We start from the raw sequence: 72,089 nt of genomic DNA, 5'->3' as shown, positions 1-72,089 counted from the left end.
TATGCTTAACATTCAAAATGTTTAACATTCAAAACATAGCTTAACATAGCTTAACATTCAAAACTATGCTTAACATTCAAAATGTTTAACATAGCTTAACATAGTTTTCAAAGATTATAATTTTGTTCAGTTTATGTTTATGTTCAACCCAAGTGAAGAAACTCATATGCTTAACATTCAAAATGTGCACTACGAGAAGATTGAAGAAACTATGCCAATCAACACCATGCTTAAATGTGCAATACGATATAAATCTCTCAACTCCACAAACTCATATGCTTAACTGTTGTGCCAAAATAGAATACCAAGTAATGTGTTTTTAAAAATCAACAATCCTACCAACCCTAAACACAGAGAAGACCCTAAACTTCCCAAAACCCTAAAAATCATTAAACTCTGTCAAGAAAGCAATGTGCGCATTCCCAATATAACAGAAATTAAAGCATTACAGTACCTTGATTGCGATGACCAGAAATGAAAGCCCCGAACAAACCCTAAACACAGAGAACACTCACATTTCAGTTCATTCAACGGGTCATCAACAAATTACAAACAAGAAATTTAACAAAAACAAGAAAATGCAACCTTTAAATACAAAATATAATCAAAATGGTACCTTAAATAATGAATACCCAAAAAACAGAATCCGACTGCAAAATCACCTTCTTCTTTGTGTGGGTTACGTAACTTTGAAAGAAACCCAAAAAATAAAACTTTTCCTTGCTGCTAAAACAACCAATCGATGAATCGAGGGAAAAACTTCTCGACGAACTGCTCTCTTGGAGTATTTCCCTCTGGCTGTTTAGGGATTTTAAGAAATGGGGGATTTCGGGCTAGGGGCGACGACTTAGGAGAAAGAAGCTGATTTTGGACAAAAATGGCGTCGTTATCATTTTAAATTTTGCGGCATTTTGATAAAAAATGCCACTAAATTTTAACTCGGCAACGAAGCGGTGCCGTTTTCTTAAATTTTTAATATGCTCTTTGCGGCGTTTTACAAACAAGCGCCGCTACTGTTTAGATTTTCTGGCGTTCTACTTCAAAACGCCGCTACGGATTAAATTTCTATTAATATTATTTATGTTAAAAACGGCAACGTATTATATTTTAACATTTGCGGCGCTAACATAAAAACGCCACTAGATTCACAACTTTTGCGGCGTTTTGATAAAACGGCAATAAAATTTAACTCGTCAACGAAGCGATGTCGTTTCGTTTAATTTCTAATATGTTTTTTGCGGTGTTTACCAATAAACGCCGCTAATTTTAGATTTTGTGGCGTTTTAAATCAAAACGCCGGTAATGATTAACTTTTTATTACTATTAAAACGACCTCATTTTATATTATAATATTTACGGCGCTTACGCAAAAACGCCACTAGTTTCACAACTTCTGCGGCGTTTTGACAAAAAACGCCACTAACCTTTAACTCGTCAATGAAACGGTGCCATTTTGCTTCATTTTTTATATATTTTTTGCGGCGTTTTCTGAACAAACGCCGCTAATATTTAGATTTTATGGCGTTTTTTAATGGAAACACCGCTACTGATTAATTAACTTTTTATTAATATTATAAATAAAATTTCAAATTATTAATATACATTCGTCTAGACATTATTTTTAATTGATACATTAAAATTATGACATTATTAATATTATTAATAATATTATTTAAAATTTTATCTGATTTATTATTTTCAGTTGTTAAAATTTTATAAATTTTATAAATCTTAGAGAGTGTATAATTTAAATATTATCAATATTCAAAATTATTAATTATTTATAGTATTCAAATAATGTATTATAATTTTAAAATTATATATACTCTATTTTTAAGTGAATATATAAATGATTAATATATATATGTAAATAACACAATTAAGTAATTTGTTTCATCATATATAACATATAAATATGTCATTCGTCAATTAGTAAACTAATCATTTGTGTCACTTAGAACCCTAGTATCATAATAATAATTAAAAAAACAATACGTATTTGTCATTTTTTTGAATTCGGTACCAAAAAAGTCATTAAACCCTAAAACTCATAACCATAAACCTTAAATCGCCCAAACCCTAAAACCATGCATTGTAAACCTTAAATTATAAATTGCAAGCCGTAAACCACAAGCATCAAGCCCTAAAACACTAATCTCTTATAAGCCTTGAACACTAACCTCTTAACATGACTAAAGTGGCCTAAACCCCAAACCCCAAATCTTAAACCTCAAACTCCCAAACCCTAAACCCAAAACACTAAACCTACATCATAAACCCTAAACTCAAAACTCTAATCACAAAATAATAAACATTATATAATGATTAACCCTAAAACCCTAAACCATATACGATAAACTTTAACTTATAATAATCACTAAACCTTAATCACCAAACTCTTAAACCCTAAATCAAAAATACTAAACCTACACCGTAAACCCTAAACTCAAAACTCTAATCCAAAAATAATAAAAATTATATAATAAACCCTAATACCCTAAACCTAAACCATATATGATAAACGAAATATATATAATAAGCCTTAAAAAATGAAATTATCATTTTTGCGGCGTTTTCAAAAAAATGCCGCTAATGCAAGTAAACCTCAAGATAAGCGACGTTGTTTTGTCAAACTTTCCGCCAAAGGTGATCACTAAACGAAGTCGTACTACATAACTTTTTGTGGCGTTTTTGTAAAAAACACCGCGAAAGAGCGTTATATTGCGGCGTTTGTTAGTAAGCGCCACAAAAAAAATCAAATGGAAATAAAACGAAGTCGTATTACTGAAATTATTTTGCGGCATTTCTACATAAGCGCAGCTAAAGGCCCATCTATTGCGGCGATTTTATTAAAGCGCCACTAAAGAAATAAAAGGAAAAAAAAACGAAGCCGTTTAGCTCAAATTCTTTTGCGGCGTTTTCTATATTGCGCCGCTAAATCATGTTCTATTGCGGCATTTTTTTAAAAGCGCCACTAAAGAAATGAAAGAAGCATAGAATGAAGCCATTTTGCTAAAAAAAATTTCTGGAGTTTTTGAAGGATTGCCGCTAATGCAGGAGCTATTGCGGCGTTTCTGTAAAAGCGCCACTAATGAAATAAAAGAAAATGAAAACGAAGCCGTTTCGGTGAAATTTTTTGCGACGTTTAAGATGAACCGCCGCTAATTCAGCGCCTATTGCGGCGTGTTTCTAAAATCGCCACTAATTATGATTTTTTTACGGCGTTTTTAGGTTAACGCCTCTAAAACTTAATCTTTTACGGCGTTTTTTTATTAAAACGCCGCTATAATCGCCACTAATACCCTAATTTGGTGTAGTGTAATGATCATTATGTACGAGTGAGAGATGTTGGTGTAAACGTCTATAATGGACATTCACACACTAAATCATGCCCCACATGGTAGATAAAAATAGTGACAATTTATATTTTGAAAAAAATATAGAAAAAACCGAAAGCAATTTCATGGTATATGGCATAAAAGGGGTTAGTCCCTCAACCATTACCAACATTATTTTAAAACAAAAGGAAAACAAGTTCCCCATGTTTTGTTGAAACGAAAACAAAAGGATTAGTGTCATTATTATTCTTTTATTTAATTCTTGAGCATTCTTTTGTTCGAAGTTAGTGTTATGATACGTAAACAATTTTCGTTTGTGGTCTTGTCTTGATCAATATATTGAATCATATTTTCTTGACGATCTGGTATGTGTGCTTCTTCTATTATTAGCTCTTTAAATATTTTTATAATATATATTCCCATATGCTAACATATGGGTTAAATCTTTACATGGAAAATTTTATTGATTTTCTTTAAAAATATGAAAAGATAAAAATATCTTCGTAAAATAATATAATATTTTTAAATATGAAAGGTTAATTAGTAATTTAACCAATTGAGTTGGTGTTAGGACTCGTGACACCAAATTTAGTAAAGGACTTAATATTAGTTGTGACACTATTATTTAATTTTTGATTAAGTTGATATTAGAAGTCAACCATACACTAACTGAAATAGGAAAAAATTAAAATCCTATTTTTTTACAAAATAAAAATATTTATATTTATATTTTTTATATTTTATATAAAATATTACCATGATAGAATTTAAACTTAAAACATCATGATTTTTAACACAATAATTTTATCTAAATTCTCATTTGGTTTTTAGATTAACTCTTTATATATATATATATATAAACCTTATATTTTCTTTCATCTTCAAATTTATAAGCTTTACAAATTTTCCACTCTTTTATATGATAATTTCTTGTCTTTGCTTAGTTTTGAATATTGAGCAAAGAAATTTGTTTTGCTTTCTATGGCTTAGAAAAGATATTAGCTTGTTTAGAAAAATTAAATTCAATATACCCAAGATACAAAAGTCGAAATAAATCATTCAAGTTAGGAAATGAGTTAAAAGGCAAAAAACAATTGTAATATATAAGATTATAGCACCTCCAAAAATTGATATAAAAATCAATTTGAGTTTGCAATGAATTAGGTAAAAAAGAATTATAGCAAGAAGATGTTCGTTGAGATTGCAAATTTTAAGTTAGACAATTTAATTTTATATTTGGTTCTCGAAACTAATTCCAGATCCATCACTTATTAAACCCTATTCTAAAGGTATCTTTGATAAAATATAAAATATCGTGAGTAGAATAAGAAAAATGAAAGGAGATCTGTTATATGTAGTACTTGGGTACTAATTAATTAAGTTAAAACTATGTATATGTAGAAACTAGTACACTAGTATAAAATTCAGGATGGATCAAAACTCAAAAGATCACACATATCAATAGGATACTAGTTTTTATGGGGCAATACATATTACTAATACTAATGCATATAAAAAAGTATATATAGCTTGTATAAATTACCCAAACTCTGCTTTAGCAAGGATTCCATTTCTCTACACAACTTGCTGGTACTTTATACCAGTGGAATCAATCAACTCTGTCAAGCTTAAAGCGTTCTCGAACGATTGAAATAAAGCTAGTGGCCTTGAAATCCACATTTTCGTCGCCAACACCCCATCTCTCATTTGCATACATATTCTGGTCGTAAAAACTGGGTGGCCTGATCAACCTCGCATAGGATACCTTCAGCATTGAGGATGGAACACTCATTTGTTCATGGGAATCAGTTGGTTGGTTGGAGTTAGCATAGGAATAGGGAACCACCTTGCTGCATTGCTGATGAGCAGTGGTGGCTCGTGGCTTGGTCACTCGAGACAATGACTTGGCTAACTTGCCTTTGAAAAAAAAACCCTTCCTCTTAGAGGACTCCATATTGGGGTTTCTAAGAATAAGTGAACTCTTTTAGTTGAAGTTGAGAAGAGATGGTTTGGTTTGGTTTGGTTTGGTAGCTCATAAAGATGGCTAAGCTCTCACATATATTTATATATATAAAGAGAGAGAGAGAGAGAGAGAGAGAGAAAGCAATGTGCCTAATCTAATGCATATCCTAATGGCATATCTAACACTGGCCAACAATTGGGAATCTAGAACAATACTAGATTAATGGAACTAACTTTAAAAGAGTTCTATTTCAATGTGTGAAGTGATGAAAAAGTGGGTTATGATTTTAAGGGTTTTTTTTTTTTTGTTTTTTTGTTACTTAAACATGGTTTTAATGGATGTCTTTTTTCGTAGGAATTTACTAAAGCCTGATTGGTATTGATTTATTTGATAGCTGTTTAAACTTTTGACCGACGACTTTGTTTATTTTCACTATCAGAATCAGTTTAAACGTACCACAACTTAGTCAAGGTCTGTGGTATACCTAAAAGCAGAATTTTCTTTAAAATATAAGCCAAATTTACACCTCTACCAAATCTTAACTTTAAATTTTTTTTTTATGGAAATTAATTGCTAACCCCATTTAGGCATTCTACCTAACCCAAAGAATTTGATCCACTATCGCTTTCATCTACTAAAATATTATCTGCTAAAAATATTGCATTAATTTGATTAAATCCATATTTTTTATTCTTAATGACTTTATATTTGAGGTATTTCGTGTTAAGCCACGGTTCTTTTTTTTTTTTTTGGGGTTCTTTTAAGGAAGAAAAGAAAAACAAAATCCATGTCTGCCACAAGCGATTGTCTGAATCCGCGGACCCGTGAGGTCTGAATTTTTGTTATTATTAATTTGCTGTCGTGTTATGTCTGTGATGTTTTGTTGTTTGTATGACACTCACTCAGTTCTCATCTGCCTTCACTGGAAAATACTGGAAGAAAGGTGAAGAAGGGAATAGATGAACTTGAATTAAAATAAGGCATTTTATGGACTTTAAACCATTACATCTTTATCCATTTTTTAACTTCGGTTCATTTAAAAAATTCACTTTAAGATGTTATAGGATAAATGCAATACTTACTTTATACCTTTCTTACCTTCATTCAGATATAGACAAATATATTGAACACTAACACAGTAATCGTGTAGACCCAGAAATTTTATCATATGACTATCTGACCCGAATCCAAAAAACCAATCCGATCTACTCGAATTCAAACCCCAATTTGAACCAATCGAATTCCATCATCATCAAAAGACATCTCTTTCAAATACCCTGATTGCAGCGAAAGACATACTTCATATGCAATCACTTTCAAGTTTGAGATCTGGTGTTTGAAACCTTGAGACAATGTTAAATTAACTTGGGCAGCTTGTAATGAGAACTGTGTCATTTGCCTGCATTAAATAATAATTTGAAGGTACATGGAAATGGCTCATAAACAAGTCCATATCAAAAGGTTCATACATCCTTGGGAACTTACTAAAACAAGTGCTACATAATTAAAGGAAAAACGTTATGATTTGAACATATAGTTGGAAATGGCATATATTTACTCCCATGAGAAGGTGAGTCTATGGTGAGTACCACTTGCAGATGATCCGGGATGTCCGATTCGAAACACTCCATTTCCATGGAGATCAGTATTGGTAATTTGATCAGTGGCCAAAATGGTTCCTACTTGCTCACCCTCCATTCCTAGACCTTTATATTGCAAGTTTGGGATCAAGGATGAGGTTGAGCCAGACTGCACCATAGGGCTCAAACTAATCTCCCGAGTCTCAGCCGGTTGTGATGACAGAAGAGAGAGAGCACGATTAGACTCGACGGTTCGATTTAACCCATTCAACAACATTTTCTGGCTGATGCCACCATTGCTCGATGAAGGATTACCATTGACAAGCGGTTGACAAACAGAAACTCCTGGGTGTGATGAATTAGCACTTTGTAAGAATGAGAACTGCCTTTCTCCTTTGTAGTTGAGAGATGAGGCTCCAACGAACGAGCTATTTCGGCTGCTGAAGTTTAACGATGAACTTATATCGGTTTTGACTTTCACCGCCCCAGTCGAAGAATCGGTCATGGATGTAGTGGAAAATATTTGGGGGCTGCTGAATAGTAAATATCTACTCCCTGCATTAAGAGTCTAATTCTTATCAAAATACATCACAAATAAGCCATTGCATGGGAATATGAAGGCATACCTGGGGGATTTGAAAGTAAGCTTCCAGAATTTACAGTCAAAGCATTAGGTTGAGGCTTTCTCCGCCGTCTGTTGTGTCCATCTAGACGCTTCCGGCAGCTTCGTTTCCCTTCGTCAAACTCCACTAACGAATGAAACCTAATAACATTGCATTCACCAGAAACAAACTCTTACCATTTATGAAACAAAATAAGCTAAGAATGAAAGCATGGGATAGAATCTTGCTAAGGAGCAAATCACATTAGAACATTTATCGATGCCATTAACTTTCATGATGCATCACAAGAGAATTTCTCACTTGATAGAATTAATTTCGATCATGAAAAAGGAGAGTTTTAGCGGAGACTAAACAGCTTTATCGATTCTAATCTCAAGATAAACAAATCATACTCATAAACCTTAAAACACAAAGGAAATACCCAAATTCGGAGTAATAACGCATTGCTAAGCAAGAATCGATCCATATAGGGAAAAAAAATCAGCAGATGAGGAGGCAATGGAAAGAAGTAAAATGATTGAGGAAAGCAAAATCTATTGAACTCCATGTTCAATCTGCATAAAGCGATTCAATTGTTACCTGCTGCACTGCTGACAAAATCGTTGTTCTTGACCCCTAATTGAGACTTTTGGGGTTTTAGAGTGGACTTCGCATACTTTATGGCGTCGATGGTAGTCCCTGCATTTGCTGAGGTCCGCAGTGCAACCATCAACCAAGCATGAAGGTACTTGGTTACCGGAACCAGGCGGCCGAGCCCTTTTAAACGAAGCAGATGACGGTGCTGATTCCATCAATGGCACCCTTCACGGTACCAATACTCTCAAATCCAACAATGGCTGGCGATTCCTAATTCACCTGCTGAGTTACAATGGACTTTAAACACCTCAATATCGCTGCAAACATTACAATGTATTCTTATTTCTTGTTCTTCAGTCCCATCACCTTAATCAAACTATAACGTAAATTCAAGCCCCTCTTAAAAACGTTCCTTAGAAACAAATAATGGGAATTAAACCAAATCTAGAAAAATGTTAAATTTCTACTTCGGAGAGTTGGGTTTTATTAAAATATACTGGGACTACAAAGTTTGTTTCTTTTTTTGGGTCATTTCAAGATGAAGAACAAGAGGAAGGGGATGATTGGTTGGGTTGGGTTGGAAACTCATAAAAATGATCCATCCATCCGCCTACTAGAAGTGACTCATCATATATGACCAAATTAAAGAGTCGTTGACAATTAATACTTACTACTTAATAAGTTTAAATGGGAGAAATGAAATTTTGAATTATAACTTGAAAAAAAATTGAATGGGAATGATGGTGCAAAGTTGTAAATGTGTCAAAAGAGTCATGAACATACTTGCTATTACAATGGGAGAAGTATAAAAAGAAGTCTAATGTTGACTCTTCCATTGTCCTGTTCAGCCATGTTATTATGATTCATATAAGAGCAAAGCATGACTATATTTAAAAATTTCAAGATGTTTAGCTATTTGAATGATCTTAATGAATCTCATTATCTATGTTTGTTGTTTTATAAATATATGAATATTAAAAAGAAACTTTAAAACATCAAACATTTGTCAAGGAAAAGAGTGTGAAAGGAAAGGAAGGCGGTCTTAATGGTAATAGGCCCCCCAACTTTTATGATATTTAAAGTTAAATTTATATTTTTTTTATAATTTTAATAGGTAACAAGGCTTTTGGGAATTGAATTTAAAAATAAGACATTGGAAATGTTGTAAACAGTGTGACATCAATGGAGTCGGCACTCGCATCCCAACCACAAGTAGCATGGAAGATATTTTTGGAAAACAAAGAAAGGCCTTTGCCACAATATGTGTTTTTTTTTTCCTTTTTATATTGAAACAAAACTCTTAAAACTTTTTAAAATCCCAATTGGGCTTAAATAATAATTCGTTGGAAATGTTGAACTTGTATTGAACCCCAAAAAGAACATGTTAGTAGTTGTTTTTTTGTTCTTAGGTTAAGTGGGTATTTCCCAAAGTAGAGACTTTTTCACTTTATAAAGTTGGAGCAAAGGTTGGTGAATATACTAAACCCCGTTGATTTACTAAAAAAGAGGGGCAAAGCCCATATGGGTCTTTTTCAACCGTGACATATAGTTATCATTGCAACGACCAGAAGAAACCACTTTAGTTTACTATTAAATACATTTATTTAATTTTTATAAAATTGATATATACGGTTTAAAAAATATAATAAAATATTTTTTTATATCACGTCTATTTTTATTTATATTTTTAAAAATTGTTTAAGGTTGAACCCACGTAAATCTCAAACAGTAACAAATGTTAATTTTATTAAAATAAATTTAGTAGATAAGTAATAAAGAGACCTAAACTTTCTCCCCTAAAACAACCCTAACATAAAGTATAGAGTTACATCTAATTTCTTAAAAAGAATGAAGCACTTTGAATTAGTATTTTCCTTACCATATATAAAGAGGTAAGTAAAAGGGTGAAGGGGTACCTGAGAGAAATCTAACAGAAGCTGGGCACGTTCTGCAATGATAGTTTCAGATAAGCTGTGAAAAAGGAGAAAAAAAAGTTGGAAATGGGAAGAAGTGTGAAGTGAAAAAAAACTACTTTTGAGCACAAGAATAAATAGCCATTTAAGAAAGGGATTGTGAGCTTCTTAATCTATGAAAGCTAAGCTAGGGTTAATAATTTATTCAACAATGGAGATTAAGAGAGAGAAGTGAAAGTGGCAAAGGAGATGAGCATGTAAGGTTTCCAGCTTACTTTATAGGTGTAGAGAGCTTTGAAAGTTAGAAACAAGTTGGATAATAAAATGAAACTCAATAATAATGGTTGCTGGAAAGAAAAAAGAAACGAGTGGCAAGGAAAGTGACAGGGTGTTCTAATTGCTTTTTAAGTATCACCCTTTTATCCGGAGAGGGGAAAAAAAAAGGTACAAAAGGTTTATGTGTTGTGTTTCACTTTCCGGTTCCTATTTTATTTGTTTGTTTGTCCTTTGTTGAATGTCTTGGTTATTTAGTTTTATTTTAATTTGATTTTATCATATATTTTTGTTTTTAAATTATAATTTTCTTAAAAATATGTTTTTTCCCAAATTCAATTTTAGGATGATTTGTTGTTGTTGTTTTATCTATTTTGAGGTGGGTAAGTTAAAAATTAAAAAAGTGAAAATTTAAAATAATTTATGTTTATAAAATTAGACGGTTAAATGATTAATTATGAATTTTAAAAGATTCTTTTATGAATTAAATTGTTTTGATTATACTTCACTATTCAATTGTATTTCAGAATTTGTTATCATGCCATTAACATGACTATTGGGTTCAATTTAATTTTGGAATAAATAAAACAAAATTGAAGTGTAATATTTTCATTTTCTGTGTATTAACCCATACTTCTATTGACTTGTAATTTTGGATAAGATGTTCTTCTTCATCAGTAGCAGCAACAAATGGAATAATGATGCAGTAAGAGAGGGGACATTAGGCTGTCCGCTTTAACCCTAAAAAAGTCATTACATATAAGTTTTAAATAATTTGTTTACTAATTAAAACTGTTAATGTATAAAATAATACATGTTAAATTTTAAATACTTTTTATAAAAATAATTATTTGATACACAAAATTTTCAACTCCACCAAAGGAGATGAGATTTTGTATTATTTATTTATTTTATTTATTTAAATACAGCTTAAATTTACATAAAAAAATCTCAAATTCACTTATGGAATTTTAAAATATTTATAATTTATGTACTAAATAATTATCTAAAAAAAGACATATAGCCAATTTTTTATATTAATGTATTTAATTAGTATTTTCATTTTCATCTTATAATCACTATTATGTTTGTACTTTGTATCCAAATAACATATTCCACTATTAATTTTAATTGCACCGATCTAGCTATTCACTTTTGTATGCGTAAGTATAGTAGGTTTTTTATCATTTAGTAAAATAGGTATCATTAAAATTAAATTTCAGAATATACGTTGTTATAATTACCCCAACACTTATGGGTGTCGAGTTTAATAAAATGTATTGCACCATTAAGTTTTTGAATCTAATTGGAATTAGAATAACTATTATGGAATTATTGAAACACCTTGACATCGGTGAGTGTCGAACTCTGTGTAAAATAATTAAATTTAAATTGTAACAATATAACTTATTTTCTTAACATGTGGATAATATTTAAAACGAACTTGACACTCATGAGTGTCTAGCTCTTTGTAAAAATTAAAAAAATTGTACATCTTTATTTGTGGTCGATTATTTGAAAAAGAAATGAAAATTTAAATTGACCCGTCACCCATGAGTGTTAAGGTTCTCTTAAAACCCTACCAGAACCCTAATTTTAAAACCTATAAATAGCTCATCCAACTTATTAGTTTTTAAAAAAAACCTAAAACAATCTCATACTTAAGATTTTCGAAATTCGAACTTCCAGTCATATGGTAATGGTTGTCCCTTTATTAAGATTGAAAGTAATATATGTTGCTTAGAATGCAAAAAAAAATTGGAGTATTCTCTAGTGGCTCGATGTCACAATAATATGGGAATAAATTTGTCTAACGACACAATAATTCCTCACTTAATAAAATCCAATTTCTATCATGCTAGCTAAATTAGGAAAGTTACTTATGTGCCTGATAGTACTAGAAAAAACATATGTTTTTCCCTACTTATTGGTTAATTTGTACCCATTTAGTTATCTTTAGCACATATTTTAATATTTTTAGTTTAGTAAATTGTATTTTATAACTCAGTGGATCAACCTATTTATCCTTAATTTTGTCATGCTTTGGTACTGTTGTTGTTGCATGAGTGTTTTCAGATTGAGCCCAGAATTGTCACCGCACTTGACAGCTGTCTGGATAACAACAAAGAAGTGTGAGCTGTCCAGTCTGGTATAACTAACTTGTACGTACAGAGGCAGCATGTTTCTGATGAAAATGACACATGTGCTATTTGGATAAATATCAATATATTTACGTGAAAAGAGGGAAGAGAAAATGAGGATATTCTTCTACCTTTCTTTCGAAGCTTTTTATCTATGGCGACTTAAATCTCCTATGGGTGAACTGACGTGAAAGGGATGCAGACTAGCTCTTGACGAGGAGCCCTGAGTGTGAGAGAGATTCAAGTCGACTTGTCTAGGAATAGTATTCTCCACTTGTTTCTTTTATTTTTCTTTTCTAAATGCTGGTGATTACTTTTTATTTCATGTTAGTATGGAAGTACACATGATTTCTGGATTAAATGTTATTTTATTCAATCTGGCTTCTACTGTTTAATCTTTGGGTTTGAATTTTTTAGCATGGAAGTGTTATTGCGGTCACTGACACTGGAAAGTGCAACGATAGTTCAAGCTAACAAGCATGACAACGAAAGTTGCTTGAGGATTAGAGGAATTTAATCCACTTGTTCTTAATAGTGTTCCATTGCCAGCATCGGAAGGTGTGGTTAATGTGCATGTTTAAGTCTTAGATTAAATATAGAAGTTAAGCTTAGTAAGATATTCATTGCAGTTTAATGCATCGACAATCACCTATCCTTTTTACCTTGTGAGTACTTAGCATTCTGTTGAATATTCACGTTGGGAATCCCAGTTTATTATTATCATATTTTATCTTATTGTTTTCAAGTTATTGCTTTGACAAATACTCTCACAATTTTTCTCATTTCTATTTATTTATTGCACTGACATTGATAGACAAAAGACAACCATCCTCGTGGGATCGATATCCGACAGACTCATATTTGTCTACTATACTTACACCGACAGTGTACGCTTGCACATTATTACTGTGACGTTAAACAGTCGATCAATGCCCTTATTTTTCTCCACTCTGATTGAATGATGGAGACTTGAGACCTATACATTTCATCTCCTATGTGGTGAAGTGATAGTAACGTCAGAAGATAGAGCGGTACTTATTAGCCTTCCAATGAATAGGTGTCTAGTAATATGAGTTTTTGAGTACGATCTAGGGGAAATCTTTGTTTATGTGTTGGGATCGAGTACTGACCTTAAGTATGATTTTAAAGGGCATCAAATAAAGATAAAATGGTTGAAGAGCTACCTCCAGCATCTCTTAGAGAATCCAACACCTAATGATATTCAACATCATGCTAGAGTGTACATTTTTTCAGTTGATCAGTGGTGTGCTGATGCTAGAAAAGTATAGAAACTTAATTTATATCATGTATCTCTGATTGTTATATAATTCCAAAATGTTTAGTACATACAATTAGGGGCTTGCCATTTAACAAGCCTATTAAGGCAATATGTAAAGCATGTAAAATAGGGAATGAAAAAGTAAATAGTTGCTCTTAGTGTAGCAATTTTTTCATATTGGATAAATTACAAAACTGGTCAAACTAAATGTAACACTCTAAACTTGACCGAGCTGGTTTGACTCAAATATGGTGTGCTGCATTAGCCACCGGAGTGACTCTCCGTTAACTCCCAACCTAACCTCTAACACACCATGATTCACAACACCAAAATGTGCTAAGTTATCATATTGCAGTGGCATGCCATATTAACATGCATGAAATATTAAACACGCAAGCACATCAAATTTACATAAATAGGAAGGGTTTGTATGAAGTAAAAGAAAACAGAGAATTTTAGGTTTCGCATATTCGAACAAAAATACACAAGTACTTAAAAGTTAATATTAAGGTTCGCACAACAACATGGGTTCGCATAATAACATAGTGTAACATCCCAGTTTTGGCAGATTCAAGGTTATGGTGCGTAGTGTAATGCCCAATTATTGCCCAGGCCCATTTGAATAAATAAAGCTAGATATCAAAAGTCCAAATACAGAAATATTAGCCTAAATACAAAAATAAGGAAAAAGGTCCAATCAAACAGTGCATTTTTACATATATGTGGCCCAATTACATTAATCCAAATCCAAATACCCAAATCCAAATCCAAATCTAGTCTAGCCTAGTTAACCCAATCCTAAACTGTTTCTAGAAACCCTAGCCCCCTTGCCTTAGCGCCGCAGCAGCAGACAACCTTAGTGCCGCAGATGAATCAGGCCCTTTCCGCGCGTGTGTGCTAGCGATTATCACCCTCCGCGCACATCTTCCTTCTAGTATGCACCTGCAACGAACCATGAACAGCAATAGAAGGCACTAGAATAACAGAAAATATAGAAAAAATTATAAAAAAGAGATTTTTTCTATAATATTCGGTTATAAAAACCGATTGATACATTTGCAAAAGTTTCTTACGCATATTGAATAAAAAAACAAAAAAAATCGAAGCAAAAAGGAAAAAAGTTGTTTTGAAAGGTGATTTTCTTCGGCTATCATTTTTTTCCTTTTCTTTTTATTTCTTTGATTCTTTGTTTTTTGCACAAAACGAAAAGAAAAAGTAGAGGAGGACTTACCATCGTGAGCGCCGCCAGAGTACCTTTTCATTTCCTCGTAATCAGAATGAAATGGGTTTGGAACGACGAAGAAAAAATAGGGCTGCGGTGCGATTTTGAAATGGCAAAAGGGATAATGATTTTAGGGTTTTGAAATTGGTTCTTATGGGGCATTTAAACGACGTCGTTTGAGGCCTGAATTAGTGCCCCCAGAATGGCGTCATATTTGCTTAAACTGTGCGCAACCCGATCCGACCCTGGGAGGATCCGCGCATTTTTTTCAATGGTTTATTTGCGCGATTGGTCCCCCTATTTTTTGAAGTGTGTTTAAATCAAAATTTTTATTTCTTTTAAATTTAGCCACACGTTTTATTTTTGTTTCAATTTGGTCCGTACAAAAGCGCAGTGTTTCGAGGGCAGGGGAATATTTCCTTTTTAATCCCCGCGTTATTTGTGCATCTCGTTTCAGCCCCGTATTTTGATTTATTTCCATTTATTACCTTTAATTCTGCTTTTTAAGTTCAAATTCGACCCTTATTAGGTTGTTTTTATATTTTCTTTTTCTTTTTTTATATTTGTTATCCCATTGTTATTTAAATATAGTTAATTTTAAATCTAATATTATTTTAATATTTATACTTCATATTATTTTAAAGTTATCATACATAAGATTTATCATATAATATTATTATGTACTATATTTTAAATTTATTACATATTATTATTTTAAGCCTATCATGCATTATTGTTTTAATTTCATCATGTATTATGTTACATTTTTCTACGTGAATACAATAAATTGTGTACGTTTTATGGTTTTACTTTATAGTACTTTTTTAAAATTTTCTTTTATATATATTTTAGGTTTTATAGATTTATATGATAATATTTTTATTATACTATTTTGTTTATATACAATTTTGTTTAATTATTTTTATCTTGCATATATACATATATAATATACTAAGGATTTCAAATCTTATATTTTTTACCTATTTGTACATATATACCTTATTACTTTTATGTATTTTATTTTGCTTAACTTAACTTTTTACATATATTATTATATATATCATTATTTATATTAAGTTTTCTTTTCATCTAATATGTATTATTCATCTAAGTTCACATATATTGTTGATATATTATATATATTTTTGATTTACACGCATATATATATAGGTTATTTATTTTAAATTTATTTTAACGTCTGATTATTGATAATAATTTCGTTTTTTTGCTTTTTTTTTCATGTTGGTTTGTTTAGTGTATCTTTTACAACTAACTATTAATTCATTTAGTTTTTAATATGAATATTTGTGCTCGCATAATGTATGAATGAGATTGTTGTTGCTATGCTTCTTTGTATTTATTTATTGATTATTCATTGGTGTATATTTTATTTACAAATTATCTTCTTTACATTATATCTTATTATTCAACTGCATCACATTTGCTTAAAAGATTGCATTTGATTAAAATACTAAAATTGTTTTATCCATAGGTTTTCAAAATACTTGGTGTCCAAGATTCTCGGGAAGGTTGTGCCCTAACTTATTGGGCTTCAATTTTCTTCGTAAAATTTAGGTAGCCACGTATCCCTTTTTCAATGAAAGCATAAGAATTCCAAATCAAAGCTTATCTCGGAGATTCAAAACGTTGTGTCCTAACTCATTGGATGTGGCATTTTGTTATCTCAAGACGAGGTTTTTAAATAAAGGCAAACTCATGTGTCGTCTTTGGAACTTCAAGAAATCGTGCTCTAATTTACGGGGTTTCGATTTCCTCATTGAAGCAAGATGACCGATTTTTTTTAGTTTTCAAAATAATAAATTTCAATAAAGATTTGTAAAAGGGGAATCACTTTTAATCTTTTTTCAACATTTGACCTTAAAACATTAAATAATCAATTAGGTACCAATTTTGGGCGTTACGAGGGTGCTAACCCTTCCTCGAACGTAACTGACTCCCGAACCCATTGTTTTAATTTATAGACCAAATTTGTTTTTAGGTGATCCGATAACACTTTGATAAAGGATCGGTGGTGACTCCATTTTCGTTTTTCAAAGTCGACTCACGTTTTTTTTCAAAAAATGGTTTTGACAGCTTGGCGACTCCACTGGGGACATTTAGAGAGTCGAGCCATAAATTGATTAATTTTTGTCTTTTTGTTGAAAAACCAAATTTGTTTTAAATCACAATTTCCCCTTTGCATTCATTTATTTTCATCATAATATGCTTGCTTAATTGGTCTAAGTCTGTTAGTTTGTTTGCATTTTGCATTCCATGGATGATTTTACCCCCCTAAGTGGGAGTGAGAAACTATTCCTTCGTGAGGTTTTCACCTTCGTATAGGATAGTGGATCGCTTTTGGGATACATCCGTACCTATGCCTTCATGAGATCTTCATCTCCGTATAGTCAGAGGGAAATGTATTCCCCTAAATCGAACTTGGTTCATATGAGCCTATAATGGGTGAGGATCGAGGAATTTGCTGGTTCGGGTACCCTTGCTCTAGAAGCCAAATCACATATAGTGAACCTTAGGAACTCACTTTAGGTAGAACTACTTTGAACCCTAGTAGATACCTGACTAGGAATTTTATTATTTCTTGATTTAACGTTTATACATGATACTGACTTTTTGTGTTTTACTCGGATTGCATGACATTGCAATTACATGGCATTTCATTATAAAAGGCGTTGGTTTGTATTCAGTTACTAGATAGAAAGCTTATCATGGAAAAATGGTTTCTTGATAAAGTTGAAGATAATGCGGCTGTCCGAACTTGGTCTGAGATGACACAGCGCGACAAAGGTGATAGTTTGGCTGAGGGATATGTATCAAAATTATGGGACTTCACCCGTATTAGCGTAACTCAGAACAACTTGCAAGAGTTGAAGGAAATTTAGGATCAGTGGAATGATGAGACTAGACAGTTATTCTATTCTAATTATGGGGACCTGCCTTATTTGCTTGATATGAAAGTAGACAAGCATCTGTTTCGAGCTCTCGCCCAGTTTTGGAATCTTGCCTACAGTTGCTTCACATTCGGGAAGGTCGATTTGGTGCCTATAGTAGAAGAATACATGGCTTTACTTTGGTGTTCGAGGATTCAAGTGGATAGAGCCTACTCGAAAGCTGTAAATGTACCGACCTTTTTGAAGAACCTAATGAATATAACTGGGATGAGTGAGTAGTGGGTTATAGCTCAGATCAAGCAAAAGGGGGATAGCAAGTGCATTCCTTGAAAGAATTTGAAGGACTTAATTCTAGCGTACCCAGATACGAAGAAAAAGGTAGATGTCTTTGCTTTGAGTATATATGGTTTGGTTGTCTTCCCTAAAGCTTTGGGACACGTTGACGAAGCAGTCACTGATTTATTCGACCGACTTGATAAAAGGGTTACATCAGTCCTGACGATTTTGGCAGAAACCTTCAGGTCACAAATGCATGCCGGAAAGCGAGTGAGGGTAGATTCATTGGATGTGTGCAGCTCCTACTCGCATGGTTCCATAGTCACTTTTGGAAGGTTGATAAGATTTCATATCGGGTCTTCTCTGAAAATTATTCGCCATTGAAGGAGATAGTGGCTACACCAAGGACGGATGACATCTTGGAAGAAAAATGGATGGCAATTCTTCAGAATTTGCAAGAGGAGGACATCAAGTGGAGAGCTTCGTGGTTGCTTCCAGATGAGATCCTGTATCAGTGTGGAGATTTTGACTGGGTTCCTCTGCTTAGAATTTGGGGAGTTGTTGGTTATGCCCTATTGCTAGTGCTCAGGTAATATAGGTTAAAGCAATTTGTGCCCACAACTCAGGGACTAGCTGAGTGTGGATTCTCATATAAGGGTGATGGTTGTAAAAAGAAAGTTTGTGAAATGTCTAGTGCATGGAATCAGACTTGCCGGATGAAGAGATTAGCTGTGGGTCCGATGACATCTCCCGAGTATAACAAATGGTGGGTTAAGAGGATCAATGATAACGTTTCTAGGCCAAGTTCGGAAAATAGTCAGTCGATAGAGGAACATTTGTAGGTGGTCCCTTTTGAGCTAGAGATCATAAAGCAAGATTTTGAAAGAAGAAATGCAAAATTAGAAAAGAAGATAGAATAAATGGAGGAAGAAAGGATGAATTTGAGACTAGATGTCGATGTTCAGAAACTCGAGGCTAAGAAATTAAGAAAGGGGAAAAATAAGGCCGAAGATGATCTAGATAGCTTGAAGACAGATTATAAGAAGCTGCGCCTGTCAATGAGAACTGTCGGGATTGGAAAGACTTCAGAGCAGTGGCGTGAAGAGATTCGAGAAGAAAGAAACAAGTCAAACAGATGGGAAAGAAAATTCCAAGAGGTTCAAGCACAAAATGAAGCATTAGAAAAGAGCTTGTCAGAGAACCAAAAGGAAAAAGGCGAACGAAAAGACAGAGTGATTGAGTTAGAAAGATCTCTTTATCAATAAAAAAATCGAAATTCTGTAAAAGAGTTGAAAGCGAGTTTAAGCAAGATTGAAGAAATGAAGAACAAAATAAAAAAGTTAGAAACAACATTGCGAAATTGTAGGGTCCGGATTGAGTACCTAGAAGCAAATGAAGGTCGTCAGAGTGAGCAACTTCAGTACTTTCAAAATCAAGTTAGAAATAGGGATCACGTTATGGGAGAAGCTGTGGTTCAGATTCGAGAGGTAGCAGATCACCTGTAAACTTTGGCAATACAGGCTGATACGTTGAACGTGAAGTATGAATTGGAATTAGACTGGGGACAAGAGTTGGCCTCGTTACTTAAGAGGATTAAAGTCTTGAGTATTAGGGCAAAGCCTTATTTGTAGCCCATTTTATGTAAAGAAAATTATTTTTTAATAAAGTTTTCTAAATCAAATTGAATCAAAATTGACGCCTTTTTACATTCATTTCATACATTGCATCATATGCATTAAAAAATATTAAAAGGTTCTACTTGATTAAAATCATTCCTCAGTTGACCTAAAAGTTAACCTGAAAGCAACCAGCCAACCAAACACCGTTACGTTAGACGAGCAAAATCGAAAAATATGGACCAAAGATTGGAAAGGCTTGAACAGTTTCAAAAAGAAATGCAGGATCAACTTCAGCAGCAAATGTAAGAGCGGCTCGGAAAGATTCAACAGGATATGATGGATAGAATGATAGAATCTCAAGGGAACATGATGACTCAGTTAACTCAACTGTTGGCTGGGGGAAATGATAAAGGAAAAGGGCCTTATGGTTAATGTTGAAAAGGGAGGCGATGATGGACCTCTTTATCCTCCGGGCTTTATTCCTCCACATGTGCAGACCCAAGCTGAAGTATACCCGCGCAAATCTTCTGTGACAATCAGGCCTCAGTAGTTTCAGGCTGACGCTTCGAGGCCAATAAATTTCCAAGCCATATCAAGCTCTAACCCCGAGAATAATCCTGTCAATCCTGTTATTCCTGATTTTTATGATGCGGTTGAAAAGGAAAAAACAAAAGAAGAATTACCAAAACAACTAGAGGAAAGGTGGAAGTGGGTTGAAGAGAAATTCAGGGAAATGAAAAACACTGAGAGATTTCGTGGGATTGATGCTAAGGATCTAAGTTTGGTCCCAGATTTGGTGATCCCTTACAAGTTCAAAATGTCAGAATTTGAGAAGTATAATGGGACCAGTTGCCCTGAAGCCCACATCACCATGTTTTGTAGGCGAATGACTATGTATGTAAACAACGACCAACTATTCATACATTGCTTCTAGGATAGCCTCACAAGGGCAGCATCAAAATGGTATAATCAATTGAGCCATACTAGGATTAGTTCTTGGAGGGATTTGGTACAGGCTTTTATGAAGCAGTACAGTCATGTAGCAGAAATGGTTCCTGATAAAGTTACCTTGCAAAACATGAAAAAGAAGTCGAATAAAAGTTTTAGGCAGTACGCACAGAGGTGGAGGAAGGTTGCTGTCCAGGTCTAGCCACCGCTCTTGGAAAAAGAAATGACAATGCTCTTTATAAATACACTGAAAGCCCCATTCATCACACATATGTTAGGAAGTGCCACAAAAAGCTTTTCTGACATAGTCAAGAATGGTGAAATGATTGAAAGCGCCATAAGGAGCGGAAAGATTGATGTTGGAGAAAATACCAGAAGGCAAGCCTCAAAGAAAAAAGAAAATGAGGTAAACAACGTGAATACATACAACAAATCGATTACGGTGAATCAGCCAAGAGAGGTGGTTGCTAATCAACAGGGTTCATCAAAACAAGAATCTGGTGTGAGGCAAAGTACTGAGAAGCCCCAGTTCACACCAATTCCAATGTAATATAAGGAGCTGTATCAGAGTTTATTTAATGCAAACGTTGTTTCCCCTTTTTACTTGAACCCTTTACAACCTCCGTATCCTAAATGGTATGATGTAAATGCACAATGCGACTACCATGCAGGAATTACGGGGCATTCCATAGACAATTGTACTGCTTTTAAAAATCTTGTTGAAAGGCTTATTAATATGGGCGTTGTCAAGTTAGATGATGCATCAGGTACAGAAAATTCGTTACCCAATCATACTGATAATGGGGTAAACATGATGAGTGAAAATATGGGGAAAAGAGTCAAGGAAAATATTGTTGAAGTGAAAACCCCTTTTAAATGGGTTTGGGAATAGATGGCAAGAAGAGGGTTAATTATTTCAGATTCAAAAGAGGGTTGTGAGACCAAAAATTATTGTGAGTTCCATCATGAGGTGGGGTATGAAATCCAAATATGTGAAGAATTCAGAGTTATGGTCCAGAGCATGATGGATAATAAAGAACTGGAGTTCTATGAAGAAGCGGAGAAAAAAGGAAGCATATGCACATCAGAGTCAATGACGAGGATTCCGAAAGTAAATCATCCTGTGATTATCATCTTGCTCCCTAAGATTAACGAGGTAGGGGCACAGGTGACACCAAAGATCGTAATTCAAAAACCAACAAATTTCTCATATAAGGATAGCAAAAAGGTCTCCTGGAATTATAAGTGCAATGTAACAATCCCGGGAGAGGAAGCTTCGGTCAGTATTGCAAAAGGAAACCAAGAGGCGGGTTCTTATACGTGTAGTGGGAAGCGCTACGATTTGATAAATGCTCGAGTAGAACCGACAGAAGGAAAATTTTAACTGCAGAGCAAAAGAAGGAGAAGGCAGTTGAATCTAAGCCATTGATTAATGGGCCAATAAAAGAAGAAGAAGCCAAATAATTCTTAAAATTTTTGAAACACAGCGAGTACAGTGTCGTGGAACAGTTGCATAAACAACCAGCTCGTATATCTGTATTAGCTTTGCTCTTGAGTTCAGAGGTACATCGAAGTGCGTTGATGAAAGTGTTGAACGAAACATATGTGACTAATGATATTTCTGTCAACAAACTGGATCAGTTGGTCAACAATATAAGTACCGATAATTTTATCTTCTTCAATGATGATGAAATACCGTCTGAGGGTATGGGTCCACTAAAGCTCTGTACATTACTACTCGGTGCAAAGGGTATATGCTGCCGGGAGTTTTGATTTATAATGGATCCATATTGAATGTATTACCCTTATCCACTCTTAATAGACTACCTATGGGTAACTCACATATGAAGACATGCCAGAATATAGTGAGGGCATTTGATGGAACAGAAAGGAGGGTTATGGGAAGAATTGAGATGCCATTGCTAATTGGCCCGACTACTTATGAGGTGGACTTCCTTGTAATGGATATTAAACCTTCCTATAATTGTTTGTTGGGAAGACCTTGGATACACTCGACAGGGGCTGTACCCTCATCACTACAACAAAAATTGAAGTTAGTGTCAGAAGGACGGTTAGTGACAATAAATACCGAAGAGGGTATTATTGCAACAATAACTAGTGATGCACCATACGTGGAGACTAATGATGAGGCAGTGGAATGTTCTTTCCGGTCCTTAGAGTTTGTGAATGCAAAATTTATTACTAAGGGGAACAGAATCCCAGTGCCAAAAATATCTAAGACTACAAAAATGGGTCTTTAATTAATGGTGGGAAGAGGAGCTTTACCGGGAAAGGGATTGGGAAGACATCTTCAAGGAAGAGTTGAGGCACCAATGCTGAAAGACAAGTTTGATTGTTTTGGCTTAGGCTATAGACCAGACATAAAATAAAAGAGAAAGGAAATGAGGCAGGAGAGAAGAAGGGCACGCCTGAGCGGAGATGAAGTTAAGTGGGTTCCTATGACTTTTCCCCACATATCCAAGAACTTTGTATCAGGTTGGTTCATTCATCCTGAGCGAAGAATGCCCAGAGAGGAAAGTATTGAAGAAATGTTGGGAAATGTTCACATTAATGCCATAGACACAACTGAAGAAGGGACCTTGTTAGAGATTCACCTTTACGAACCTAGGAGCGAGCTAAACAATTGGACTGCGGAAGAGATCCCTATAGTTTTTAGAGCTTATTCAGAGTAATGTTTAGAACATCCTTATTGTTTTTAGCCTAAAAATAGGAATTCCTTTATGGAATATGCTCATGTTTGAATGTCATTATTCTAATAAAATACATTTTTGCATTCATTTTTTAGCCAATATTCTTTCATTCTCTTCGAGTAATTATTCTTTCTATCTTTTGGATTTTCTTCCACATCATTCTTTTATTCATTCATAATCATATTGTACAAACAATTATTCATAAATTCATACATTCTTTGTATATTCTTTGGAACCTACCATAGGTTCCCGGATATCAATGATATGAGTGACACTGCTTTAAACTTAGAATCTCCTTTTGAGTAAGACATGTGTTTAGAGGGATCTCACGATTTTGAAGATGACGTAGACTATGGCGTATCTCCGGACTTGTTGAGAATGGTAGAACAAGAGGATAAGCAAATCCTACCTCACAAGGAATCATTAGAGATTGTGAGCCTAGAGGAAGGAAATGAGGTAAAGATCGAAAGTGACATTACCACAAAGATGAAACGAGACCTCATTGAATTACTCTAAGAATTCAAAGATGTCTTCGCATGGTCATACCAGGATATGCCTAGGTTAAGCACTAATATTGTTGTACACCGTCTTCCTATAAAAGAAGATTGCAAGCTAGTTCAACAGAAGCTCAGGGGAATGAGGCCCGATATTGTGCTAAAGATAAAAGAAGTCAAAAAGCAATTCGATGTTGGGTTTTTACAAGAGGTCAAATATTCGGAATGGGTAGCCAACATTGTCCCTATCCTTAAAAAAGATGGGAAGGTGCGAATGTGTGTGAATTACAAGGACTTGAATAAGGCCAATCCAAAAGACAATTTCCCGTTGCCTTATATTGATACTTTGGTGGATAATACAGTAGGCTATACACTATTTTCTTTCATGGACGGCTTTTCTGGATACAATCAAATAAGGATGCATCCGGAAGATATGGGAAAGACTATATTCATCAGTTTGTGGGGAACGTTTGTTATAAAGTGATGCCCTTTGGATTAAAAAATACGGGAGCAAGTTATCAAAGAGCTATGGTGACCTTGTTTCATGACATGATGCACAAGGAGATTGAGGTTTATGTTGGTAATATGATTGCAAAATCCAGAACTGAGGAAGAGCATGTTCAAGTCTTGAGAAAATTGTTTTTGAGACTGAGAAAATTCCAGCTCAAGATTAATCCAACAAAATGTACCTTTGGAGCCAGATCAAGGAAATTGCTAGGCTTCATAGTTATTGGGAAAGGAATTGAGGTCGACCCAGGTAAAGTCAAGGCAATACGAGATTTGCCTCCACCACACACTCAGAAAGAAGTTTGAGGTTTTCTAGGAAGATTGAATTACATTGCTCGATTTATTTGACAACTAACTGAGAAATGTGAACCCATATTCCGTCTTTTGAAGAAACATAATCCGGGTGTATGGGATGAGGAATGTCAGAAGGCTTTTGAAAAAATAAAATAGTACTTGTCCAATACTCTAGTGCTATCACCACCTAGTCTGGATAGGCCATTAATACTGTATTTAATGGTGTTTGACAATTCCATGGGGTGCGTGTTAGGCCAACATGATGAAGCAGGAAGGAAGGAAAGGGCAATATACTATCTCAGCAAGAAATTCACTGATTGTGAAACGAGGTACTCGTCTATTGAGAAGTTATGTTGTGCCTTAGTTTGGACAACTCAGATATTACAATAATATATGTTGTATCATACGACTTGGTTAATTTCAAAGTTAGACCCTTTAAAATATATGATGGAGTCAACTGCTTTGAACGTGAGAATGGCTAGATGTCAGATTTTACTTTCTGAATTTGACATAATGTATGTGAGTTAGAAGGTCGTGAAAGGAAGTGCAATAGCTGACTTTCTAGCTAGCAGAGCCTTGGAGGATTATGAGCCTTTGAACTTTGATTTTCCAAATGAGGACTTGATGTATGTGGCAACCACTAAAGAAAATCCCCAAATAGATCATATGTGGAAGCTAAACTTTGATGGAGCCTCAAATGCTGTGGGTAATGGAATTGGGGCAGTCTTGGTATATCCAAGCGGAGATCATTATCCTATTGCTAGCAAACTGGATTTTGATTGCATGAACAATATGGTAGAATATGAAGCATGCATTATGGGCATTCGTGTAGCTATTGAACGTAAAATCAAAGTGCTAAAAGTTTATGGGGATTCTGCACTGGTGATATATCAACTCAAAGGAGAATGGGAAACAAGAGACCCTAAATTGATCAGTTATCGAAAAATGGTTCTTGAATTGATGAACGAGTTTGATGACATCACTTTCTATTACTTCCCACGAGACGAAAACCAGATGGCTGATGCATTGGCCACCCTAGCCTCTATGATCCAAGTGAACAAGTTAGAGGACATAAAGCCTATTCAGATGAGCATTTCTGAAACCCCGGCTTATTGCTATAGTATTGAGGAAGAGGAAAAGGATGGCCATCCTTCGTACCTAAATATACTGCAATATGTGAAAAATCGTGAGTACCCAAATCAGGTAACGGAGAATAATAAGAGAGCATTGAGAAGAATAGCCATTGACTATGTCCTGGATAGGGAAATCCTATACAAAAAAGGGAAGGATCAGGTACTGTTAAGATGTGTGGACTTAGTGGAAGCTAGAAAAATTCTATGAGAGGTCCATGAGGGTATTTGCGAAACGCATACAAATGGTTTCACAATGGCCAGACAGATTATGAGATTTGGGTACTACCGGTCCACTATGGAAAGAGATTGCATCAATTATGCTAACAAGTGCCATAAATGCCAAATTTATGGTGATAAAATGCATGCACCTCCTTCACTTCTTCATGTTACGACTTCTCCATGGCCTTTCTCCATGTGGGGTATGGACGTCTTTGGGCCAACATCGCCGAAGGCTTCTAACGGGCATTGTTTCATCTTTGTGGGTATTGACTACTTTACCAAATAGGTGGAAGTTGCTTCATATGCAAATGTCACGAAGTTAGCAGTTAGTAAATTCTTGAAAAAAGAGATCATATGTCGATATGGAATGCCTAAGAGGACTATATCCGATAATGCGCTAAATTTGAACAATAGCACAATAGCGGAGGTCTGCAGTCAATTCAAGATCAGACATCATAACTCGTTGCCATATCGCCCAAAGATGAATGGCGCGGTACAAGCAGCTAATAAAAATATCAAGAAAATTGTGGGAAAAATGACTGAGACTTACAAAGACTGGCATGAGAAATTACCATTCGCCCTCTTTTCTTATAGAACGTCTATTAGGACTTTGACCAGGGCAACACCTTTCTCTCTAATTTATGGGATGGAAGCAGTTTTACTATTGAGGTCGAAATCCCTTCTCTCTGGGTATTGGCTGAGTTGAAATTGGATGAAGCAGAATGAGACCAATCTCGATACGATCAGTTGAAGTTATTAGAGGGAAAATGACTAAAAGCTATTCAGCATGGTCAGATGTATCAAAGGCGAATGATGCGATCCTACAACAAAAAGGTTCGTCCTAGAGAATTCCATGGGGAGAGCTAGTGTTGAAAAAGATCCTTCCTATACAAAAAGATTTTAGAGGAAAATGGATGCCAAATTGGGAAGGCCCATATGTTGTAAAGAAGGCCTTTTCTGGAGGAGCTTTAATCTTGAGTGAGATGAATGGTAAAGATTTGTCAAACCTTGTAAACTCAGATTCAGTTAAGAAGTACTTTTCCTAAAAAAAAAAGAGAAGATGAGAGGCCAAGGTGAAAACCCGCAAAGGGCGCCTTGAGACCAAAGGGGATTTGAGTTGAAAACTCGAAAAAGGGTGGCTCAAATGTTGATCAAAATAGGGCATGCGGTGATCTTGCTATGCCTGAATCAGTAAGAAAGGGTACGTGACATCTTGGGGGATCGACAGAGTACTGTAGATCTCCTAAACACATGTCAAGCTCAGAATGGTTTTCAAAAAGTTTGCACAGAGAAGTTCAAGCTGCTATATCTGGGGCGCCTAGCCTTCATACTATTTATATTGAATCTGTTGTTCTTGGAATACTTCATTCTTTTTCAAGATACATATTCTTAATTAATTCCTCTTTTATTCTTACTATCCTCGATAAATTATTTTGAGCTATGCTCTCAAATCAATTCTATTTTATGTTTTTTTTTGCATAGCGTGTTGCATTAGGATAATGATTAATGGACTAATAAAACTTTCACAAAAGAAGTTTCGCATATTACTCTAGAGGTTTCTAAATAATGCGAGAACCTGAAACAGGACTATTATTGAGAACATACCAAGTTTAAAGGTTAGAAACCTGAGAAGGAGGAGTCCAAATTAAGACTATTTCTTTGGATTTTTGTTGATTGAACAAAATGACAGAAGGTCATGTCGATAATAAGGCTTCAATGAACAGATAAGCAATGATCACCAAGCAATAAGAAGAGGTTTCCTCGGAGAAGAAACTTCTTCATTTGTGCATGAGCATTTGGCATGGCACCCTAGGAATGGTGTAAAAGACCAAAGAGCTTCACATTCTGTATCCTTGATTTACGATAGGAGAGGATTAAGGAAAAGCTAGATTTTTCTACCTTAGGGTTACAACAGGAGAAGGATAATGCAAATTTTGGTGCCCCAGTGGATTTTTGACGTTTAAACTGGGGGCAATCTGACTAAGTGTTTCTTTGGAGACGCCAGCCGAGCAAGAAGGCGTTATAGCACATCAGTAATAAAACCTTAATAAACTTTGAGTAATGATTACCTAAACATTAAAGAGGGATCATTTTTAGAAAAATTGATATTCTGTATTCATTCAAATGTCATTCATACATGTCTAGGAGCATTTGATTCATTTTGATCATGACATCCTAATCAGTAGGCATAATTAGGTTCATAAAATAAATTATACAGGTCATGTTCTCCAGAGAACAGATCAGTGAAACTACAGATCTTATCCCCCTGAAGTTGCAGTGGGGCAGACTGAAGATGGTGAATCTTAACTCCCTAAAGTTGCAGTGGAGTAGATTAAAGCCAATAATCCTATCCCCCTGAAGTTACAGTGGGGTAGATGGAAGATCTTATCTCCCTGAAGTTGCAGTAGAGCAGCTTAAAGCCAATAATCCTATCTCCCTGAAGTTGCAGTAGAGTGGATTGAAGATAGCAAGTCTTATTCCACTGAAGTTGCAGTGGGGCAGACTGAATATGGCGAATCTTATCTCCTTGAAGTTGCAGTGGAGTAGATTAAAGCCAATAATCCTATCCCCCTGAAGTTAGAGTGGGGTAGATGGCAGGTCTTATCTCTTTGAAGTTACAGTGGAGCAGATTAAAGCCAATAACCCTATCTCCCTGAAGTTGCAGTGGAGTGGATTGAAGATAGCAAGTCTTATTCCCATGAAGTTGCGGTGGAGTAGACTGAAGACAGCAAATCTTATTTCCCTGGCATGGCAGTGGAGTAGATTGAAGCACCAATTCCTATACCTTTGAAGATGCAGTAGGAAGGAATGAGGCTATTTGAAGAAGAAGAAGAGCACCAAGGTCGAGCATGACCGGGCAAAATTGGCCATTTTAAAGTCTTTGCTCCGTTCTCGTTACGCGTCAACGAGCAAAGAGGGGCAGCTGTAGTGCCCAATTATTGCCCGGGCCTATTTGAATAAATAAAGCTAGATATCAAAAGTCCAAATACAGAAATATTAGCCCAAATACAAAAATAAGAAAAAGGTCCAATCAAACAATCCATTTTTACATATATGTGGCCCAATTACATTAATCCAAATCCAAATGCCCAAACCCAAATCTAGCTTAGGCCAGTTAACCCAATCCTAAACTGTTTCCAGAAACCCTAGCCCCCTTGCCCTAGCGCCTCAGCAGCAGACAACCTTAGTGCCGCAGATGAATTGGGCCCTTTCCATGCGTGTGTGCTAGTGGTTATCACCCTCCGCGCGCGTCTTCCTTCCAGTATGCATCTGCAACGAACCACGAAGAGCAAGAGAAGGCACTAGAATAACAGAAAATATAGCAAAAATTATAAAAAAGAGATTTCTTTCTGTAATATTCGGTTATAAAAACCGATTGATACATCTGCAAAAGTTTGTTACGCATATTGAATAAAAAAAATTGAAGCAAAAAGGAAAAAAGTTTTTCTAAAAGGTGATTTTCTCCGGCTATCATTTTTTTCCTTTTCTTTTTATTTCTTTGATTCTTTGTTTTTTGCACAAAACGAAAAGAAAAAGTAGAGGAGGACTTGCTGTCGTGAATGCCGTCGGAGTACCTTTTCATTTCGTCGTAATCGAAATGAAATGGGTCTGGAACGACGAAGAAAAAGGAGGGCTGCGGCGTGATTTCGAAATGGCAAAAGGGATAATGATTTTAGGGTTTTGAAATTGGTTCTTATGGAGCTTTTAAACGACATCGTTTGAAGCCTGAATCAGTGGCCCCGAAACGGCGTCGTATTTGCTCAAACTGTGCGCGACCCGATCCGACCTTGGGAGGATCCGTGCATTTTTTTCAATGGTCTATTTGCGGGATTGGTCCCTCTGTTTTTTAAAGTGTGTTTAAATCAAATTTTTTATTTCTTTTAAATATAGCCACACGTTTTATTTTTGTTTCAATTTGGTCCATACAAAAGCGCAGCGTTTCGAAGGCAGAGGAATATTTCCTTTTTAATCCCCGCGTTATTTGTGCATCTCGTTTCAGCCCCGCATTTTGATTTATTTCCATTTATTACCTTTAATTATGCTTTAAGTTCAAATTCGACCCTTATTAGGTTGTTTTTTTTTTATATTTGTTATCCCATTGTTATTTAAATATAGTTAATTTTAAATCTAATATTATTTTAATATTTATACTTCATATTATTTTAAAGTTATCATACATAAGATTTATCATATAATATTATTATGTACTATATTTTAAATTTATTACATATTATTATTTTAAGCCTATCATGCATTATTGTTTTAATTTCATCATGTATTATGTTACATTTTTCTACGTGAATACAATAAATTGTGTACGTTTTATGGTTTTACTTTATAGTACTTTTTTTAAAATTTTCTTTTATATATATTTTAGGTTTTATAGATTTATATGATAATATTTTTATTATACTATTTTGTTTATATACAATTTTGTTTAATTATTTTTATCTTGCATATATACATATATAATATACTAAGGATTTCAAATCTTATATTTTTTACCTATTTGTACATATATACCTTATTACTTTTATGTATTTTATTTTGCTTAACTTAACTTTTTACATATATTATTATATATATCATTATTTATATTAAGTTTTCTTTTCATCTAATATGTATTATTCATCTAAGTTCACATATATTGTTGATATATTATATATATTTTTGATTTACACGCATATATATATAGGTTATTTATTTTAAATTTATTTTAACGTCATGATTATTGATAATAATTTCGTTTTTTGCTTTTTTTTTCATGTTGGTTTGTTTAGTGTATCTTTTACAACTAACTATTAATTCATTTAGTTTTTAATATGAATATTTGTGCTCGCATAATGTATGAATGAGATTGTTGTTGCTATGCTTCTTTGTATTTATTTATTGATTATTCATTGGTGTATATTTTATTTACAAATTATCTTCTTTACATTATATCTTATTATTCAACTGCATCACATTTGCTTAAAAGATTGCATTTGATTAAAATACTAAAATTGTTTTATCCATAGGTTTTCAAAATACTTGGTGTCCAAGATTCTCGGGAAGGTTGTGCCCTAACTTATTGGGCTTCAATTTTCTTCGTAAAATTTAGGTAGCCACGTATCCCTTTTTCAATTAAAGCATAAGAATTCCAAATCAAAGCTTATCTCGAAGATTCAAAAGTTGTGTCCTAACTCATTGGATGTGGCATTTTGTTATCTCAAGACGAGGTTTTTAAATAAAGGCAAACTCATGTGTCGTATTTGGAACTTCAAGGAATCGTGCTCTAATTTATGGGGTTTCGATTTCCTCATTGAAGCAAGATGACCGATTTTTTTTTAGTTTTCAAAATAATAAATTTCAATAAAGATTTTTCAAAGGGGAATTGCTTTTAATCTTTTTTCGACATTCGACCTTAAAACATTAAATAATCAATTAGGTACCAATTTTGGGCGTTACGAGGGTACTAACCCTTCCTCGAACGTAACTGACTCCCGAACCCATTGTTTTAATTTATAGACCAAATTTATTTTTAGGTGATCCGATCACACTTTGATAAAGGATCGGTGGTGACTCCATTTTTGTTTTTCAAAGTCGACTTATGATTTTTTTTCAAAAAATGGTTTCGACACGTAGTTTCAAATTTGTGGCGAGTTAGTATCCGACCAAGTATTTATGTTGGGCGTATTCTGATAAAAGTTTAAGTTAATGATGGTTCTATATTAAACTACTATGTTAATTGTATTATGATAATAGCAAAGTAAAAAAGTAGTTATGGTATGAGTTCACGCCAGAGGTATAGTGCACCTATTTTTTTGAAGCACTGTTCAAGTTATGATACAAGGTAATCTAGTTAGAAGTGAATTGGATTGAATAACCTGGCTGTAGACCATTATTAAAGACAATTCTGAAAGAATGTGACACATGCTAAGTGCCACTTTGGAGACTTAGGTTATATATACATTTTTTGTATATTAGCTTGAGATAAAAAGGGGTTTTTGTTCTTCCTTCTTCTAAAATACTACTATCTAATTCTTTCTAGAACCAAAAACATTTCTTTCTCCTTTAAGTTTGATGTAGTAATTCTAGATCTCCTTAGTTTTTACTATATGTATGGGTAAGTAATATGACTCTGCTTGTGAAACTCAGAAAGAAAAGTTTATAAAGAATATATGAGTAGCGGAATAAAAGCATGAGGCTTTGCATGGTGGTTATTAGTGTTTGAAACATAAGGAATTGTTCTTGAACGAGTCTTTGATGATGTTCTTATGTTCTATAAGTAGTGGTTGCTGCAGTTTCATAATGGATGTTTGAGCCTAGAGCTTAAGCTATTGTTCGTAAGCGTCAGGTGAGTTTTACATTGACTTTTGCATGTATACTATTCACACTGAAGTATTCCTATAGGAGATTGATCGAACTATGAGTTTCGATACCATGGAAAGTATAGTATGAGTATGATATGTATGCGACTATAAGAATGTTTGCTGGGGATAGTATTTATATTTGGTATGGAATTTGATAAGTTGAAGTATGTGATTGGTGGTGTATGAGTATTGTGATGTTGAAGTATGGTTGTATATGTCTATTTGGAATGTAGGCTGGGAGATGTGTGTTCTTTAGGGTGTATGTTAGGGTATTAAAGTATTGGGTTTAGATTGTGTCAGTGTTTAAAGGATCTGTAAAGTGAGTCCATTTCTCGTCATTGCAGTGGTATATGAGGAAGTCCATCGAGATAGAAACACAAACTTTGATATGAAATTGTAAAGGAAAAGTCCATGGCTATGACAATCTTTAAAAATGGAACTAAGGATGACGTATGCTTTTGAGGGTTCTTTGTGTGTCCCGAAGCGGTGATGGGCAAGCCTTACGCGATGTGAGTTTAGGCAAATCCATATCGCCAAGATGGAAGTCATGAAATGTTTAGGTGGCATTTTAATAGCCTTTGTGGTGAACTTTGAAATGATAGTTGACCGCCTCCAGACGTAATAACGTCTAGAGTAGGAAACCTACACAAAAGATATGAAATAATGGCATCTACAAGTATACGGGTCAGGTTGTAATATAATTACAAAGAAGTAAATAAGTACTCCGAGGACCGTACCCAAGGGAGGTAAGTACTAAATTAATCTTAATCTAAACACAAATGGATCTAATTAGTACTTCAAATAAATTATATTACGAATAAACCTATAGAGATTTTTGATGTCTTTATAACAATAAAGAAAATAACATAAATAAAGAGACTTTGGGAAACGAATTATGTAAACTGAATCAGATCTAAGCATGGACGATTAGTTTGCTTTGGTAATCATAACCAATTATTGATTTGGGCTTCTCTTCAATCAACTAGTCGTTGCCCTAGTAGGATCTCTAGATCTTCCACTAAAATGACGAGTCAGAGAGAACTACTTATCTCTCGACCTCATAGTCTAGACAGGTTCGGGGCTAAGGTATTCACAGATAGGCCAACGAATTTTGGGTTAATTCCCACCTAAATGACTACCTAGGGTTGTCAAGCCTAGGGTTTAAGTTCTTCCTCTTTCGAACAGCTGATCTGTTAAGAAAACCTTACACAATAATTAATTAATCATACCTCCACTCACTAATCCCCCATAAGAAGATTAGTTCCTCATGGATTTCATAAACACAATAAACTTGATACTAAAAATAAACATGAATAATTAATTAAAAGGAAAGGGTTGAAGAGAATCCTGAATTGTATTGAATGAAATGTAGAATCCAAAACGAGTTGGTCGAGTCTACAAATCAGATCTCTCGAAAAACACAAAGATAAAAACTAGAAATAACCTAAAACCTAATAAAAAAGAGCAAATTGAAAACTGAAATTACAAAGAAAATTCTAAGGTATGAAAAGCTGTCCATAACAAGTGTTAAATGAGCCTATTTATAGATTTAGGGTTGTTGTCGTCCTCAACCCTAGGTCAACTGACACTCTTGTATTAAACATTTGATTGTATAGACCAAATTGCCATTAGCTTGTAAGTGTTTCTCGTACAAGAACGATGTTGCGACACCCTAGTGCTTGCGTCGCCACATCGAAGACATTATGCTTAGCTTTAGAGTGACTTCAAGGGTGTGTCACGACACCATTTGGCTATGTTACAACACCGAAGGCAGTGTCAAAATTCTTGTTCTTTGCTCGCTATGTTGCAACATCAAGCTCCCCATGTTTCAACACAACGACTAGTATTGAGTTTGTACGCCCTTTGATGGTCTCATGCACACTCAAGAAGTATATTAGCTCACCCTTAAACTTCATTTGACCCTTAAGGTCAATAAAAGACTCAAATCACACTTTTTATTGAATATAAATGAAACTATGAAAACTTAGTTAAAACATAATAAAAGTGTTTGTATTCAAGCTCTTAAAATGTGAAAACTAGTTTAATCTGTTACACCGAATTACGATAGATCAATAACCTTTGTGGTGAACTCTAAAAGAATAGCCATTGTGGTGAATTCTGAAAGAATAACCTTTGAGGCGAACTTTAAATGGACTGCTTTTGTGGCATACCCTGATTTGGAAGCTTTATGGCAAGTACTATATGATTTTTTAAATTACTAAGTAAAAGCAGTATGATATAAAAGATTTATCAATTACATGGTAAGTACTATATAAGGCTAAGATTTGACTGAAGTTTATGAATTGAAAGAATACAAAGAAGAAATGAGATAATATTGAAAAGATGATTCTGGTTAAAGGTTTGTAATTATATGTTTGAAGATTGTATCTGTGAACTGTGTATATGCTCTTTCATGATAGGTGATTGTGCATTGATTCTGGGTAGAGTATGCACATTTATGATATTTTGAGTTGTATGGATCTTTAAAGAGGAAATTGGTTAAGATACATGAATGTTCAGGTTGAAGAATATAAGTAAAGAATTGAACTCATTGATGGGAAACAAATGAATTCAAAGTAAGGTATAGTAACTAGTGTGTTTAAAATATTAGAATTCGAGGAAGTATTCACCAGAAGCAAAGTTAAATGTTGAGAACAAAAAAATCATCATTATGAATCATCAGCTACACTGTACATGTATTAACTAAGGTAAATGGTGTTTTTCTCATTAAGTTCTTATTCTATGTGTATGTATGTTTTAGGTTAGTATGCTAAGAGACTGTGCCAAGAGGGACAACACTAGGACCATGCCAATGAGCTGGCGCATCAGGTTATTATGTATACAGAGCACATTTGGTGGTGTATAAGAATAAATAGTATTGTATAGGAACCCATATTTAGGATAATTGTAATAAGTTATGATATTTGATGATAACTTTTGTAATTAAATTACTTTACATATCTTTGTATATGTCATTGATTGTTTATGTGATCAATCAAATCTGTAATTAATAGTGGTTTGTAATAATAGTTAAATTTATGTCTGTATTCATGTGGTAACACCTGAGATCTGGATCTGGTGAATCGAATCGGGTTGAGGGCGTTACATATTGGTATTACAACTCAGTTCAATCGATTCTCGAACAACTCTCGTGGTAGGTGCCCTTTATGCAAAATAATCCGAACTTGGCTTAGTCTTTTAGGTCTGTGAAAGATAGTTGTTATTGTAAAATAATAATAAATAAGATGGTAGAGAAAGATAAAGGTGATCTGTCGTAATTTGTTGTAGCAGATTAAACTAGTTTTCATACTTAAGGAGCTTGAATACGAGCAATTAATTTATGTGTCAAGTAGTTTTTTTTCTAATTTAGATTTAATTCAATAAAAAGTGTAATTTGAGTAGTTTTATGATCTTAAGGGCTGAATGAGGCCTAAAGGAGGTCTAACGCACTTAGTGAGTGTGTAGGACACCATTCAAAGGCATAAGAGCTTAAGGCTGGTCACCCTGTTGCAACACGGGAGTCCAATGTCACAACACAAGAATTCCAAGATTGCCTTTAGTGTCGTGACATAGCTAGAGGATGTCGCTACACTCCCCTAAAGCTGAATCTGAAGCCAAGCAAACTACTTTCGGTGTCGCGACACAAGCACTAGATGTCGCGACACCGAACCTGTATGTGAAAGCATTACTGAGTTAAGGGCATTTTAGTCCACATGATGAAAATTAACGTAAAAAAGTCAGCCAACTAAAGGCTAAGGACAACAACCAACCATAAATCTATAAATAGACTTTTTAGACGCTTAAGAAAATACAACTTTGATAAGTTAGAATTTTCTTTGTATTTTAGTTTTTAGTTTTCAGTTCTTTTGAGGCTTAGGATTTATTTTCAATTGTTTCATTTGTGTTCATCAGAGAATCTAATTTGTGGATTCGACCAACTCTTTGTGGATTCTATGCTTCTTCTATTAAATACAATCATGATTTCTATTTAAAATCTTATTCTTGATTTATTCTTAATGCCTACTTATTTTATCAAGTTTACTATGCTTATGAAATCCATGAGGCACTAATCATCTTATAAGGGATTAGTTAGTGGAAATGTGGTTAATTAATTTCTGTGTAGGGTTTTCTTAGTGGATCAGTTGTTTAGGATAGGAAGAAATAAAACCCTAGGCCTGACAACTCTAGGAAGTCATCTAGGTAGGAATTAACCCAAAATTCGTATTGCCTATCTGTGAATCCCTTACCCCAATCCGACCCGGACTATGAGGTCGAGAGATATGTAGTTCTTGTTGACTTGTTAGTTTAGTGGAAGATCAAGAGATCCTGCTAGGGTAATGACTAGTTGATTGAGTAGAAACTCGAAATAGGAATTAGTTATAATTATTGAAGTAAGCTAAGAACCCTTGCCTTACATTTGGTTGAATTTATACATTAGCTTTTTGTGTTCACTATTTTGTGTAAGTTTATTTCTTTTCTTATAAAAACCTAAATTCTTCTATTTATGTTTAGTCATAATATAAAATAATTAAAGTACTAATTAGTTCTATTAGCGTTTATGTTAACATTGATTTAGTACTCGCCTCTCTTAGGTACGATTCTCAGAGTACTTATCACTCTGTTGTAACTGTATTACAACCTGACACATATACTTGCGAACACCGGCTCAAATTAATATATTTAGTTGCAGTATTCACACTCTGGACATTAATACGTCTAGAGGCAGTCAAGTTGATGACGCCGTTGCCGAGGAGACAACGTTACTAGATTGATTTTAATTTTTATGTTTTAGAATAATTAGGAAAATTTTAAATTATAGCTACGATTTTTATTTTATTTTTACTAATGCTTTTATTTTCTTTTTTGTTTTTAGTGTATGACTCGAAGTAAGGGCACACCTATAGAGCTGCCAACTGATCCAGAAAAAACTAATCCATAAAAACTGTCAACAGCTGTAACAGATGTAAAATCAACCACCTACCATGAGTAATCCACTACGAGAAACCCAGAGTTCGACGAATTTAACGAGGCTAACATACAAGATCCACGACCACCACAATTATTGTTAAACCCATAAATGGCACGAGAAGGAAGAACCCTAAGGGACTATGCACTACCAAATCTAGATATGGTGTAAAGCAGCATTACAAGGCCAACCTTTACGACTAACAATTTTGAGATAAAACCAGCCATGATCCAGATGATCCAAAATAATATAGAGTTCAGAGGAACTATGACGGAAGACCCAAGCCAACATTTGGAACAGTTCCTTTAGCTTTGTGATACATTTAAGTTTAATTGGGTTACCAATGACACTTTTTGTCTTCGGTTGTTCCCTTTCTCCTTAATTGATAATGCCTTTTCTTGGTTAGACTTGTAGGTACCAGGATCTATCATGACATGGAACAAAGTTGTAGAGAAGTTTCTACACAAGTTTTTTGGTATCAGCAAGATAGTCCAACTAAGAAGAGAGATCACCACATTTAAGTAATTAGAAGGAAAGAGCTTTTACAAAGCTTGGGAGCATTTTGAAATGCTGATCCAAAGATACCCACATCATGGTTTACTCGAGTGATTGAGGCTGTAGATATTATAAAATGGGTTGGATGCACGTGCACGCTCAGGACTTGATGGAGCTGCGAGAGGAGCCTTGATTAATAGAACATACGAGAATGTGTATGACCTAATAGAGAACATGCTGATGAATTCCTACCAGTGGCCAAACAAAAGATTTACTTATGGCCGAAGACCATTTACGGTAAAAGCTTTCCAAGAGGATGACAAATGCCAACAAATTTTGGATAGAGTTAACCGAATAGAGTCCTCAATCGATGTGTCTTCAACATTTGGCGGAGATAAACCTCTTAGCCATTATTTTAATAACCTAGCTAATGACTTGAACTACATTAGGAATAAGGGTGGAAACCCTTATTCAAACACCTACAAACCCAGTTAGAGAAATCACCCAAACATGAGGTGGGGCGAAAACCAATGAGGAGGTAGCAATTCTAACTTTGCTAAAAAAATACTTACCAACCTCTATCTTTGTAGAAACCTTAGGACAAGGCCCACCCGAATGACCATACTTATATGGTCAATGCCAAGATTGGATTGAGGGAGAGATGAAATCAAAGAGGATGAAAGTGAAACAAGTGCAGTTTGAGTGAACTAATACAACAAAGACATTGACTAAGCTTGAAGATCAAATGAGGCAATTGATGAGCATGATGGAAGACATAAAAAGGCAAATTGGAATCAGAATCCCAAGCAATACTGAGAATAATACTTGGAAAGAGAGGAAGGAGCATATGACAGCAATTGTGCTTCGCTCGGATAAAGTACTGAGTAACCCAAATAACCCACTCAAGAGGAAAATAAGGAGGACACCGATTATTTTCGAGAGGAAGACCCTCAAAAAGCTGATGATGAACCAAAACCAGAGAAGGTAGCCGAGCTGATAGCTGATCTAGAAGATGATCCAATCAAAGAACCTACACTAACCAATGTACCATTCCCCTTACTGTTAGAAGATAAGCAAAAACAGGATGAGGCAGAATTTGTAAGTTTTCTAAAATTATTTAAATATCTGAATGTTAACTTGCCTTTAATTGATCTAATTGAAAAAGTTCTTAAATACACCAAGTATTTTAAAGAAATTATGTCTAGGTGTAGGAAAATTAAAACAAGAGAGCAAGTCAGCGTAGTCGCATCTTGTAGTGCAATTATCTCTAAACAGATTCCTTCAAAATTAAAAGGCTAGGGGAGTTTCATAATTCCTATATAGATAGGGGATATCCATTTTAGTAAGGCCTTATGTGACTTAGGAGCTAGTATAAATTTAATGCCCTTATCGATATATGAAAAGCTCGAGCTAGGGAACTTAAAATACATAGATTACACTACACCTATCGATGTGTCTTCAATACAAGCTGAAGGAGTACTTGAAGATGTGTTAGTTAAGGTGAGCAACTTCATCATCCCGATTGATTTTGTCATTTTAGATTTTGAGGAAGACCGTGAGATACCTATTTTGTTAGGTAAACCGTTCTTAGCCACATCGAGGTTCACCATTGGTCTAGAAAATAATGAGTTAACAATGATGATCAACGATAAAACTGGAATTTTCAAATGTGGTTACTAGTAAAATAAGGTAAATAAGAAAAAAATAGGGAAGCGATATTTGGAAATATCTGTAAAAATCCCTAATTACCTTGAGGCAAAAAAGGCATATTCTTTGATTAGTGTAGGACGAAAAATCAAATTCAAGGAGCGAGACAAAATGAATAAGGTGGAGTGGGACGACAATTCTTTGGAGGAATACCAATGGAAAAGGAACAAAAGATGCATCCACGTATAACCCGACTGAGCTGACGGATGAGTCAGACAACAAAACTTGATATTTTTAAAACTATGATAATTTTTGTGTATATTATTATATTTTATTAGATTTATAAGTAGTTTTGAACTTAATTTTATTCAATCTTTTTTTGAATTTAAACCGAACACTTTAAAAATTGAGAAGAAGGGTAGAAACAAAATTAGTGTCGCAACACCGAACAAAGATTTAAGAAATTAAGCAAATCAGCTCGATGTCGCGACATGACACCTCTGTGTCACAACAAGGTATCAGTATACCCTAGAGTTCAAAAATTTAAAAGTACGTCGCGACATCGAACCCTGATGTAACAACATCAACATCCTGCCAGCGGTGTCGGGACATGGAAACCCCATGCCGTGACATTACTGCAATTTTCTATGGGGTTGATCTGACCCGTTCCACAACCCGACAATCTAAACCTTATTTTAATACGGTTTTAAACCTCTTTTAACTTTAAAATCCTCTAAAAATCTCTCAATACCCTTAAACCCTAAAATTTTCTTTTTTTATTCTTTCTCTTGAACAACAACTTCTTTTCTTACCTTATGATTTCGCTTGGTGCAGGAACTAAAGCATCACATTGACACAACAGCCACAACAAAGCTCCCCTAGGACTCTGAAGCAATCAATCGAGGTTAAGGGTTCCTATTTTCATTTTATTGTTCTACTAAATATTGCTTGATTTCAATTAGTTATTCTAGCCATAGGCACATTGAACATGCCTCAAGGAGCATATGACAGCAATTGTGCTTCGCTCGGATAAAATCTTGAGTAACCCAAATAACCCACTCAAGAGGAAAATAAGGAGGACACCGATTATTTTAGAGGAAGACCCTCAAAAGCGATGATGAACCAAAACCAGAGAAGGTAGCCGAGTGATAGTGATCTAGAAGATGATCCAATCAAAGAACCTACACTAACCAATGTACCATTCCCTTCTTGTTAGAAGATAAGCAAAAAGCAGGATGAGGCAGAATTTGTAAGTTTTCTAAAATTATTTAAATATCTGAATGTTAACTTGCCTTTAATTGATCTAATTGAAAAAGTTCTTAAATACACCAAGTATTTTAAAGAAATTATGTCTAGGTGTAGGAAAATTAAAACAAGAGAGCAAGTCGTAAGTGCATCTTGTAGTGCAATTATCTCTAAAGCATTCCTTCAAAATTAAAAGGCTAGGGAGTTTCATAATTCCTATATAGATAGGGGATATCCATTTTAGTAAGGCCTTATGTGACTTAGGAGCTAGTATAAATTTAATGCCCTTATCGATATATGAAAAGCTCGAGCTAGGGGAACTTAAAAATACATAGATTACACTACACCTATCTGACAGGTCTTCAATACAACTGAAGGGAGTACTTGAAGATGTGTTAGTTAAGGTGAGCAACTTCATCATCCCGATTGATTTTGTCATTTTAGATTTTGAGGAAGACCGTGAGATACCTATTTTGTTAGGTAAACCGTTCTTAGCCACATCGAGGTTCACCATTGGTCTAGAAAATAATGAGTTAACAATGATGATCAACGATAAAACTGGAATTTTCAAATGTGGTTACTAGTAAAATAAGGTAAATAAGAAAAAAATAGGGAAGCGATATTTGGAAATATCTGTAAAAATCCCTAATTACCTTGAGGCAAAAAAGGCATATTCTTTGATTAGTGTAGGACGAAAAATCAAATTCAAGGAGCGAGACAAAATGAATAAGGTGGAGTGGGACGACAATTGCTGGAGGAATACCAATGGAAAAGGAACAAAAGATGCATCCACGTATAACCCGACTGAGCTGACGGATGAGTCAGACAACAAAACTTGATATTTTTAAAACTATGATAATTTTTGTGTATATTATTATATTTTATTAGATTTATAAGTAGTTTTGAACTTAATTTTATTCAATCTTTTTTGAATTTAAACCGAACACTTTAAAAATTGAGAAGAAGGGTAGAAACAAAATTAGTGTCGCAAACAGAACAAAGATTTAAGAAATTAAGCAAATCAGCTCGATGTCGCGACATGACACCTCTGTGTCACAACAAGGTATCAGTATACCCTAGAGTTCAAAAATTTAAAAGTACGTCGCGACATCGAACCCTGATGTAACAACATCAACATCCTGCCAGCGGTGTCGGGACATGGAAACCCCATGCCGTGACATTACTGCAATTTTCTATGGGGTTGATCTGACCCGTTCCACAACCCGACAATCTAAACCTTATTTTAATACGGTTTTAAACCTCTTTTAACTTTAAAATCCTCTAAAAATCTCTCAATACCCTTAAACCCTAAAATTTTCTTTTTTTATTCTTTCTCTTGAACAACAACTTCTTTTCTTACCTTATGATTTCGCTTGGTGCAGGAACTAAAGCATCACATTGACACAACAGCCACAACAAAGCTCCCCTAGGACTCTGAAGCAATCAATCGAGGTTAAGGGTTCCTATTTTCATTTTATTGTTCTACTAAATATTGCTTGATTTCAATTAGTTATTCTAGCCATAGGCACATTGAACATGCCTCTTAGAAAGTCTAGAAAAAGTAATGTACAAGAAACATTGTTGGTCTTGGACCCCTTGAAATTTTGAAACCCTAATGTCGAGAAATATTTTCTTGAGTTACAAGGAAAAATATTTATTCAAGAAAGGGGAGTTGAGCCATCGATGGCTCTTTGTAAGGAAAGTTGGTCACTAGTCTGGTTCCATAGATGGGAGCGCTTTTGCATAATCCCAAAAGAGAATACTATTATTTCAATCATCTAAGAATCCTATGCTGCCCTTAGGCACAAGGAAACTCGAAGATGACATGGTGTCATGTAGGAAATAGTAATAGTAAGGGGTAAAAATGTGCCATTCACCTCGAGGGTAATTTGTGAGTTTTACAATGCTCTATACTATGAATCTGATTTATTGAAAAACACTAATTTGATAAAATTTAATGGCATATACATGGATAGCGTTGTAAAATATTTAACTGAGACTAAGGGTGAGTGGAAGTATCGACCGGATACCGGACTCCCAACCAACTTCAATCAAGTGGTTATGTTTCCAATAGCTAAAATGTGGATGCAATTTATTTGCACTAGAATTAAACTAGCTTTGAATGTCTCTAACGTCAATACTTTTCGAGCTATTTTGCTATATGGAATTTTACAGAAAAAAATATGCATTGTAGAATGGATCCATTAGAATATGAAATGATGCGTTAATGTCCAGAAGGTCGAGGTCTTCTTTCCCCATCTTATGATGACACTATGCAAACAAACTAGAGTTCTTATGGAAGAGAATGAGCAATTTATGTGACCGGCAAAGTGCTTAATAGGAGATTTTATGTACACACATTATGTAGAACTCAACCAAAAAAAAAATTAAATATTGGAACTAGAAGGGAAAAGAAAAGATGGATGTCTCGGCTTCGCTTAAACGAAAAGCAAGACCAATGCCTCAAAAAGAAATTGGCTAGAGTAACATTTCACAAATAGAATGGATGACAAGATGGATGCAAGAGACGAGACCAGTTCTTCAAGAGTCTGCGAGGTAGAACAATATAAAAATACCAGACTATTCGCCAGGCATATGTGGTCCGATGCATTCCGATCATGAAGAAGAGGAGCAAGGAAGTGAGGAAAGGGAAGATAGTGAAGATGAGGAAGGGGCTGAGTTGGATTCCTAGGAGGAGGAGGACGATTGATCAAAATTTTATCTTTAATTTAAGGATTGTATTTAATTTGGATAATTTTTATTTTATTTCTTTAGGAATAGGAGTAATAGTAGATTTATATATATATTTTGTCTTCAAATTTTCTATATAGGAACCTCACATGAAGGAAGCACGACATTTACGAGCTTTCAATGAACAAGGAAGGAAACACCCACCATTAAACTACAACAATGTCACGATCAACCGGGTAACTTCTTTGCTTACCTATTCTAGGATGCACATTAGGGACAATGTGCTATCTAAAGTGTGGGGGGTAACATAGGAAATTTTTGTTTTTGTTTTTATGCTTTTTCTTTTATTTTTCTTGTCAAAGTGTGCTTGAGTTTGTAGAAATACAAGCGATTGGTTAGGAGCATGTATATAGGTTGATTGTGTTTACTGTAAATTTAGCATGATAGTGAATGATTTTAAAATTTCAATATTTAGACTAATAAGTTCTATATATTACACGGTAAATAAGCGTTAAGTATTTGAATATACCAAATGACATAGAAAATACAGGGAAACATGCATGATAGTATCAATGATGAATAGTTAAATTTCTGATTACTTGATTGATTAAGTTTGTGAATATTGATATACCTAAGGATGATCTAAGGCATTTTTTGGTATAACCTAGAGCCAAAAAGCTAAACCTCTTTATCGATCCTTAGTACCTATTTTGAGCCAAAAAACACTTCTTGATGAACCTTCATACAAAACCTGAGCCAAAATAATTTGTACTTACCCTTTTTCTTTGGTCCCGAATTGTACGAATTTAGACGTCTAGCCATACGCATTGAGGGTTAAGTAGATACATCATGGAAAATTTTGTAAAATCAGAGTTAAATAGGAAGAAACAATGTGATATAATGATTATAGGTTAGCCAACATATGCAAAACAAAAGAAAAGTAAAAAAAAGTCAAAAACAAGTAGAAAAAGTACTTGAAAAGCAACAACATTGTGAGTGAGATGTGTTGAAAAAGTCAAATGTAGAAAAGTCACAAAAGTAGAAAACTCATTCATTAGTGCACAAAAACTCATGAGCTACCCATCATTACTTTATTATGTTATGACTTCCTATGTGGTGAAATAAGGAAGGTGAGAGAAGAAGAAAAAAAAACGGTGAGCAGACAGGGGTTATTAAAGGGGAGAATAGGGAACAATACGATGTATCAAACTACTTTCGTTCTTAAAATTGTTTTGATGCTTCCTGTTCTTTAATTCCATATATGTCCTAAGCCTAAAAAATTTACAAGTTGAAAAGCGCTATGTGATCTAGGTAAATCTATTCATGAATTGATCTCATACTGAGTAATTACAATAACAACTGTTTGTATTCTGTTAGGATAATCAAATTACCTGTATGATTTATTAATGAATCCATATATTTGAGGACCTTAATATTTGTATACTTTGTAATATACTGAACTTATGCATTCGAGATTCAAAATAGTAAGTAGTTTACGTATCATGCCAGAATCATGTGTGGATATGAATGTGCCTAGTGATGTGTTCGAAAACCAGTCTTCATATCATACTTATTCAAGAGTCATATGTTATTTTTCATTTTTATCTTTCTTTGCTTGAAGACAAACAATGAATTAAGTGTGGAAGAGTTTGGTCTGTCGTAATTCGTTGTAGTAGATTAAACTAGTTTTCATAAATAAAGAGCTTGAATACTAGCAATTCTGTTATGTTTTAAGTATTTTTTCCATTTTAGTTTTAATTAAATAAAAAGTGTAATTTCAGTCGTATTATGACCTTATGGGTCAAATAAGGCCTAAAGGAGGGAAAACATAGTTAGTGAGTGTACAAGACACCATTCAAAGGCATAAGAGCTCGAGGTTGGTTGCCATGTTGTAGTACGTGAGTCCAATGTTGCAAAATAGGGAGTAGAATACAAGAATTCCAAGACTGCCTTTGGTGTCGCGACATAGGCAGAGGATGTAGCAACACACCCTTAAAGTTGAAACTGAAACCAAGCAAGTTGCCTTTGATATCGTGACACAGAAACTAGATGTCGCGACACCGACCCTGTACGTGAAAGCATTACCGAGCTGAGGCCATTTTAGTCCACATAATAAAAATTAACGTAAAAACGTCAGTCGAACTAGGGCTGAAGACGACAGGCAACCCTAAATCTATAAATAGACTCTTTAGAGACTTGAGAAAAGACAACCTTCATAACTTAGAATTTTCTTTGTAATTCAGTTTTTGGTTTTCAGTTCTTTTTAGGCTTAGGATTTATTTTCAGTTGTTTCGTTCATGCTCGTCGAAAAATCTGATTCTTGGATTCGAGCAACTTTTTGTTGATTCTGTACTTCATCTATTGAATACAATCAGGATTTCTCTTTAAACTTTTATTCTTGATTTGTTCTTAATTTCTACTTATTTTATCAAGTTTGCTGTGTTTATGAAATCATTGAGGAACTAATCCTTTTATGGGTGATTAGTGAGTGGTAGTATGATTAATTAATTTCTATGTAGGGTTTTCTTAGCGAATCAGTTATTTGAGATAGAAAAAACTTAAAAGCTAGGCTTGACAACCCTAACAAGTCATCTAGGTGGCAATTAACTGAAAATTGATATTGCCTATTTGTAAACCCCTTACCCCAATTCGGTTTGAACTCTAAGGTCGAGAGAGAAGTAGTCATTACTGACTCGTTAGTTTAGTGGACGATTGAGAGATCCTGCTAGGGTAATGAATAGTTGGTCGAGTAGAAACCCAAAATAGGAATTACTTATAATCCCAAAGCAAGCTAATCACCCATTCCTTACATTTGGTTGAGTTTATACATTAGTTTTATGTGTTCACTATTTTATGCATATTTATTTCTTTTCTTATAGAAACCTAAATTCTTCTATTTGCATTTAGGTTAACATTGATTTAGTACTTGTCTATCTTGAGTCGATCCTTAGAGTACTTACTGACTCTGTTGTAACTATACTACAACCTAACTCGTATACTTGCGGACACCGCCTTAAATTCATATTTTTAGTGTTAGTATTCACACTCTAGACATTAGTACATCCGAAGGCAGTCAAAAGGATTGGTTCATTAAGAAATATGGAATATATTACACGGTTTCGAGGATAGCAAAATGAAAGATACAAGTAAGAAATTCTAGTTCTCTTTATCAATGTATAGAACAATTGATTCTACAGGATCCTCTTCTGTGGTAAGAAATCTTTCTATTTTTTCTACACCGTTTGGAGCTTGTTCTAAGTCAACTCTTTAGAATTTCCTACATCTTTACTTCGGGTGAGTTATGGGGTAAAGAAATCATATGTATGTTTCCACTTTGGCAGAAATTCTTCCCACTCTTTGCCCTCAGGATTATAAACATCGAAATTTAATGAATTAACAGAGATATCTTTTAGAAAATCGAAGTCTACTTGACGTAAGTCCATTCGGTCGGACCACTTGGGTGTGAAGAACCAAGTTAGACTTCAATTTTGGAAATGCCTTAGCTAAATTCATTGTGTTGTCTTCTTGGTACTTTCTGAAGGCTTCATCACTGGATTGGCGTAGATTATCCAGTTTAGTTTTGTGGCGTAGTTCTTGAACCTTGAGCTGCTCTTCCAATGATTTAATTTTAACTCAACCTATACTGGAAAACCCCAGTTTGCTAACCCAACTAGCGAACCCCAGCTCGTGAAACCAACTGGCAAACACTCCTTACCACGTCCTTACGTGTACACTACTTTGCTGATCTTACTGAAAACTCTACTGAAAGTCTTCTAGCAGACACCAATTCATCGTACCATTGGTGAGCTCCTACTTACGAAATCCAGACTTCCAGGCTCTATCTCGGGATGTTACACTAAATATTCATGGAAATAAACAAATGTCAGTCATTATCTCTGTGCTAGTCTATACTCAATTTTATTTAGACGTAAAGCAATAATGTTTAACAAATATGGGCTCCTTAATTACTTTGGGTTTAACTAATACCATATGTAGCCACTGTTCATCATTGCCTAGACTTTCTACCCTATTGTGGCAAAAAGAGATGTCGTCCTATAGTAAGTCTATTTCACCACACCATATATAGGAAGATGGCATGTTCCCTTCGAAACAGATTTAAGAGCCTCGACAAGATCTATTGTCATGTGGCTATATCGTCATCTTCTATCGAAACTTAAGCTTATTGGTCAAGCTCCATTTGAGCCGACCATGGTCGATTCCCGTGATATGAACATAAAATCGCATAACTCTCTTGAAATTAAGGTCTTACAAATTCATAACCTATTACACAAATAAGAAAACATTATAAATGAAACTTATACCACATGAATACATTCTACCTTAAAACATAAGAAATAAATCATACTAGCATTAGCAACTGTTTTTTTCCATATCTTGTTCTTGAACTCCTTCACAAAGTTTGCCTCGATATGTCGAATGAAAAAAAAGGTAAGCATGTAGAGGAGTCCATCCATTCTCTTCACGTTTAATGGCAACAAGTATGCTAAAGGGATCTATCGGATAAGAGGCATACATTGTCCTTTTTCACAACATACCACCATAAATTCCTTAATAAAAACAAACTTCATGCCTTAGTAGTAACACCTCTCACCCAAAATGAACCGATACATCTCGAGCAAGGGATGCCACATTTGGTCACTAAGACTATTTAACCCGAACATCAATTTCAAAAGTTGTTTTAACATAAATAGACTCATTTGAAGCTAATCAATTCATTTCTAGTCTTCTTTTAAAGTTTGGTTACAAACGGGAACCATTCAAGATATTTTGGGTCAAAAGCAGGGTAAGCAGGATCAATGTCACGAAACTGGAACATGAAGTCGTGACTCTGGGAGCAGATTGCTCCAATGACATCCAGTGTCACGACACTAAGTTCTGATGTCTCAACATTGAAAAAATTTACCTTGATTCCATCTGTTTCTACTACTATCTAACACCAATCATTCGATAGGATTTCTAAACATTATACAACATAATTCCACATAAAACTCAATTCATAATTTAACTAAATTTGTAAGGTTAACAAATTGATTAATATTCTTCAAATATTTTCACTAGAAATCTTTTACACATGTTTTATTTTAACCTATGTACAAGCTATAATCTATTGCCAAAAGATCAACATCATACCCTCTTCCAAGCTTTGAGATGTGATCGATGGGTTGATATTATATCTTTACTTTAAAGCTTCAATTGAGCTTCTACCACCTACGCATTAAGAAATAAGCATTAAGCTTATAAAAGCTTAGTAAGTACATCAAAATTGAACTTACCATTATCTTAATTAAATTAACATGTCAATACTTTAATATAACATATTTAATTAAATGATCATTAAATGCTCGTTTCCACTAACTGAAAATTGATATTGCCTATTTGTAAACCCCTTACCCCAATTCGGTTTGAACTCTAAGGTCGAGAGAGAAGTAGTCATTACTGACTCGTTAGTTTAGTGGACGATTGAGAGATCCTGCTAGGGTAATGAATAGTTGGTCGAGTAGAAACCCAAAATAGGAATTACTTATAATCCCAAAGCAAGCTAATCACCCATTCCTTACATTTGGTTGAGTTTATACATTAGTTTTATGTGTTCACTATTTTATGCATATTTATTTCTTTTCTTATAGAAACCTAAATTCTTCTATTTATGTTTAGTCATAATATAAAATAATTAAAGTACCAATTAGTTCTATTTGCATTTAGGTTAACATTGATTTAGTACTTGTCTATCTTGGGTACGATCCTTAGAGTACTTACTGACTCTGTTGTAACTATACTACAACCTAACTCGTATACTTGCGGACACCGCCTTAAATTCATATTTTTAGTGTTAGTATTCACACTCTAGACATTAGTACATCCGAAGGCGATCAAAAGGATTGGTTCATTAAGAAATATGGAATATATTACACGGTTTGAGGATAGCAAAATGAAAGATACAAGTAAGAAATTCTAGTTCTCTTTATCAATGTATAGAACAATTGATTCTCAGATCCTCTTACGTGGTAAGAAATCTTTCTATTTTTCTACACGTTTGGAGCTTGTTCTAAGTCAACTCTTTAGAATTTCCTACATCTTTACTTCGGGTGAGTTATGGGGTAAAGAAATCATATGTATGTTTCCACTTTGGCAGAAATTCTTCCCACTCTTTGCCCTCAGGATTATAAACATCGAAATTTAATGAATTAACAGAGATATCTTTTAGAAAATCGAAGTCTACTTGACGTAAGTCCATTCGGTCAGCAGCCACTTGGGTGTGAAGAACCAAGTTAGACTTCAATTTTGGAAATGCCTTAGCTAAATTCATTGTGTTGTCTTCTTGGTACTTTCTGAAGGCTTCATCACTGGATTGGCGTAGATTATCCAGTTTAGTTTTGTGGCGTAGTTCTTGAACCTTGAGCTGCTCTTCCAATGATTTAATTTTAACTCAACCTATACTGGAAAACCCCAGTTTGCTAACCCAACTAGCGAACCCCAGCTCGTGAAACCAACTGGCAAACACTCCTTACCACGTCCTTACGTGTACACTACTTTGCTGATCTTACTGAAAACTCTACTGAAAGTCTTCTAGCAGACACCAATTCATCGTACCATTGGTGAGCTCCTACTTACGAAATCCAGACTTCCAGGCTCTATCTCGGGATGTTACACTAAATATTCATGGAAATAAACAAATGTCAGTCATTATCTCTGTGCTAGTCTATACTCAATTTTATTTAGACGTAAAGCAATAATGTTTAACAAATATGGGCTCCTTAATTACTTTGGGTTTAACTAATACCATATGTAGCCACTGTTCATCATTGCCTAGACTTTCTACCCTATTGTGGCAAAAAGAGATGTCGTCCTATAGTAAGTCTATTTCACCACACCATATATAGGAAGATGGCATGTTCCCTTCGAAACAGATTTAAGAGCCTCGACAAGATCTATTGTCATGTGGCTATATCGTCATCTTCTATCGAAACTTAAGCTTATTGGTCAAGCTCCATTTGAGCCAGCCATGGTCTGATTCCCACGTGATATGAACATAAAGTCGCATAACTCTCTTGAAATTAAGGTCTTACAAATTCATAACCTATTACACAAATAAGAAAACATTATAAATGAAACTTATACCACATGAATACATTCTACCTTAAAACATAAGAAATAAATCATACTAGCATTAGCAACTGTTTTTTTCCATATCTTGTTCTTGAACTCCTTCACAAAGTTTGCCTCGATATGTCGAATGAAAAAAAAGGTAAGCATGTAGAGGAGTCCATCCATTCTCTTCACGTTTAATGGCAACAAGTATGCTAAAGGGATCTATCGGATAAGAGGCATACATTGTCCTTTTCACAACATACCACCATAAATTCCTTAATAAAACAAACTTCATGCCTTAGTAGTAACACCTCTCACCCAAAATGAACCGATACATCTCGAGCAAGGGATGCCACATTTGGTCACTAAGACTATTTAACCCGAACATCAATTTCAAAAGTTGTTTTAACATAAATAGACTCATTTGAAGCTAATCAATTCATTTCTAGTCTTCTTTTAAAGTTTGGTTACAAACGGAACCATTCAAGATATTTTGGGTCAAAAGCGAGGTAAGCGGATCAATGTCACTAGCGGAACATGAAGTCGTGACTCGAGAGCATTGCTCCAATGACATCCAGTGTCACGACACTAAGTTCTGATGTCTCAACATTGAAAAAATTTACCTTGATTCCATCTGTTTCTACTACTATCTAACACCAATCATTCGATAGGATTTCTAAACATTATACAACATAATTCCACATAAAACTCAATTCATAATTTAACTAAATTTGTAAGGTTAACAAATTGATTAATATTCTTCAAATATTTTCACTAGAAATCTTTTACACATGTTTTATTTTAACCTATGTACAAGCTATAATCTATTGCCAAAAGATCAACATCATACCCTCTTCCAAGCTTTGAGATGTGATCTGATGGGTTGATATTATATCTTTACTTTAAAGCTTCAATTCGAGCTTCTACCACCTACGCATTAAGAAATAACGCATTAAGCTTATAAAAGCTTAGTAAGTACATCAAAATTGAACTTACCATTATCTTAATTAAATTAACATGTCAATACTTTAATATAACATATTTAATTAAATGATCATTAAATGCTCGTTTCCACTTACAATCTTACTATATTTCACTTAATAATTCACTATTGATTTCACTGAACACTTTTCATTTAGCTATAGTAGACTCAACTGACCAAGTAGGATATGCGAACAAAAAATATTGAAAAGCTCTAGAGCGCAAAATCAATGAAATACTTTGAAAAGACATTATCATTGAATTGCATCGAGGTGCCACTATCACTAAGTTGCACCAAAGTGCCACTATCACTGATTTGCACCGAAGTGTCATTCTCACTATGCGTACCAAAAGTTTCCTAATGACATGCCATTTATATACTACATGTTCATATACTGACTACTTGGCCCTTTATGTTGTAATATTCATCACTATCACTGATTAATTAATAACATATATAACTTTACATTATTTACTACTTAGTCCTTATTTTCTTGAAAATCAATTTTCATTAAATTATCACTTTAATTTCACTTAGAATTAAATTCACTATCATAAACACTTCATTCAAACTCTCAATTCAAGTGTTTTATTTCACACTTCTAATCTATCGCTCTTTCCAAATTAGTCCTCTTTGTTGGATCCGGTGCCGAGTGTAGTATATTCATTTGTAAACTTGTAATTTTTTTGAAAAGATTGGTTACATTAATATGCTTTGTATGATTGTCCTCATATGGTTTTTGCATACAAAGCAAAATGGAAGCAAATATTGTTCATTGATTGTCTAATGTTTAAACTAATACTAAGCGGTATTACGTGGTCGGATCGTAATACATAAATACAACTTGTATTAGTAGATGAACCTAAATATGTCCTTAGTCTAATAAAAAAAATGAGCAAACCGATTGAAATACTATGTCATCTATAAAGTCCAATTGGGGAGATGCTTTGTCTTGGGTATCAGAACGGATGGCTCCCAAAAGATAGAGACGAAGATGTGACTGATTGGAATTGTACCTCAGACTAGACCCAAGAAGAATAGATCTTGAATTCATTTATGGATTTATTCTTGTGACGCTCATAGTGCAACATACCTAAATCCTAAGTGGAGGACGGACTATGTATGCGTGACTTGTACAATTTGATGTAAGTAAAATCCTGAGTTCAAATAGATAATGAATCAAAAGTATGCGTTGGGTGTATGATTTATGCAATATGTAGCGTTATTCACAAAGTGTGAGTAAATGATATCCTAACATTGGCATTACATGGTTGATGAATAGTAAATGTGGCCACATGTCGTTAGTCTTTATGATGGATGACTTGATTACTATTTAATAGTAATTGAGTTTTCATGAAGGAAGATGTGATGTTTACCATGAGATAAAATAGGATAATATTGGGGGAATGGATATTATCCCAAAGAGATTAATGATATCTTATAAGGGTAACACACTTATGACAAAGTCATTGAACGAGCACTGATCGAGTTGTTTTCGTAATGGTATGCCATTGGGGAGAGCTCAGTCATGATACTATAGTGGAATGAATTTGTGACTATATAAGTTCTTTTATTAATAAGCGAAAAACGAAACTTATTTATTGTAACACCCTTTCCCTTCCGATTGTCGGTCCGAACAGCAGGATGCCACATTCGTTGCGGAGTAACTCTTGACAAGTTCGCAATAAAATCATCATTTCACATCATCAATCATGAAATCTAAAATAATTAAACATCAAATAACAGAACATTCTTTCCGAATTACGTCACGAGCATCTGACGCTTCAAAGTCAACCTAATATCAAATAATGACCTTTTGTTACATTTTAAACTATCAAAACAAGTTCACCATAAACAAATCCTTCAAGTATTCAATCCTATCATAAACATCTAGATATTATGATATACAATGAAATTGAACATTAGTCAAGCTTATGAAAGCTTTTTAATGACTCGAGACGCAATTAGGACTAAATTGTAAGGTTTTGAAAGCTTGGGCTCGACGTCACGACATCACTATATCCACGTCATGATGTCACTAAATAGGTTGTCATGTCATGACGTTGGACCACACAAAATTGTGATGTCACAAACGTCATCGACATTGTAGCGAGGATATTCCACATCGTGCGAGGATCATGTTTTTGGTAAAATGTGGCCATTTGGTACCTATTACGTGTCAAACCAAATTAATAGCTTATTTGGTGCATAAATGCACATAAACCTACATAATAACCAATCCAAGTCATACCAAGGCATCCATTTAACCATTCCTAATATTAACTAAACTAAAAGGCCATATTTGACACCAAACTTAACCATGTTACCTATTCATACATAATCTATACTAATATGCTTTTGAACTATTAAACATCAACATCATACCAATCATTCATATAACCCTTTCCAATTTAACCAATCCAACCTTTTCACTAATAGACATCGAACATATCAATACAACTTGTACCAATTCAACCTACTTAACCATGTCATATATCCATTTCAAGTCATCATTCATTCTTACCATTCCATGCTCAATAACCCTTATGAATGCCATTCAAACATCACAAAATTTTATGCCCAACATTGTTATTCATATAATTCAACTATAGCTTAACACATTGCCAACATATTCACTCATAGGAACAACAAATAACCATTCAAACTCAAGCACATATATAACTTTACATTATTTACTACTTAGTCCTTATTTTCTTGAAAATCAATTTTCATTAAATTATCACTTTAATTTCACTTAGAATTAAATTCACTATCATAAACACTTCATTCAAACTCTCAATTCAAGTGTTTTTATTTCACACTTCTAATCTATACGCTCTTTCCAAATTAGTCCTCTTTGTTGGATCTGGTGCCCTGAGTGTAGTATATTCATTTGTAAACTTGTAATTTTTTTTCGAAAAGATTGGTTAATAAAAAAATTTATTGATTACATTAATATGCTTTGTATGATTGTCCTCATATGGTTTTTGCATACAAAGCAAAATGGAAGCAAATATTGTTCATTGATTGTCTAATGTTTAAACTAATACTAAGCGGTATTACGTGGTCGGATCGTAATACATAAATACAACTTGTATTAGTAGATGAACCTAAATATGTCCTTAGTCTAATAAAAAAAATGAGCAAACCGATTGAAATACTATGTCATCTATAAAGTCCAATTGGGGAGATGCTTTGTCTTGGGTATCGAGCGGATGGCTCCCAAAGATAGAGACGAAGATGTGACTGATTGGAATTGTACCTCAGACTAGACCCAAGAAGAATAGATCTTGAATTCATTTATGGATTTATTCTTGTGACGCTCATAGTGCAACATACCTAAATCCTAAGTGGAGGACGGACTATGTATGCGTGACTTGTACAATTTGATGTAAGTAAAATCCTGAGTTCAAATAGATAATGAATCAAAAGCTGGTGCGTTGGGTGTATGATTTCTGCAATATGTAGCGTTATTCACAACAGTGTGAGTAAATGATATCCTAACATTGGCATTACATGGTTGATGAATAGTAAATGTGGCCACATGTCGTTAGTCTTTATGATGGATGACTTGATTACTATTTAATAGTAATTGAGTTTTCATGAAGGAAGATGTGATGTTTACCATGAGATAAAATAGGATAATATTGGGGGAATGGATATTATCCCAAAGAGATTAATGATATCTTATAAGGGTAACACACTTATGACAAAGTCATTGAACGAGCACTGATCGAGTTGTTTTCGTAATGGTATGCCATTGGGGAGAGCTCAGTCATGATACTATAGTGGAATGAATTTGTGACTATATAAGTTCTTTTATTAATAAGCGAAAAACTGAAACTTATTTATTGTAACACCCCTTTCCCTTCCTGATTGTCAGGTCCGAGCAACAGGATGCCACATTCGTTGCCAGAGTAACTACTGACAAGTTCGCAATAAAATCATCATTTCACATCATCAATCATGAAATCTAAAATAATTAAACATCAAATAACAGGAACATTCTTTCCCGGGTCTGATACGAGCATACGAACGCTTCAAAGTCAACCTAATATCAAATAATGACCTTTTTGTTACATTTTTAAACTATCAAAACAAGTTCACCATAAACAAATCCTTCAAGTATTCAATCCTATCATAAACATCTAGATATTATGATATACAATGAAATTCGAACATTAGTCAAGCTTATGAAAGCTTTTTTAATGACTCGAGCACGAATTAGGACTAAATTGTAAGGTTTTGAAAGCTTGGGCTCGACGTCACGACATCACTATATCCACGTCATGATGTCACTAAATAGGTTGTCATGTCATGACGTTGGACCACACAAAATTGTGATGTCACAAACTGTCAGTCGACATTGTAGCGAGGGATATTCCACATCGTGACGAGGATCATGTTTTTGGTAAAATGTGGCCATTTGGTACCTATTACGTGTCAAACCAAATTAATAGCTTATTTGGTGCATAAATGCACACTTAAACCTACATAATAACCAATCCAAGTCATACCAAGGCATCCATTTAACCATTCCTAATATTAACTAAACTAAAAGGCCATATTTGACACCAAACTTAACCATGTTACCTATTCATACATAATCTATACTAATATGCTTTTGAACTATTAAACATCAACATCATACCAATCATTCATATAACCCTTTCCAATTTAACCAATCCAACCTTTTCACTAATAGACATCAGAACATATCAATACAACTTGTACCAATTCAACCTACTTAACCATGTCATATATCCATTTCAAGTCATCATTCATTCTTACCATTCCATGCTCAATAACCCTTATGAATGCCATTCAAACATCACAAAATTTTATGCCCAACATTGTTATTCATATAATTCAACTATAGCTTAACACATTGCCAACATATTCACTCATAGGAACAACAAATAACCATTCAAACTCAAGCATCATTTAAGGTTAAAAATCACCATCTTTCAAGGTAAAAGCTTATACATAACCAACCTATATACATGTCACATCACTGAGTCCAGAATGATTAAAAGACTATCGAACCGAAGGTTAGATACTGTGACCTTTGAGACGATCCGATCGAAGTGTTCCACAAAATGACCACTAGAAAAATAGAAAATGAAACAGAGTAAGCATATTGAATACTTAGTAAGTTCATAATAAATTAACTTAACTTACCTTGTCATTATAACAATTTAAGTAATTGAAACATAAAGACACATCATGGCATATCCTTAGAATCCTTATTTATATATATATTCATAAACCATTCTACAAGATAACCTGTAGGTTAATACTTTACATAACAAGATCATGGGATTTAAATTCATATATAGGTACAGTCAAATTACTTTACGTCATACTATTCAACCTTGTTCGATACTAAAACACATCATTAGAATTCACATTCAATCATTTCATTATCATTTAATTTTTCTTTTCTGTTCGGAGAACTATATAAATTTATATTTGGATACGTAGGACTAATTGACTTCCAGAAACTGTAGAGTTGATTTACTTATACAAGTTTTATTCGATGCTGCTCACTCAAGCTGTCGAGAATTCGTAACATGTGCTGGATCTCAACCATCGATAAAGAATAATTTAATTTGCTAACATAAGCTGTGCTATTTGGGTTGCTTAGACAAACTATAGATCAGGGTTGCTTATATAGACTTTATTCGATGCTAGACACTCAAGCTGCCGAAAATCCACAATACATGTTGGATCTCAGCCATCGATAAGGTACCCCTAATCAACGCTTGATTCCTTTTTTCAACCCTAAAGGGTTGCCATTAGTATCCTAATCGCTTATTAAGTTCAGTTGGCATCATTACCAGTTCTATATCATTTTTAACCCTGTAACATCATCATATATATATATTACTCAATCATATATCAATTTCACATTTAATCATTATCATGAATTTATTCATATTAGTCAGTCATTTCATGTTTACGATTTAGTCCATTTGATGCCAAAAGACATTATTTACCTAACAATTTGAACTAAAAAGTAAAACAATATAATACAAACATAACATGAATTAGTAATGTAAGTCTGTATGAACTTACTAGATAAAAACAACAAAAATTAAAAGGTCAAGGACTAATCCGTAATTTTGCTTTTCTTCAATTATTTTGGTTGATTCAAATCTCGATCTATAATTGATTACAATTTATCAATTCTAAACATTTTTAACAGTCTAATATAACCATAAGTTAGTTCAATTTCACTTTTGAAAGTTCCTAAATTTTTTATTTTATTCAATTTAGTCCTTAAAATCGAAATAACTATCTTTCACATTTAAGCTTTTCTTTTCAACCCGATTTCAATTCCATCCTTCTATAACCCTCTATTATTAATAATTGTAGAAATCCCATATCAAATTTGAAATATTTAAACTTTAGTCCCTATGTTCAAAACTAACCATTTTCACTTTACAAATTAGTCATTTTCATCTTTAAACTTACAAACTAACAATTTAACAACAAAACTTCAAGAATTCATCAATTAAATAATTTATAAACTTTAATGGAAATTCATCAATGGCATAATTTAGTCTGTTTCTTGTAATTTTTATAAACTCACCAATTGAAGTCTTCAAGCATGATTGCTTAGAACCAATTCTCCACCCTTCAACAATGGTGAAGAAAAAAAGTGAAAAAGTGTTTCTCTTTCTTCTATGTTTTTGTGTTTATTATATCATTTTTATTATAAAACTTTAATATAAATGACAATTTCAATTTTATTACTAACCATATTAAATGACAATTTAATCACTAGATAAGTCCCTTAGTTAATAAAAATCTATATTGACTAGCTTTTGCCACTTTTACAATTGTCCTTGTACCTTAATTAGTCACTAATTCAGAAAAAAATATGTAACACCCTATACCGGACCCGTTTTACCAGATCTGAATATAAGATGTCATAATACTTACATACAACTAAAATTTTCATTCAGTGAAAAATTATACTGAATGTACCTCTTATTTATTTAAAATCGTTTCTAGGGCATTAGGTTTGAAATAATACATATGTCGTTTGTCATAAACTTTCAAAGGTAAAATAAGACCTTACAACAAATTGTCTGATAAAATAGACATATTCGTAGCATATATTACTATTTGTAATTTGAAAAATACATTTCTATAAATGTCCCTCTGTATGCATAATATCACCCTCGATTACCGCCATGGCGTATCCCCGGTTTGGTCCCTCTCGGCACTCTAGTTCAATTCATAAACATGCATACCAAGGAACTTAGTGAGCCTCACTTATTATTACATTTAAACGATGCTGTAAAATTTTTCAACTCAAGGATTTGGATTCCTTCTTAGACCTTGGCAGATACTTCTCTGATTCTTGGTTGGTGGATAACCATACTTCACCCGACTAACGGATCTCAGAGTTATCACCATACTTCAAATCCCATTACACAATTTCTTTGCAGTTGTTGTTAGATACGCTTCTCAAAACGATATTCAGTGGATACTACTTTTGACGGATTCCTTTCAGAACTAGCGATTATCAAAACACAGTTACATTGCATCTTCAAATCAGTCTAGACAGACATACTTGCTTAGAAGAATACAATATTTTAATTCAAGCAATAGAATCCTAGATAACTTTAATATAGGACCTAAGAAGTTGCAAGTGTGGCGGGCACTTACACTACCCAATATTCCATATATAAGGTTCCTGTCATAGCAGATCACTAAGGTGGATTCATTAGTTGGTTACTTTGTCAAGAATTCTATCAGAAAATGCCTCACAGGCATACCCAAATCTCACACAGGGTAGATTAACATCTCACCATTTGGTAATTACAGAATTCACTCAATGAATTTTCCAAATAATTCGAGAATTCGCCTTAAAGGGTTTCCAAAGAATTTGCCACAAAGGCTTTCTAGAAAATTTTTGAGTTTACTGTCCCAGCAGACTAATCTTTACCATGTTGGCCTTCGTGTTTACTATCCCGGTGGACCAACATAATGGATGCCATAGAGCTTCTCCTACATGATTTTATACCTTCATTCCCTCTTGGCGTATTCTCATATGATGCCATGGGCCTCATGCACATGGTCTTACACATAACGTATTCACCCGCAAGGTCGGGTCGTGATCTGCCAGTCTGACTTGTAATAAAATTTCCCTACCAGTTAGCAATATACCTACCCTAACAGAGGCTACACAAAAGAATCTTGTTCTCAACTTTTTGCATAACTCAGATCTGTCAGGTACTGAACCCCTATAACAGGAAAGGATTAAGCAATGACTACACACACATGCCAACAAGAACATCTTATATCACACAACATCATATCATGTCACACATTATTCACCTCATTTACGTATTTGTAGATATCTCTCAAAAACATTCATTCACATAATTACATGACCTGCAGGAGTCAGGTTTAGAGACTCACCAGAGACCTGCCTTAACATTGGCCTGGAGTATCTGTTTCAAATGTTCGTCCCAACCAATAGCAGTAACAACTTAAAAGATCATAAGATTTACATTAGAATTTCCATTACAAACATTTTACTAATATTTCAAATATATACAATCCCCATACAAGGCCTTCTGTAACACTCTTCCCTTCTATAATCGTAATGCGCAAAGCTGTAAGACTTACCAGAAGGCAGAATCATCTACTCATTAGACGAGATCTTAGTCCGATCTTAACGAAGAAGAAGATGAAGAGAATGTTGAGGTTAGAAAGAATAACTTGAACATTAAATAGAAAGAAAACCCATCTGAAATGGTCCCCTCCTATAAATATACTCTTGGACCCCCTGATTTCCCTACCAAATCTAGGATAGGTAAAAAAAATCCGACGAAAGTTAACCTTACTGTTGACCAGTCATGGGAAGGTTAAATCAATCTAATTTACTCCTGTTGAGAATTGTCCAACCATGCTACTTGTGATGATTTTTTTAGTTTGTTGGTTATAGATTACAAGTAATCTTTCATTAATTTTGCTACTCTACTCATGGAATCAAAGATTTGATCAAACAATTAAGACTTTCCGATTTGAGCAAAATGTAGATGAACCTTGTATTTATAAATGTTTAAAGGATGGAAATGTGGTCTTTCTCGTTCTATATGTCAATGACATTCTACTTATTGGGAATTGTAACACCCCAAACTTGACCAAGTTGGTTTGACCCAAATTTGGTGAGGTATATTAGCCACCGGAGTGGCTCTCCATTTATTCCCAACCTAACCTCCAACACACCACTTATATACAACATATAATGTGATAAGTGGAATAAAATTATACATAGAATGTAAAACATGCGAGCTTATCAAACGAATAAAGAAGAAAAAGTTTGCATAGCAAAGTAACACATGACTTTACATAACAACATAAAGCATGAGTTCGCACAAAAACACAGGTTCGTATAATTTCAGTGGTTCACATACTACCTAAGTTCACACATCAAAATTTATCATAGGTTCGTATGCAAACGGGCTTCGTCACGAAAGAGTTTATTCATGCAAGGGTTCTCATAATTTCATAGGGTTCGATAATAGTAAAATTATCATTACTAAGGGTTCGTATGCATAATGGGGTCGCAAACATACAAGGGTCACAAAAAATTGGCTTGTATATGCTATTAAGTCATACTTTGGCAAAATTAAAAGAATACAACATGGTACGCACGTAAGGAGAAGTAAAGAAACATTAAAATTTATTCATGTTGAAAATGATAGATTAGCATACAAATATTTTAGTGCATAGTTCACAAAAATTGAAAATAAGACAAAACAAACTTAAGGAAATTGCTTCAATAACAATAGCAAGACTATAATAAATCTAATCCCACACAATTAACCTTATGAACTTTATGATCAAGTTCACTAGTATCTGTTCAGGATCTAGCCTCTCCTAAGTCATCTACCTCACCATTGCCATCCGCGACCTATTTACCTGCGAAGTAAGAGAGGTGTGGGTGATTTCATTAAGAACTTAGTGAATATTCAGATAACATCAGAGTATGCTTAACATACAGAGTTTAAAACATAAAGGAACTTAGTTTGGAAATCATTTCACGTGTTGGGTTTGTTATGAAGATGCGAGACCCAATTTGCAGATCCTGGTTGTCAAAAAACAGATAAGTTTGAAAAACAGTTTCAATCGTATTTCTTGAAAATCATACTTAAAAAATTAGCTTATTCTTTTTCATATAGCATGAAACATGCTCTTATGCTTGTCTTAGTAGAATGGTTGAAAAACATAGAACTTGTTCTCAACACTTGTCATAACTTGTTTTATCTTATCTTTTGGATATGTGAATCTTCTTATAATGCCTCAGTATGAATTGATGAGTTCTTAACATGTCCATAAGTGTAGCATAATCTAAACAATCTCATGTACACCAACATGTCTCGTTGAATAGAGCATAGCTCGATATTCCCTTATCTCTCCACATGTCTCAGGGCCTCAACACCCAAATCACAGAACTTGTAGGTAAGTACTTACAATCCTTTGGGATACCAATATATCTAGCATAAAGCTCGCAAAAGAGCTTGTACAGAATACTTATCACATAGAGCTCGTATAGGAAGCTTGCTTGAAAACACTTGTTCATATATAGCCTGTACAAAAACTCGTAAAAATACAATTTATAAAATCACACTTTAAAAACATATCTTTAAAACATAGGCTCACATAGTCACACGTATAAAACATAGGCTCACATAGTCACACATAAATTAAAAACATGAATTGAAAATATAACTTGAAAATAGAGTTTATAGAAAAGCTTACTCTTGGAATTTCATTTAAGACCTTAAGTTTTTGAAAGCATAACAGTTTATACATACTGAAAAACATAATAGTTAACACATATCTTGCGATTATTGGACACTTACCAAAAAGCTGAGAATCTTAAATGAGTTTTTCTTTGATTTATCCTTATTGGTAGACGGTATGGCTAGTTCGCAACACACATAAATACAGAAATTACTTAAATAGATAAAATTTATGGAATTCAAACATACAAGCAAACTTAGCTTTCTAGACAATCAAACCTAATAGGATAGAAACTTACCATGGTTGCTACAAACTTTATTCTGAATAGATACTTGACAATAGAAAAATCGATGAGAGAATTTTCATGGAAAAAAAACTTATTTATAGGCACTAAGTGTCTTAATAATCCTAGGATTCCCTACTTAACTTAAGAAAGCCTAGTCAATTTAGAAGAAGGTTACATGCACGAAAAGTATACTGGATACAAAATATCTTAATTTCCTAATTTAAATCTGACTTGACTTTTTCTGGTGAACCCTAGCTTCGCCAAACCAACTGGCAAATCCCAATTCGCCACTCACCTAGGGAACACAACTTGTAATGAATCTGTCGAACCCTCACTTGTAAGGCCAAAACTTCTAGGCTCTATCTCGGGATGTTACAACTCTCCCCGACTTAAGGATTTTATCCATGAAATGTTCTCTTTCAAAAAGTTGAGGGTACTGTTGCTTCATTGCTTCTTTTGTTTCCTGAGTAGCTTCACTAGTCTTATTGTTTCGCCACAACACTTTCACCAAAAAAATCTTCTTGTTTTGCAAGATTTTCAACTCGCGATCCATAATATTCTTTGGTTTCTCCTCATAAGTTAAATTAGATCATACTTCAATGCCATCTGTTGATACTGCATGGGATGGGTCTGCGTGATACTTCCTTAGCATGGATACATGAAACAATCATGAATTCGATCAATTTTACAAGGTAACTTGAGTCGATATGCTACAGGATCAATTCTTTCCACCATTTCATAAAAACCAATAAATCTCAGGCTTAAATTTCCTTTACACCCAAACCTTAGGACCTTCTTCCATGGTAATACTTTAAGAAACACATACTCATCCACTTTGTACTCAATATCTTGCTGTTTTAAATTAGCATAGGACTTTTGTCTATCCGAGGTAGGTTTTAACCTTTTGCATATGATCTTTACCTTGTCTTCAATCTCGCAAACCAAATTAGGTCCAACGAATCTATTTCATCCAATTCTGCCCAACATAGAGGTGTTCGACACCTCTTACCATAGAATGTTTCAGAGGGTGCCATCTGGATACTTGCTTGGTAACTATTTTTATATGCAAACTCTACCACAAGGTAAATAACGTTCCTAAATTCATGTGAAATCCAATACATAGCTTCATAGTATATCTTCCAACGCTTGTATCACTCTCTTAGACTGGCCATCTGTTTGAGGGTGATAAGCATTACTGAAATTAAGCTTCAAACCCTAAACTTCTTGCAAACTCTTCTAGAATCTTGAAGTGAATCGAGGATCTTGATCAAAAGTAATGGAAACTGGCATGTTGTTAAGTCTCACAATCTTAGCAATGTAAATTTCTGTGAGCCTTTCCAAGGTGTAGCTTGTGTGAATAGCTAAGAAATGTGCTTTCTTGGTAAGACGATCCACAATCACCCAAACAACATCTTTCTTTGCATGAGTCAGGCGCAGATCTGAAACAAAATCCATGGTGATTCTTTCTAACTTCCACTCTAAAATTCTGAATGGTTGAAGCAGTCCTGAAGTATACTAATGTTCTTCTTTGACTTTCTGATAGGTTAGGCACTTCGCCACAAAGTCTGTAATAGCTCGCTTCAATCCCAGCCACCAATAAAATTCGGGGAGGTCATGGTACATCTTGTTACTCCTTGGGTTTATTGCATGAAGAATATTGTGGGTTTCAATTAAAAGAACATGTTACTCATCCTCCATTTCTTCTCTTTCATTTCAATTTATTTTTCTTACTCATCCCGTCTTGTACCAAAACCTCATTGGTATTGTTCTTCACTCCTCCCCGGACCACCCCTCATAGCCAAACCACCGTCGAACTGCCACCATTGTTGGTGATTGAAATTCTTCTTTTCTCTTCCTCCTCCATTTTTTGTTTCTTATATTGTTTAACTTATATATTCTCTTTGCTCTATCAATTCTTTTAGATCACTCAAATCATCGATGTCAATTCTTTCTCGAATCATTGACCATTCCGTATTGAATCAAGTAGCCAAACGATATTCGTAGGGGAGACCCCTAACTTTGCAATTGGAAATCCTCCCTTTGAGAGTCTTCAATCGTGAGATTGTCTTGCGAGATAGATCGAGTGAAATCGTTAAAAAAGGATTATGGCAATCAGATCTACAATATAAGGTGTGGGATCTAAATTTTTAATTTGAGTATTATAATAGTCCAATTTAGCCCAGGCTTAGAAAAAAATAATAAACCCAAAATAATAAAACAAACTCCAAAATTATATCATTTGGCCCGAACGAGATGACCTATTACTTGAAAAGGTTGAAGGTCTATCTACAAGCTTGATGCATATGGAAACATAATCTTCAAGGATATGCAATCTTAGATATGATATGTAATCTTAGATATGATATGTAATCTTAGATATGATATGCAATCTTAGAAGATATGATTTTGTAATCTTAGAGATTTAATTTGTAGATACCTTTTAATCTTAGCCGTTGATGTAATTAATCCGTACTGTTGGATTTGGGGAGGCTCAACTATAAATAGATGCCTCCCCCTTCATTGTAAAGGACGGAAGTGGGGAGTAATAATAATTCTTAAGAGTATTTACTCAAATTTCTCTCTCTCTTGCGTTCTTATTTTGTTGATTTGTGTGTAATTTATTTATTGATTTGTATATTGTTGATTTCAAATCTCTTTTTCCCTGATTATTCATTTTCAAATTCATTATTTTCAATTTTGTTTACATTTTATTTGGCCTTATATATATTTTTTATACTCTTTGTTTTAAATTCATTGGTCTTTGATTATTGATGCTATTTAATCCTCTATTTGTTATTTTAGTTTTTATTATTAAATTAATTAAATTAATATTATTAATACTATTATGTGGCATCATTAATCTTGTATCATTATTATTATTTTTATTATTTTTATTTTTATTTTTATATTCATGCATGCATCGTTTTTATGTAATATATATATTGTTTTATATATAGTATCGTATGCTTATATATATTTTATACATATGTTTTTATTTTTATTTTACTTCCTAACTATTATATACACATATATACTTTTGTATTTAGTTTCCATTTTTTTACTTTTGTATATATGTACATGTATGTATTTATATATTTTTCTAATGAATATTTTATATATATATACTCACATGTCTATGTTTTTATTTGCTTAAATACAAACTTATATTTTCAACACATATGTTATAATATATATATATATGTATATTTATATATTTTTCTTTATTTTCATAAATGCATTATATATATTTTGTTATAAATTCTATAGTCCAAAATTTTATATGTAAACCCATGTGTATGTCTTTTATTCTTTATAATTTCATGTATATATTTTGTACCTTTTTTCTCTTTATATTTTTTTGTTTATTTCCTTCATTTGCTTATTGATTTATGTTTTCATTTATATTTTGTTCATTTGATACTTTACATGTCGTTGTTTTTATGTACATTAATTTCGTTTATTTCTATGCCATTGTTGTATTTATTATTGTATTTTACACTTAATGTAGCATTACATCATTTTTTACTCGATTTTAAAATTTTCAAAATTGAGATAATACTCATATTTAGGATTTTCAAGGAAATTGAGCCCTAACGTATTGGGTTCCAATTTTCTTCTTTAAATCTAAAAATCGAGAATTGCTCATTAATCAAAAAATAAAATGAAGAGCTTGTTGCGGGAATTTAATATGTTGTATCCTAACGTATTGGATGTGATGTATTGATTTCTCGAGACAAAGATTTTTCTTAAAAAAATAATAACAAATGAAATATTCCAAGTTTAGGATTTTGAGAAACTGTGCCCTAACTTATTGGGCCGCGATTTCTTTATAAATCTTAAACAAATGAATATTCTTTTAAATTTTATTACACGAGTATTTTGGACTAATTCATTTTTGAGTCGTGCCCTAACGCATTGGGTGTGGCATTTTCTTTCTCCGAAATGATAAAAGTCTTAATAAGTAACATTTTTTAAATTTTTATTAAGGATCATATTTTTTAAATTTTCGACATTAAGACACTAATTAATTAACTAGGTACCAATTTTGGGCGTTACTGAGGTGCTAATCCTTACTAAATGTAACCGACTCCCGGATCCATTTTTCTAAAACTCGTAGACCAAGGCTATTTTTTAGGTGATCCAATCACACCTCAATAAAAGATTGGTGGTGACTCCCAATTTTTGTTTTTTTAAAGTTGACAACTAATTTTTGTTTTTTTTCCGAAATAAAAGTTGGTTTCGACAGCTTGGCGACTCCACTGGGGACTTTTTAAAAAAATAAGAGAGTCGAGCCACAAAGTTGATTAATTTTTGTCTTATGGTAGAGAAAATATTTTTTTTAAAAAAATCATGAGATCCTTTTTCATTCATTATTTTCTTGCTTAATTGATTTTTGCATTATACATTACATGAGTTGAATGATTTTACCCTTTTAAGTGGGAGTGAGAAACTATTCCTTCATCAGGTTTTCACCTCCGTATAGGATAGTGGATCGCTTTCGGAATACATCGGTACCTATGCCTTCGTGAGATTATCATCTCCGAATAGTCATAGGGAAAATGTGTTCCCCTGAACCGAACTTGATCTATATGAGCCTATAATGGGTGAAGATTGAGGAATCTGCTGGTTCGGGTACCTTACTTTAGAAACCAAACCACATATAGTGAACCTTAGGAACTTGCCCTAGGTAGAGCTATGCCAAACCCCTAGGGGTCACCCGAATAGGTTTTCTATTTATTCTTGCTTTAGCTTTGTACTAACCTGTTTTCTTTTTGGTTACGATTGCATTGCATTTTCATCATAAAAAAGAGGTGTTGATTCACGTTCAGTTGCTAAATAGAGAGCTTGTCATAAGAAAATGAGTTTCTTGATAAAGTGGATGACAATATGGTTGTCCGAATATGGTTCAAGAAAACATGATAAGAGAAGGATGATAGTTTAATGGAGGACTACATGACTATGGTTCTGTTGCCCAAGAATTCAAGATGACAAAGATTATTCGAGAGCCGCTGAACCTTCTTAAAGAGAAGCCAACAAACATCATGCGGATGAGTAAGCAACGACTTGCGACCCGGGTCGAGCAAAAAGGAGATAGAAGAGACGTCTATTTTGAAGAGTTCGTGAGATTTATCTTAGCGCTCGAATGAAGAAGAGGATCGAATGTTTCTGCCTATGAGGGCAAGGCCGTATAAATATCTATTTTATGTAAAGAAATTTTTTTTCTAGTAAAGTTTTCTAAATGAAATTGAATCAGAATCAACATCTCTTTATGCATTCATTGCATGCATTCGCATCACATGACATCATACACATTAAAGTCCACTAAAAGAGCCTAATCGATTAAAATCATTCCTCAGTTAACCCGGAAACCAACCAACCTACCAAACACCACTACGGTACTCGATCAAAAACAAAAGACATGGACCAAAGGATGGAAAGGCTAGAACAGTTCCAAAAAGAAATGCAAGATCAGCTTCAGCAACAAATAAAGGAGCAGCTTGAAAAGATTCAGCAAAATATGTTGGACAAAATGATGGAATCTCAAGGGAATATGATGGCTAAGTTGACTCAGTTGCTGACTGGAGGAACTAATAAAGGAAAAAGCTATGTGCTTAATGTTAAAGAAGGAGACAGTGAGGGACCTGTTTATCCCCCAGGCTTTACCCCTCAGCATGTTGAAATGTATCCGCGCAAATTTTCTATCACCATCAAGCCTTAGCAGTTTTAGGCCAGTGCTATAACACCAATGAATTTTCAAGCAGGATCAGACTCTAACCCCAGAGACAACCTTGTTAATCCTGCTATCCCTGACTTCGACGAAACAGCTGAAAAAGAGAAAATGAAGGATGAACTGCCAAAACAGCTAGAAGAAAAGTATAAATGGCTGGAAGGGAAATTTAGAGCAATGGAAAGTGCTGAGAGCTACTACAGGATTGATGCTAAAGAATTAATCTTGGTTGCAGATTTAGTACTCCCTTACAAATTCAAAATGCTTGAGTTTGAGAAATATAATGGAACTAGTAGTCCCGAAGCCCATATTACTATGTTTTGTAGGCAGATGACTGCGTATGTTAGTAATGACTAGTTGCTAATACATTGTTTCCAGGATAGCCTCACAGGGGCAGCGTCCAAGTGGTACAATCAATTGAGTCGTACCAAGATTAATTCATGGAGAGATTTAGCACAGCCATTCATAAAGCAATACAATCATGTAATTGATATGGTACCTGATAGAATCACTCTACAAAACATGGAAAAGAAGCCCTGTGAAAGTTTTAGGCAATACGCACAAAGGTGGAGGGAGGTCGCCGTCTAAGTTCAGCCACCGCTCCTGTAAAGGGAAATGACAATGATATTCATATATGCATTGAAAGCTCCGTTCATCACACATATGTTATTGAGTGCCACAAAAAGATTTTTTGACATAATCATGAATGGTGAAATGATTAAAAGCGTCATAAGGAGCGGAAAGATTGATGCTGGAGGAAATAACAGAAGGCAAGCCTCAAAAGAAAAAGAAAATGAGGTGAACAGTGTGAATACGTACAGCAAATCGATCGCTAATTAGCAGGGTTCATCAAGACAATAATTATGTGTGAAGCAAGGTACTGAAAAACTCCAGTTCACGCCAATTCCAATGTCGTACAAGGAGCTATATCAAAACTTATTCGATGCGCATGTTGTTTCTCCCTTACATGTGAAGCCTCCACAGCCTCCGTATCCCAAATGGTACGACGCAAGTGCACAATGCGATTATCATGCGGGAATTACGGGACACTCAATAGAGAATTGTATTACCTTCAAAAAGCTAGTTGAAAAATTCATCAACATGGGTATTATCAAGTTGGATGGCTCATTTAATGCAGAAAATTCGCTACCCAATCATGATTGACAATGGGGTGAATGCAATATATGAGGAGATGTTGGGAAGTGTTCACATCAATGACATATAGGGAGACACAAATGAAAGGGGGACCTTGTTAGATATCCGCCCTTATAAATCTGGGAGTGTTCTAAGTAATTGAACTGCGGAAGAAATCCCTGTAATTTTTAGAGCTTATTTAAAGTAATGTTCTGAACATTTTTGTTGTTTTTAGCCTAAAAATGATAGAAATTCCTTTGTGAAATAGACTCATGTCTGAACGTCATTATTCTAATAAAATACATCTTTGCATTCATTTTTGAGTCAATATTTTTTCATTCTTTTCGAAATAATTATTCTTTCATTCTTTTGGATTTTCTTCCACATCATTCTTTCATTCATAATTATATTGTACAAATAGTTATTCATAAATACATTCTTTTGTATATTCTTTTATATTGGGTCTCCAGATATCAATAACATGAGTGATGCTGCTACAGACTTAGAATTTCCTTTTGAGCGAGGCATGTGTTTAGAGGGATTTCATGACTCTGAAGATGACATAGATTGTAGCCTATTTTCGGACTTGTTAAGGATGGTAGAACAAGTCGAGAAACGAATCTTACCCTACAAAGAATCATTGGGATACATGACTTCTCCTTATATGGGGCATGAAGGTCATTTGGTCGATCTCGTCAAAAGAGTCTGACGGTCATTGATTCATCTTTGTGATTGTCAGTTACTTTACTAAATGAATGGAAGCTGCTTCATATGCCAATGTCACAAAGTCGACAGTTAGCAAATTCGTGAAAAATCATATGTCAGTATAGAACGCCAAAAGGATTATATCTAACAATGTACTAAATTTGAACAACAACATAATATCAAAATTTTACAGTCTGTTCACGATTAATGCCATATCGCCCAAAAAAAAGATGGCACAAAAAAAAAACTCTACTGGGGCAATGCCTTTCTCTTGGGCCCATCGCGGTTTTGCCTATTGAAGACAAAATTCTTTATGAGTTTTTGAATCCAATTCCGATTGAAGAGGAATGTTCAAAGTTTTCCATCATGGTCAAATGCGTCAAAAGCAAATGATGCAAGTTCACAAAAAAGGTCCGTCCTAGAGAATTCCTTGAGAGGGACCTGGTATTGAAGAAGATCCTTCCTATACAAAAAGAACTTCATTATGTGGAAGGCTCAAATATTGATCAGAATGGGGCATGAGGAGATTAGAGCAGTTCAAATTTTGATCAGATTGGGGCATATGATGATCTTGAATCAACAGGAAAGGGTAGACAACATCTTGGGACATCGATAGAGTACTGTAGATCTCCTAAACACATGTCAAACTCAGAAAGTTTGTATAGAGAAGTTGAAGCTGCGATATTTGGGGCATCCAATTTTTATATTGAATTTTCTATTTTTGGAAAACTTCATTCTTTTCCAAGATACACATTCCCAATCAATTTCTTTGTTATCCTTATTTACTATTTTTTGATAATCTATTCCTTTCGAGCTATGCTCAGAACCAATTGTATTCTCATCCATTGTTATACCCTTTTTGCAAGCATGTTGCATTGGAATAATGATTAATGGACTAATAAAACTTTCATAAGGGAAGTTTGGCATATTACTCTAGAAGTTTCTAAATAATACAGGAACCTGAAACATGACTATTGTTTAGAGCGCACCATGTTTAAAGGTTGGAAATCTGAAAAGGAAGAGTCTAAATTAGGACTTTCTTTTTGGATTTTGTTGTTAAAAACATTGATTGAACAAAATGACAAAGAAGTGATCACCAGACAGTAGGAAGAGGTTTCCTCTGAGAAGAAAGCCTTCATTTATGCTTGAGCCTTTGGTACGATACCCTGGGAATGGTGTAAGGGACCAGAGAGATTTAAATCCTGTATCATTGAATTGTGATAGGAGAGGATCGAGAAAAAGCCATATATTCCTACCTTTGGGTTACAGTGGGAGAATGATGGTACAAATTTTGCGCCCCAATGGATTGAACTTTAAGGTTTACCATAGGGGGAAACCTGACTAAATGTTTCTTCAGAAAAGCCAGCCAAGCAAGAAGGCGTTGTAGCACATCAGTGTTAAAGCCTTAATAAAATTCAAACAATGACAACCTAAGTGGGATCATTCTCGGAAAAAAAATTATTAAAAAATTATGCATTCGTGCAAACACCATTCACATATGTCTAGTTAGGAGAATTTGATTCATTTTATGCCATCCTAATCATTAGGCATAATTAGGTTCATTATACAGGTCATGTTCCCCAGAGAGTAGATCAGTGAAGATAATGATCTTGCCTTCCGCACCAACAAGCCAAGCGGATCGAAGACACTAGCCTTGCCTCCACAGGTTGCGTGAGCGAGTTAAAATAGAGATCTTGCCTTCCGCACCGACAAAGTGAAGCGGATCGAAGACACCACCTTACCTCCACAGGTTGCGGTGAGCGAGTTAAAATAGCAGATCTTGCCTTCCTGCACCGACAGCGAAGCAGATCGAAGACACCAGCCTTGCCTCCCTGGGTTGCAGTGGAGCAGGTTAAAAATAATAGATCTTACCTTCCTGCACCGACAGCGAAGCAGATCGATGACCCCAGCCCTATCTCCCTAGACAGTAGTGGAATAGGTTAAAGATTGTAAGTCCTA

General features: G+C 34.2%; 2 protein-coding genes and 1 non-coding gene across 6 annotated transcripts; 1 reads left to right on the top strand and 2 right to left on the bottom strand.

Annotated features, from left to right (window-relative positions):
* Nucleotides 1-6,675: 6,675 nt before the first annotated feature.
* LOC105794471 (teosinte glume architecture 1) lies at nucleotides 6,676-10,318 on the bottom strand. 4 transcript variants are annotated; one of them, XM_012623653.2, is made up of 4 exons: nucleotides 9,997-10,318; nucleotides 8,084-8,397; nucleotides 7,508-7,644; nucleotides 6,676-7,436 (listed from the first exon to the last, which is right to left on the bottom strand). In XM_012623653.2, the coding sequence occupies exons 2-4, from the start codon at nucleotides 8,293-8,295 to the stop codon at nucleotides 6,856-6,858; spliced, it is 930 nt and encodes a 309-aa protein (XP_012479107.1). In that variant the 5' UTR covers nucleotides 8,296-8,397; nucleotides 9,997-10,318; the 3' UTR covers nucleotides 6,676-6,855. The 4 variants fall into 4 exon arrangements, with proteins under 4 accessions (XP_012479107.1, XP_012479109.1, XP_012479108.1 ...); XM_012623655.2 differs by having other exon boundaries at nucleotides 8,084-8,362; XM_012623654.2 differs by having other exon boundaries at nucleotides 8,084-8,359.
* A 15,014-nt stretch (nucleotides 10,319-25,332) lies between these two features.
* Nucleotides 25,333-26,744, top strand: LOC105795924 (uncharacterized). Its single transcript, XM_012625575.2, has 2 exons — nucleotides 25,333-25,959; nucleotides 26,637-26,744. The coding sequence occupies exons 1-2, from the start codon at nucleotides 25,333-25,335 to the stop codon at nucleotides 26,742-26,744; spliced, it is 735 nt and encodes a 244-aa protein (XP_012481029.2).
* An 11,085-nt stretch (nucleotides 26,745-37,829) lies between these two features.
* Nucleotides 37,830-37,936, bottom strand: LOC128040252 (small nucleolar RNA R71). The gene has a single exon (XR_008194910.1). It is a non-coding gene; the product is annotated as a small nucleolar RNA R71 (small nucleolar RNA).
* Nucleotides 37,937-72,089: the final 34,153 nt, after the last annotated feature.

The sequence above is a fragment of the Gossypium raimondii genome, chromosome 3 (assembly GCF_025698545.1).
Source record: "Gossypium raimondii isolate GPD5lz chromosome 3, ASM2569854v1, whole genome shotgun sequence".
NCBI classification, from domain to species: Eukaryota; Viridiplantae; Streptophyta; class Magnoliopsida; order Malvales; family Malvaceae; genus Gossypium; species Gossypium raimondii.
The sequence above is the reverse complement of the archived record's forward strand: the minus strand, read 5'-3'. Positions and strand labels throughout refer to the sequence as shown.

Bases quoted from the DNA above. Each gene is read 5' to 3' on its own strand.
- LOC105794471 (XM_012623653.2), bottom strand. From the start codon at position 8,295: ATGGAATCAGCACCGTCATCTGCTTCGTTTAAAAGGGCTCGGCCGCCT. The intron at 7,645-8,083 runs GTAACAATTGAA...CAATGTTATTAG, and splicing joins TTTTGTCAGCAGTGCAGCAG to GTTTCATTCGTTAGTGGAGT. The intron at 7,437-7,507 runs GTATGCCTTCAT...CTCTTAATGCAG, and splicing joins CTTACTTTCAAATCCCCCAG to GGAGTAGATATTTACTATTC.
- LOC105795924 (XM_012625575.2), top strand. From the start codon at position 25,333: ATGTGGAAGCTAAACTTTGATGGAGCCTCAAATGCTGTGGGTAATGGA. The intron at 25,960-26,636 runs GTACTGTTAAGA...GACTTTGACCAG, and splicing joins ACAAAAAAGGGAAGGATCAG to GGCAACACCTTTCTCTCTAA.